The sequence below is a fragment of the Elaeis guineensis genome, chromosome 8 (genome assembly GCF_000442705.2).
Source record: "Elaeis guineensis isolate ETL-2024a chromosome 8, EG11, whole genome shotgun sequence".
Lineage (NCBI taxonomy): Eukaryota > Viridiplantae > Streptophyta > Magnoliopsida > Arecales > Arecaceae > Elaeis > Elaeis guineensis.
Window position 1 is genome coordinate 29277154 of NC_026000.2, and position 72089 is coordinate 29349242.

Below are 72089 nucleotides of genomic sequence, written 5' to 3' on the forward strand. Positions count from 1 at the left end.
AATTCGATTAATAATTAGCCTTATGTAAAGTTGCAATAGATTAATTCACTAAGGATTAGTGAATTATAAAAAAAATAATTAAAAATTAAATTACTGATTAGCTTAGTTTGATTGAGTAATGTAAATTGGTTTAGAACTAATTGAATTAGATTCAATTTAGTTTGATCCGATTAGGTTATAAGATGACCTAATTGTCTAGGATGAATGATCCTTAATTTGATTAGAAATTGAGCTTAATTAAATTCTAATTTGATCAAGATTTGATTATGTTTCGGATCTGATTGGATTGGGTTCAGATTGATCTAATTAGTTTAACCTAATTTGATTGGGTTGGAAATTTATTGGATGAAATTCTAGAGTCCAAATCAGCTTGGACTCTTCCTCACCTTAGCCGACCATCTAAGGATGCCGTCCCTTTTTCCCAATGCCAAAATCAGATTGGCATGATGATCTCCATGCCCACAAAGCCTTGTCATCCACTCTTGATAGGGATCAAGAGTTTGGATCAATTGGTTGATCCAATCGAATTCAAATCTGATTTGAATTTGAGTGAAGATGAGAAATCTGTTCTCATCCAAACACCTCCATGCCTCATCTATATAAACTCCTGATTTTTATGGGACAAACAATCAATCAGATCATTGAGAGTTCCTTTGAGGCGTGAGCTAGGGTTTGGGGCGTCAGGTCTTGGGGTTGGGTGGCCATCCTTGGCATGTGAGAATAGAGGAGTCTCATCTCCTCTTGGGTGAGCATCCTAGAAATATGTTCTAAGATTTTAAGAGAGGAAAAAATATTAGAGAAAGAGTTTTTCTATCCTTTTTCCAGCACCACAAGTCCTCCTTGATTCTTCTTCAGATCTGGAGGAGTCTAGGACATCTGAAGATAGAAGATAGATCAGCCTTCTTGAAGTTTCTACATGAGCTAGCACTCCTGTAGAAATTGATCAGCATGATGCTTTGAGTGGATCATTTATAGAGGCCGGATATCCTGTGCAGCTGTGAGCAACCAGCATGGCCACGGCTTTCAAATGCGGAGATCTTTTATCTATACAAAGGTATTGAGTTTTGAACTCATATTTGATATACATAGGATGTATATTATAGATTAGATCTATAGTTGCATGTACGATGTGATCATGCATGCTGATTTTATTTTTTAGATCATATACACGCATCGTAATATATTATAAATCCTAGGATAGGTGTTAAGATTAGATCTTAAGCATATAATATAGATTAAAATTATTTAATATGATTTTTCACTGTATCAAAATTTTTAAAATATATGCTATGCATTTGTCAATTTTTAACAGATGATCCTGATGAACTCGATGAAAATGGTAAAGATTCGATCACCTACATGGATGCCATGCAAAGATACGAATCTGAGAAATGACTTGAGGTCATGAAATTCGAGATGAAGTCTATGAAGATCAACAGTGTATGGACACTTGTTGATCCACCCAAAGGGACTAAATCCATAGGGTGTAAATAGATGTTTAAAAGAAAAAAAGGCACAGATGGGAAGGTGGAGACCTATAAAGTCCGTTTGGTTGTCAAAAAATATCATCAATATTATGATATTGATTATCATGAGATATTTTTTCCTGTGGCAATGCTCAAGTCTATCCAGATTATGCTTGCGATAGCAGCACACTTTGATTATGAGATCTAATAAATAGATGTCAAAATCGCTTTCCTTAATGGAGAGCTAGAAGAAGAGGTGTATATGATACAACCTGAAGGGTTCACATCCACAGATGAGTCAAAGGTGTAAAAATTTCAAAGATCCATTTATAGATTGAAGCAGGCATCTCGGAGATGAAACATATATTTTGATAAAGTGATCAAAACGTATAGCTTCGTTAGAAACGAAGAAGAACCATATATTTATAAATGGGCTAATAGTTCTGTAGTCATCTTTCTTTTACTGTATATAAATGACATACTGTTAATAGAGAATGACGTTCCTGCTTTACAAAGTGTAAAGCTTTGGTTGTTTTCACAGTTCTTCATGAAGGATTTGGAAGAAGCATCCGACATCCTAGAGATGAAGATCTATAGGTATTGATCTAAGAGGCTGCTTGGATTATCCATTCTACGTACATAGATATCATGCTAAATGGTTCAACATGAAAAATTTTAAGAAAGACTATCTTTTGATAGGCCATGAAATTACTCTCTCTAAGAAAGATTATCCGATAACTCCACAAGACAGAGAGCGTATGAATAGAATTCATATGCTTCGACAGTGGGATCTATCATGTACATCATGATATATACGAGATCAGATGTGGCACACTCACTGGGGTGGTGAGCAGGTACCAGTCTGATTCGTATGAGAATCATTAGAAGGCTATAAAGATAATCCTTAAGTATTTGAGAAATACTAAGGACCAATAGCTTATCTATGGAGGTACTGACGTGCAACTTATGAGATATACTGATTCTAGCTTTCAGTTAGATCATAATGACAATAAGAGCATGTCGGGTTATGTGTTTACCCTTAATGGAGGAGCAATCTGCTAGAAAAATTTCAAGTAGCACACCGCAGCTGACTCAACTTGTTCGATGCTATGAAAGAAGCTATCTGATTGTGAAAGTTTATCAGCAAGCTTGGAGTTGCACCCTCCTTCGATGGTCCTATTCTTCTGTACTGTGACTGTTGGAATTTTATATCGGAGCATGCATATATGTTTTAAATTTTTTTTCTAAAAATGTAGTAAATAGAAGATTAAAATATCTTTTAATCTGAATCATGCATACATAAAATATAGAATACAAGGATCTACTTCATATGCTGAAATTGAACACATGCTGAATTTTATGCTGAAATTAAATATGTGATTGAATCACATACCTATTTTGTAATTTTTTTCTTCAAAATTGGTTCTGAAAGAGAGTAGGTTCTCTCTTAGCCACATAAGTGCCCAGTCTCTATAAGTATCACTCAGATTCAGCTTAGAGCAGTTCTCTTTGGTATTGATCTTTCTTCTCTGAGAACGATCACCCTACGAATCTGAACGAAGTTTGGATCGCGATCAACTCTTTGATCTTTTTCTTGATCTTTTTTTTTCTTTTCTTCTCTTGCTCATCTTTTTTTGATTATGAAGCAATCAAGTCTGAAAATCCACAAGCAAAGAGGATGCCCAAACTCTTTTTGGGCATCGAAGATGAAGATGCCCAAGCTCCTGGGGTGTTGGAGTTAGAAGAGAGAAGAGAGGGAGAAGAGAAAGGGGGCATGGGGAGGTCTTATGGGAGGTGTGGGCAGTTGAAAATAAGAAATAAAAAGCCTTAGAGAAGATCTCTTTAAATAGGCAAAATATTTGAATCCTATTCAAAATCAAATAGCCCCTTAATACAAGTTCTACTTGCATTAGAAATTCTTATTGTCTTAGGTATTTGACCCCCTTTAGGAGATCCATTAGGCGCAATTATTGGAGCCTTTACACCCACTTTTTCACACGCCACATAGGGCTAAGGGGATATCCCATGCTGGTCCCACACGTCCTCTTTGATGTAGGCATACTCAGCTTGATCAAATCAAGTGGTGTCCCATGCAAACAATCAAAAAAATTGATTAAAGGTTTGATCCCTTAATCTATATAATCCAAAACTCTAGGCACCCAACAATTGGAATCCAATAAATCTAATTCATTTAGCTTATTAGCAGATAATTAACTTGAATTAATCTTATTAAATAAGTAATTCAAATGCAAAGAAAAATTGGATCCAACCATGTGCTAGCAAGATTACCTGAACTCAATAGGATTTTTTAAATCAATTGAGACTTCATAAGTCCAATTGCTTATTCCAGATCTAATTCATTTATTGTGTGATTTATAAGTTCAATTCTATCTGGTAGTGAGATATACAATGATCTCTATCATAGTATCATTGAAACTCTTTTCGATGGTCAGAATAATTTCACTCTAACTCATCAAGATTATCGATCCTGAGCAACCCTAGTGAGCTCTCACAATCCATCAGTAACACCTAGCAGTATATAGTGGCAATCCAGTAGAATCGAAAAAGAATCTTAAGATATAGTTAATATATATTCAGTCCCTCCATCGTGAGTCTCGACTAGATGGCAGGTCATGGATAAATCATCAAACTCATCGTCAATCATATGATACATTCGATCATCTCAAGTTCAATTATGATTCTCATAGAAACTCTTTTATATCAATCATACTGATGTGATCATAAAATCTTGGACTTAGCATCTCAAATTCTATAGAACTACTCTCTATCAAGATCGATAGATTCCATCTAGATGCACATCCTACTCCTACAGTGGATCAACTGTTACCAATATTACTACAAAGTCTCAATGAGGTTGTGTTTATATGTCATTCAAACTCTAGTAGCCTCACTACGAGCAGTCATACCATCGTAGGTCAAAGGACTATTCACAAACTATAGTATCAAACAATCATTGATGATTGATTAAAAATTCAAGTAATCTTCATATGGTCATGCTAGTACTAGTTGTTCTTTAATAACTATCCACACTCGTCGTTCAGTGTCTCTACACTGTAGATAGAGACTCATCTATCTTGAAAAAGTATTTGTGGTTGGTCTATCTGGATCGATCACCGTCTTCGTGATGATACTATGATCGAGAGTATTTAAAAATTAATTATACATGCCTCTAATTCTCAACATCTTTGAGAATATGTATCGAAGTATTAATTTCATAGATGATTCAAAGACACTTACTCTTGAATGAAAAATAAAATTTATCTTTTATTAATCAAATCAATTATTAAGTATAAAATTATATCCTAGACTTATTATAGTGTGTCAGCCGTATTGACTTCTAGGACATACATCTAACAATGATAGCATTAGAGCAAAGCTCAAGCGAAAGAATCGAAGTTCCATCAGTGCATCAAGCATATTCTGCACTATTACCATCTGATCTAGGAAGATGTAGATCGATGTGACGTCAAGCTTCAAAAAATTGATGAAAAAGAGAACTTGACCGACCCATTTACTAAAGTCTTCAAAATCAAAGAGTTTGATGAATACAAATAGATGGGTATTAGATACTGTATCGATTGGTTTTAGTCCAAGTGAGAGTTGTTAGAAAATATGTCCTAAAGTCAATCATTTGGATGATTGTGCTCTTTGTAATTATATATAAATTATGAATGAATAAAAATTATTTGATATTTTTTTATCACAAGGTGTACATCTTCTTGTTAGAACTCTTGTATTATGATGAAATCCATAAAACTATATGATGATCGATAAAAGAAGATTTATCAAATAGTTTTTAAACATATTCATGATCAAATGATACGTCATTAAAAGATGATGATGTTCATCGAATGTAGGTCGTTGTGTGCCATATAAGTTGATTTCCTCTTAATCAAAGAGTATAGAGACACTGATATGGCATACAGATAAGATATAGAAGTACATCATCATTGAACAAGTGACTTATCTGTGGAGTGCTCTGCTGTCAAGAGCAGCTCACGAAGCATATGGGCATAAGTGTCCCTTAAATCCGAGATCACCATAGTGACTTGCAAGCAACTTATTGTGTTTTGGTGCCAGACTATCTACATTTCTAATGTAGTGACGGAATGCTATTGGGTACAATCAAGTACTTACAAAGTCTGTGTGAAACAAGATGGGATTGACCCTCCGAATTATAGAGTTAATGTATCACTATATTTTAATTTAGTAAATCCTGGGCTTAGATAATCCATGTGATAAATGTGAAAGGTTGAAATACTATATGGATGACTTATTAGGATTGACAGTTAAATCCTAGATATCCTTGAGCATTTGAAATCAAAGGGATGAATTATGTGTAGCCATATGCATAGATTCTTGAATATTGTCTTGTATATATTCGACCTATCTAGACGTCGAGAATCATTATTAGATGATAACTTCGATTAGTACAAAAAATAATTTCTATGCTACCGACTTAGTATTCGAACCTATAAAGTCACACACAAAGTCAAGCAATGTAGGAAAGAATTGATTTAAGTCTATATGTTCAATATTAGAAGTATATGACTTGATTGAATAAATAGATTAGCTTAATTGAGAATTAAGTTGAGGGTCATATGGGATTAAACAGTTGACTATGTCTAACTAGCACTAGACATGAGGTTCAGATTTAATTTCGGAGATGAATAAGATTTAATCTATGATCTTAATAGTCTATGAGAGATTGAATTTTATGCTAATTAATTTAGATTAGATCTGATTTAATTAAACTTAATTGGATTAAAATCTAAGTTAGACTTGATCCTAAATCTTAAATAATTTGGGATTAACAGTCTATTCAAATTGATTCGAATCAGATTGAATTGGATTCGATTTAACCAAAATTGATTGAATCTTAGAGTTTAAAATTACTAAGACTCTCTCTCCTCATGGCCATCAAAAGAGGGCAGGGCACTGGTTATGCTGCCCTTCTTTTTGGGTGTAGGCATGGGTGCATGGGGGTGTCAAGTTAGGCACCAATCCTATCTCCATTAGGATTCCTTATATGATAAGGATGGAGAAATTCAAATCAGATTTGAATGAAACTCCTAATCAATTGGATCATAGAGAATCATCTATAAATAAGAAGGACCTCTAACCATCAAAGCATGACAATTTAATTGAGTGCTAAGGTGAGAAAGAGAGAGAGATGGCATCCAAGAGAAGGAAGGCTATCCTTCTCCTTGGTGTGCTGATTTTGGGGGCTGATCTCCTCCTCGCATGAAGAGGTCCAGGCATCCCAAATTTAGATATGAGGTATCACATCAAGGGTCTTCATCCTCCCTCCCTTACTACCTTCAGAAGGTGTTACGATTCGAGGCTTCATCCCCTTTCCTATGAAATTTGGCATGCGCATGAAGTAGAGAGTCTGTACGTTCAGATCTCGGGAGGTATCAGATTCGAGTATTCTTAAAATTTTGATCCATATTCTATTGCAAATTAAGATAAACATAATTGTTATGTAATCTTTAGAATAAAAATTTTCAAATCACACTCTGGCGATCGATCAGATCAAAAAATTTTTCTTCAAGAATAGTCCAAGCACTGCCTTCACGGGCATGCAAGCTTCACTATGAGAAAAAAATAAATACAAGAGGAGAACATCCACTCTCAACTCTCTGTATATCATTCTTCTCAACCAGAAGCTACCCTCACAAAAGCTCTCTTAAAAGTCTCCCCAAGGGATCCTCTCATAGGCCTGCCAGTACAAGATCTTCGACGACCCTGGATGCTTTCTGTGGAGCGAACCGTTACATCGTGCCTCTCCACAGCTACTCTGCTTGATACTTTACTAGGCTCTCCCTATGTCTGCTCTACCTACTGCGCACACTCGACGCTCTATTGGACTCCTCCCAATGGCTGCATGAGCCTCCCATGCACTGATGCCTCCACTGATAGTCGACTCCTCACGGCTACACACAGCATCCTCTCACTTCACGATTCTATGCCCATAGGGCTCTTAATGCCCTAAAATCCAAATCTGATTGGAGAAAAACTCTTGATCGGACTCCTGATGCATCTGGATCGTTCGATAAGCATCGCTAGCTCTCCCAGCCGCATAATCGTGCTAGATTTGCATGCAATCAAGCTTTCCATCCTTCGAATTAGCCCCAGATCACACCCGCCACCATCCGATCACCACCAACTGAGCTCTCAGCTATCTGATCATGCTCTGATCCACAGAACCCCATGTGGACTGTGAGAAATCTCCTTTGTCATCATGGACCGTGATCCCAAATTGCATGGATCGTGATTTTGCACTGCAGTGGGCCATGGCTGGTGTGCGCACGTGGGCCTGGGCCGCATGCTCACGGCCAGCCCATGCATACCTCTGCACTGGGCCGTGCTGGCTGCTGGGTCACCCTTGCGACCCCCAGACTGCCTCCTGGCCTATGTGTTGCGGGCCCTGCTGCTCTGTGTGCTGTAGGTCTCGTTGCTCCATGCCTTTGGATTTCTCGCAACATGCTCTTCGATTTGAGCTTCTCTGTATCTGAATTTTTGCTCCTGTGGATCAAATTGAGATATTTTTCTCAATAAAAGTATGGTTGGAGATCGATCAAGCATCGAGGAGGTGGTGCTCTCACTTAGGGATAGCTAGACCTACAGAAATACCTGCTTGTTAGAGATATCCAATGGGCACCCTCCTGCCTAAGTTATCTAAAGGATAAAGCACAGTTGAAAGAAGAAACCAATGGAGAAATGAGAGAGAGGATGCATTTGCCTTCTGTAAGAAAAACTTATCCCCTGGTCCCCCTTTCACCTCTTCTTATATAGAGGATTGTTTCTTATCGTTACTCATAGATTTAGACTCCTTTGCCTTGAGACATGGGAGTTACCGAATTGATTGAGATGTTAGTAGGTGGTCAATATACCTATGATCATATTGTTATGGACTATTAATTTTGAATAATTAATATGCCTTTAGTGCGCCATAACCATATCCATGACCTCTAGTCTGTGGTGTAGCCAGAATTTTCATCATGGGGTTCAATGTATAAATTAAAAATAAATAAATATAAACAAACTTAATAATATTATATTAAGTGAAAGCGAATTCAAATACATTAATATAGTTGTCCTCGATGAGTTTTCATTTTTTGAAACCTATCCATGATGACATCATTAGAAATACCCTAAATATATCTCTTTCTATATAAGTCACCATACAATCATTCATGAATTAATCTTCCATCCAATTCCTCAAGTCATTCTTGATAAATTTTATTGTAGAGAATGCTCTTTCCACAGTTGCATGGTGACTGGTAGAATCAATGCAAATTTACAAGCAAATACACATAATGATAAGTCAAATACTTTTCGTCTCATCTAATTTCTTAGAAAACTCATCAGGTTCTTTCAGCTTGAAAAATCTATCATCATGGTAGCTCACATCAATAATAAAATTCTGAAGTTGAATTCGAATTTCCACCATACATTCTCCAAAATTATTCGGATACAATTCAGCCAATCTTAATATCTTTTCAAGTTAAAGTTGGAGAACTTGTCAATTGGATTCAAGCTAAGCCACACCAAAAAGCAAATCAGTGTTCATCTCATTAAAGTGGCTGTTAAGCTCTTGAAGTTGCCAATCAATAACTTTGTAAAATATTTCAACATGAAAACGATGCGACTTTTATGTTCAGAAATTCTATGTTTTGATCTCCCTATAAAAAATATGCAACTCATCCATGCTAGAGATCAAAATATCATATTTCATGCAAAATGAAGAAATCGCATCTAAGAGATCTTCCCATCCATCTTCTCTTATCTCTTGCAACTGAATTTTTGCCATCTCAACAAGTGTGATGGCATTCACAATGTCCTATTCTTTCTTCTACAAGGCTATGTTTAACTCATTTATAATATCCAAAATTTCTATCATCAAGTGCAATAAGAAAGCAAAATCAAATGTCTGACAAGAATCAAAAAGTTCTGTGCTTTAAATCTATCATCAAGGTCATAGGCATCATTAATAATGTCATCAAGCACATCAATCAATGATCCAAATATAGCACTAAATTGGCAAAAGATTTGTAATGAGATCCCCAACGAGTGTCATCAGCTCTTTTAAGACCAAGCTGTTGATTTAATCTCCGTCCAGTTTCAAGCTCACCCGTACGTAATGCCTCTTGAAGTTTTTTTGCTTGATCTTCTTGAATATCTTCTCTATGCTTAAAAGAAGCTTCTAACACATTCAAAATATTAGCAACCAAGCAAAAAGGCCAATTAACATCCTTATATTTTTTTGTAACGATAATAAGTGTGAATTGGAGCTGATGGGTAAAGCAATGAATCGAATGAGCTGATGGAGTCTCTCTTTGAATTAAAGTTTTAAAACCATTAAGCACATCGTGCATGTTAATCGCTTCATCATAACATTGTCCATATATATATACGATGGACTCAGTGAATAATTAAAAAGCAAAGAATCAACTATTTTTTCAAAGACAAAGCAGAAGTATCATGAACATGAATAATTTTAATGAACCTCTCCATCACGGGCCCCTTCTATCAACATACTGCAAAGCAAGAGCCATTTGCTCTTTATGTGATGCATCACGAGATTCATCCATAAGTATACCAAAGTAATCTTCACCAAGGTCCTCCACAATGGCTTTAATTATTTCTGTTGCACATGTATTTACAATATTTTTTTGGATTTCAGGCGACCTCATTTGTTGATTTTTTGGAATATTTTTCAATACCATACTTGCCGCACTTTCAACACGATTTGTATATCATGCCAAAATTTCATGAAATTTTTTTTTATTTAAGGATTTTTCACTTTCATCATGACTACGAAATGTCAATCTTTGACATAAAAGTAATCTTGCAACATCAATTGATGCAGTTAAGAGAATTCGATACTCTAACTTAGCCTTATCGGATTGCTTATCAAGAATAGTTTGAATAGATTGTTTCTGTTGTACCAAATCTTCATAATTCTTAACTGCTTGGTTATGAGTACTATTAGGCTTACCAACATACTTAGCAAACTTATTCTTTTTATACCAATTTCTAAACCTGATACTAGTAAATGAGTCTCTTTCATCTTCATTTTTGAATAAATAACAATATAAGCAAAACGCCACAACCTTCTTTATGCTATACTCCAACCAATTAGCATGTTCATCAAACCATTCTTTCTGAAAATAATGATTATATCTAGAAATATTTTTTTGAAGGAAATCATGACTTCTGGGTTGACAAAAGCTATTTTGTATATGTGCTCTCCTCACTTCATCACGATCATTTGGATGATAACTTAAAATTAGATCTCTTTCATCCGGATCAAACTTTAAAGCATTTAATCAACTCCTTGACTTTATTTTTGAAAAGATTGTGATTGTGGTTGTGAAGTATTGTCGCTAGATGAATTTTTCAATTGATTGCCACTTTCTTGAATAAGAGATAAATTTTAAAATGATGAACTAGATGGGTGAATGCAGATGATATTTTTTTATAGTATGTCTCTATTTAAATATTAAAAAAAAAGATTTTGTTAATTTTTAACACAATGTAAATAATACAAATAAATAAAAAGTATACAAAAATATAAAGTACATCTCAAAATTCAACTTCGCAATCATAAATCACTATTGGCATTAATTAATCCAGTATTTATCATCACAACAATAACAACTAATAACCAGACTAGCAACATTTCAAATATAATTGAATATTCAATTAATCACCAATTTATCATTCAATTAAATCAGAAGAAAGAGAGTGAGAAATTTGTAATTACCTCAAAACATAAAATTAGAATAACTAGTTGAAGTTGAACTTCAATTGAAATGAACAAAGATCTGCAAATTAAAATATAGCTATTTTGAAAATTTAAATTACAAAAAAAAAAAGAAAGAAAGAATAAACTTTGGCGATATGGAGATGAACAATCGTTGTTCCGCGGATGTGCAGCTATGAAAGGAAAAAAAAGAGATCACGGACATGCGGCTGGGAAAGGGAAACATCTAGAAAGAGGGGGCTGCTGGCACAGGTTTAAAGGCTACAAGAGGGGGCTGCCGCTTGGTCCCATAGAAACTTTGGGTTAAGTTACGTATTAAACTATAGAGGCTTGGGTAAGTGCTGTAATTTGTATCAAAATTAGAGGTTCAATTGAACCCCCAACTCTAAACGTCACTCCCCCCACTTATGTTTAATACCTACAGGGCCTTGGGAGTTGGGTGGGTGCTGTAATTTGCATCAAAGGTTGGAGATTCAATTGAACTCCTAACTCTAAATGTGGCTCCGCCTGCCTCTAGTATCTCGAGTTATCGATTATAGTTATTATGGCTAGTAGGTCGATAGGATTCTAAGCTCCTAGTCAGTAGGTTATCGATGTTTTTGTCGATTCAAGTTCCTCTCAATCGATTCAATAAAGTAGCTTCAAACCACTTGTGTATGCTCAAGTCATCTGTGTAATGCCGCATGACCTTTGTAGTCGGGGGTTGATTATTGGATTATTGTCGAGAACTCTTTCCACTAACCATCCAAGGTCAAAAAGTCTAGTAGACATCTTAATAATTGGAGTAATGAGATGATTGATTCATTTGGAATAGGTAGCATAAACCATATATTTATAGAGATTGCAGTATTGATTCTTGTATAAGTGGTGCTAGTGTTGGTACTTCGTGAATTATTTGGTAGTGCCGAACGTCGATGGTACCATGATTGAGATTTTAATGGCTTATGAGTTGTTTTTTTGGTAAAAGTGACTCATGAGATTTTTGAAATATGAAGTATATATTTCATAAATCTACTGCATTATGGCTAATCCAAATAACATATAAATTTTTTGCTGTATTGTGGCGAACCCAAATAATAAAAACCTAGTTTCACTGACACATTTATAGATCAGCATTGTTTTCCGATTTTTGAATACTAATTTGATTTGGAGTGTAACACCTGTCGATATGTCCGAGTGGTTAAGGAGACAGACTAGAAATCTGTTGGGCTTTGCCTGCGCAGGTTCGAATCCTGCTGTCGACGAGATGATATGATATTCTTTTATCTTTTTCAATAAAAAAAAATTGAGGCGACTTGATTTTATTATTTCCTTAAAATTCTTTTTTTAACATAAATTTTGAGGCGACACTGATCGAAGGGTTTGGTTTCCGTGGATGGGCATCAAATGTCGTACGAGCTTCACGATGATTTTATTATTTCCATAAAATTCTTTTTTTAAGATAAATTTTGAGGCGGCACTGATCGAAGGGTTTGGTTTCCATGGATGGGCATCAAAATCGTACGGGCTGACGACACAAAACTTACCGTGTGCTAAAACTCACACCACTTTTCTTCGTGAGCCCTATTTCCGCCTCCCCGCAGGCGAGGAGGCCAGGCAAAGCAGGGAACTAGGAGAGGAAAGCGGCCGAAAGGAAGAATAAAAGGCCGAACGCGGAAGCTCGAACGAAGGTCTCATAGTAATCCGTCCGTCATGGCGGAAGAAAAGAAGCACAACGTGATTCCTCCTCGCTATGACCTCGATGCCAAGTGGGACGCCTGCCTCGATCTCACTATCCGCCGCTTCTTCTACTCCTCCCTCGCCGGCGCCTTCACCGGACTCCTCCTCTTCCGTGAGTCCTCCCTGTTTTTGTTTCTTCACCCTTGCGATCTATTTTGATGCTTATTGATGGATTCCTGGGGGGAAATTTCGGATTTTTTTTTTGTTTTGTTTTTTCTTCTTTTCGTCAGCTGTTTGTTGCTTTGCTCCTTTTATTTTCCCGATCCGTTTCCTACTCTTTTTTGTTTACATGGACATGGTGAGATTTTCTTTGGATTTATGTGTGTAGTTTTCCTGTTTGACTATTTGGTAGTGAAGGTTTGTGTACTTTTGTGGTTCTGTATCGTTTTTATCTTCTTCTTGTGGGGGAATAGACACCGGGGGAGTTGGGTGATGGGGTACGACATAATCGAAATTGGTATATTGTTATTTGAAGTGCGAGTTTTGAAAGAATGTGATTATTGTAAGCGGGGATTGCAGCTCTCCTGAGAAGTATATTGTCTTCTGTGTCAGTATTTTCTTGGCGAGATAAAGGCTCTTATCGAACTGTTCCATCCCCTAGTTATGTCTTTTGTACAGATTCACAAGTTGGATTGTGATTGTAAGAAGGCTGGACAACTCTCTAATCATATTTGCTGTCGTCCTCGTGCATTAAGCCAATAAATCATAGATCACTGTGACATTTCAGATGATGGAAACCCTTCATCATGTACTTTCTAAGATATATTGTGTTTATGGTTTGTTACCGGTGATTGATATAGGACATCTGAGCGACTTAGAAGAACTTTCCTTAGAGACAGGTACTGGCATTAAACAATTGGAAGTTTCAAGAATGATGAAATGCCCATTTCTTTTTCATGTCTCCTTTGTTTGTTTAGGGGTTAATTGGTGGAAACCAAGTTGTCTCTAATCTTCACATGTTTTATGGAAAACAGGATGTATTACCCAAAATATACAAACTTGTTACATTATGTACTACTAGTGTAACTATTTTCTATCTGGATTTATGATTTATGTTGTATTTCCAACAATGCCTGACTTATTTCTCCACCATGAAGTTCCTTTTTTTGTTGCGCAATTTCGGTCATAATTAATTTCATGCAGCAGTAAGAATATTTTGGAAGCGGAACTGTTTTTAAGTGTATCTATCCTTGCCCTCATAAGTATAGTTTTAAATCAGATTTTCGTGCATAAATATACATATAAACATGTATGTATGTATTCTTGTATATAAATTTATGCTATTCACATGCTAAGAAGTTTATCACTCCCATGTGTTTGTCATATATCTAAAATATAAAGAGATCAAGTTTGCTTTACACATGATTGCTCGATTTTAATTGCATGTAAATTTGGGCCTTGTCTTTTCGCTCTTCTTCATCCTTTTCTCTTTCCTATCCTTCCATCTTTCATCCTGCCTAACTCTTGGTGGCCGTGAAACATGAACAAGAATATGAGATATAAGGTACAGCATTGCATGGATACACTGACACAGCAAGTCTTCGCAAAAGTTAGATGGAGTCTAGAACTCTATATGTGGCAAGGATATGTCCATAAATAAAGATCAACATATGGCTACATTATAGATGACACTTTTTTTATTTTTGGTTTTTAAATAAAAAAGTTCATCTCTCTCTCTCTCTCTCGTGCATGCATGTGTTAAAGGCATATATCAATAAAGTGCATATGGGTTTATTTTTCTTAATGGATGGTGAATCTAGATATAACCTATCCAACTCCATTTGATCTATAGGCCCCTAAAAGTAGTCGGGGACATCTGGGAAGTATGTGAGCCACATCCTCATTGTATAAAATACCTACTATTTTTTAAAAATAAGTGGTTATTGGCATTAAAAATTCAGCATGAATGGGTATGTAATACACGTTAGATGTGGATTTGGCTACTCTGGGAAGGCTTTCTTGGGTCACATCATGATGACCACCAGTACTACACAATTCATTACCAATCAACCATTCTCGTAAGCTCCTCATTCCCTCATGTTTGCTACCATCCATTCTAGCAAAGGAGGGGTCGATGAAAGGAGTGGAACAGATTGGTTGTGGTCGCTGTGGACATAATGAGATAAGCAACTGGAGAGGGCAGCAGGTAGGGTCACATGGTGGTTTGGTAGGTTTTTGTAGCAACAAATGAATGGAAGGGATATTGGTATGGTAACTGAATAATAAGGTAGCTTTGTTGTGACAATTGTAAGGATTAGCAATGGTCATCACATGATAAGGAGGATGCAGAAGCCTTTAATTTCGAGTTTTTATCCCTTAGATCATAATTGGCATTGCAATTGATGATTTAGATGATACATATCATAATGCTTCTTTTATATAGTTGCTGGCACTTGTTTTTTCATTGAAAGAAATGTATTTTCGAACATTTCACATTTTATTGGGTTTAAGGTAATTCATAATTTTGTATATCAAATAAGAACTAGTATTGAATGTGAGGACACTCCTTGATGGCTTATTTACAAGCAGCATAACAAAAATTTTGAGCGTGATTTTTTAGTGGGCAAGCAAGACCATATTCAACCGTCTTCTTCTAGAGGATTCTGCTTGCAGGATAATATTCCATGGGAACTAAGTTCTTTTCATGTGTTTCTCATGCGTGGAATGACCCTTTTTTTAATCTTGTCATGGCTTTGAATTATCTATCTGCTTTTTAAGTGGATATTATTCTGTATCTACTCTTTCTTTACTTTCCTCATTAAAAAAAGCTTTTTTTCATCAATTGCAAGAAAAATTAGTATGCATGATTACCACAGAATTAAAATGAAATCCACTCTCGTGTTTGTCATCGATGGATTCATTGCACAGACTCATAACTTGCTATGTAGTTGGAGGTCAAAAAACCACCACTTTGCTTTCCATTTGTACTCCAAGGGTATCCTTTAAAAGAAAAAATCTTTTCTGTTTTCATTTTTCCTACATTGACTGCTGATAGCTAAAGGAAAGGCAATTCACAAACACATGGCTTGCTATATAGTTGGAGGTCCAAAAACCACCACTTTGCTTACAATTTGTCCTCCAAAGGCAATTTTTTAAAAAATCTTTTCTGTTTTCATTTTTCCTACATTGACTGCTGATAGCTAAAGGAAAGGCAACTCATGTTTCCGTCCTTCCTTTAGTCAGTTATATTCTTCACAAGGATAAGCCATAAGGGTTATCTTGTCTTACCCTTTGTTTGTTGAAATGAGAAAAGTCAGATTCAGAATTCATGTGTTGTATGTACTGTTTAGGATAACATATAAATTGGTTTTATCCACTTCTTTACACTTTGCACAATTATCACTGAGTCCACTCCTTTCAAAGCAGGTTATCATCATGTATAAATGATTATTTTCTCTAAGACAAAAATCTGAGAGAAGTATGACATTCTAAGGGATTATCAATTTTCAATAAAACGACTTGTATGTTGAGTAACTAAGGTCACTTTAAGCATGGATGACATGACTTTACCATCAAGAACCCATTGGCCCCTGCTTGCTTTGTATAATCTCCGACAACCAGAAGTTTGATCAAAGTTGGATAGGTCAAGTAGGATCTGTAAATATATTATAATTATTTCAAAACGAATGTAGAGACAAATATATTTGACTTGGGCTAGTTTTTGTCAATATACCAACTAATATTATTACACAAATATAGATGGTTAAAGTTCATGTTCAATTGTTCCTTTTGGTGGGAGAAGTGTAGGGGCTTTGTAGCTCAAATCCTTGTTTTCCTTCTTTTTTTTTTTATTTTCTTAAATGTACAATGCATGTGAGTTGACTGCACCAAGGGTTTGGGGGGGGGGGGCTAGAGTTGCAAGGAGTGGTACTCCCTCATCAAAAAAGAGGGTATGTGTAGGGGCATTTTTGGAAATGAAAAAGAAAGTAGAATAATGCTTGGGGTGGATTCGAAACCCAAGCTTTCACATTATATTATGGATGTTTGTTGTTGCCTTGATCCATCCTTGTTCATATTCTTAAAACTTACCATTGATGGACTCACCCAAGAATTGCAAAATCGACCTGAACTGCTTGGTTCGAGATGTACTGTGCCAAAATGGTGTGGAATTGAGTTGGCTTGCTGGTTCGGTACAAGAACCAGTTAGTATCAGTCCAAACTAGTTCGAACCAAGCAAAACCACCTGATTTTGCTTGACACCAACCCATATAGCTCAATTTTGAGCAACATTGTGATAAGGAGTGAGAAAAAGTGATTGGGAGTTATTTTAGTATGGGGTGTAGGGGTGTAAACGAGTCGAACTGTTTGCAAGCTATTCGAGCTCAATGCAAACGAGTTGAGCTGCTTGCAAGCTAATCGAGCTCAAGTTGAGCTCGAGTAGCAGAATACTCGGCTTGAAAGCTCACGAGCTTACTCGAGTTTATATATATATATATATATTTAATAATAATATTTTTATTTATAATATATATCAATACATATATTATTAGTAGGGTTAAAATTTGATTTCAAGCTCGAATTTGAACTCGAGTATGGCTCGGTTGATATTCGAGTCAATTTCGAGTTTTGTCTATTTTTCATCGAGCTGAGCTCGAGCTTGGGATATTAAAGCTTGATCGATTTCGAATCGAGTTTCGAGCCCTAGTATTTTGAGTCGAGTTGAGATTGAGCTTCCAACTACTCGACTTAGCTCGGCTTGATTGCACCCATGGTAGGGTGCATACCATACCGAATCGATAATATTACCTGATGCTGAGACTGAGGATCTTGGAGTCATCTATATATTTTTTTGCCTCTTCTTATTGTGATATTAATTAGTGATTGGTAATGCTTAGGGGAAAAAAAAAAAGAAAAAGATCAGAGCCACCGGAGTACAAATATTTACCAGTTTGCCATTTTTATAATGTGTGTATTTGCTCTCTGCTATGATGAGTGTATGGGAGGTCAATTCTGTAAAAATTGGTTTGGAACAAATTGTTAACATTTTCAGGTAACTAGCCAGGTCATAGATGCAAGGATATCAATATAACATGCAGTGGATTTAATACAAACCAAAAATGGATGATGAATTAAGATATGTTGATGTGATCTGAAAACATAAATATGGAAGGAAAAAATCACCTTATTCACTTCAGATTTGATTTTGTGTATATTGGTTTGGAAACCTACCCTTATTGCCCCCCACCCCTCCTCTGGTTGGGATTTCTCGGAATAGATTTAAAAGGATAAATACAACAAGTTGCCATGTTTCTATTTGTTGAAGGCTTATCGTGAGATACATCAATTTTTCTTGGTTACTTTTCTTGTGATATATTTTGTAAAATTAAATATGTTAACGGAAAGAGAGAAACATTACAAATATTACAACAATAACCTATATGCTGAGGGGAACATAAATGGAGATCGACAAAGGAAAAAGCTATTAAGTCTGAACCTAAAAATCCATGTAATGAAAGATGGAAATGAAATGACGCGGATCTGGTTTGGAACAAGTTAAAACAAATTTGCTTGCAAGCTAAACTCAACCCAATCCATCAATGAGTCAAGACTACTTGACCTGGCTCAACCATTGGTCATCTTCTAGGAGCCAACTGGACAACCTATAGTTTGCTGACCTGACTGAACTAATCCTGACTTGACCTGACCCCATCAATGTCAAAATTCCCAAACAGAAGGGAAGGAAAAAAATGACATGGATTGATTCAATTTTATTAGGACTAAAGATACAAGTGCACCTCAATTATGGAGGCTCAAAACCTTGGATGAATTCTTAAGAGTAACATGCGTGGTAATGTTAAAGACAATACAAACTCTTTTCTTGAATTAAACAATCAATCACGAACTTTCCATAAAAGATGAGAACTGAACTGACCCATAATATCTTTGACTTCTGACTTGGAGAAGTCCTTCTTTTGGAGAATCTCAATTGTGTTCGATTATCTTGGAAATGGAATGGTTATTTTGCTTGAAGAGATAACCTAGAAGGCTTCTATCCCAGAATTGAAGCCACAAGTTAATGTATTTGATCACCTAACATTAACATTTTATGGCTTATTGACCTTCAGGCCGCTTTTGTAAAATTTAAGTAGGCACTCCTTGTATTTTTTGAATAATTAGTTGTCTTCCATATATTATTCTCTTTGTGGGCATTTTGATTTAATTAAATCATGTAGGTCTTACTTTTATTGTTCACTTAGGGAGTCCAACAACTCGATGGGCATCTGTAGCTTTTGGTGCTGGAGTGGGAATTGGAGCAGCATATACTGAATCTTCTTACATATTTGATGGTTCACCTCCAAAGTTGTCTCCAAATGTTTCAGCTGGGCCTTCTGGTTCTGCACAAGTTAGTTATTTTTTCGTTCTCGTTCTCAGTAAATGCTTAATTTAATGCCATATCTACTTCACTATTTCTATACCTTTTTTAAGCTTTCTTTGTAGAAAGAAGAGAATAATCTGTTCATAGTTGTCGCTATTACACAGTAACATTATTATCAGAGTTATTAAGTTCTTGAATTTTTTCAGGTCAAATGTTTTTCCTGATTATTCTCAGGCATGGTAGTTGATTAATAATTTTACAATTATAAGTCAGTTTAACAACTTAATCACAAATTATTTACGATACTACTGTTTTTGGGACATTTACTAGATAATAGTTATGGTGCATGTGTTTTCAATTAACATATTTATTATTAAATTAGAAATTCTGAAGTTTACCATAAAGAGTGATGTAGACAACCATGGTACTTTTTTCTTTTGTTATTTGTGATTACAACAGCAGCTACAACTGCCAATATTTTGAAATCTAGGTAATCTTAGTCTGATAGAGTAAGGATTGCATTAAGAGTGGAGATCTCAAGGCCCCTAGATTTGAGACTCATAAGGGAAAAAGGGAATGGCCCTTGGGCAGATAGATCCTGCATCCTTTCAGAATGCAGACAGAAAAGGAAGTCGTAGACACTTTCTTTCAATTAATATCTATTGCTGTTCTAGGAAGTGGGGAATAAAATGGTTATAAGGCATCTGATCTGTTGAAAGTAAAAATATTATGAGAGTATTTTGAGAAGAAAGGTATATGTTTGTCATCATAGGAGTAACCATAGGAGGGGTGTATGTATTCTTTAATTGTTATATATATTTATATTTTGGAATTTTGGCAGATTTTTTTTTTTGGTTAGTATTCAAAATCAGGATTTTTGTCTCTAGATGTTTTTTTCCTGAACACCATTGGTTTGAATGCTGTATATTTGATTACATAGTTGTTGATATGATTGATTATAGATTAAGGCTGCCCCTGGTTCTGTGTTCTAAGAACATGAATTTCACTTTTTACAATCTCTTGTTCTATCATGTGCAACTTCTCTTCATTCAGCTACATGTTCTAAGAAATGCTTTCAGACCAAGGTTAGAGTTTTCTACGACAGAGTATTAGTTCTTTTGAATACTTAAGAGATTTAGCGGTTGTGTGGTTGTTGTTTTTCTGTCAAACTCTCTAAGTTGTGTGGTATGCTAAAGATATTGGACACCATGGTAGGTTTTATTAATTTAGGAAAATATACTAGAGATGTATCGATTATTATTTTTAGTGGAAAGTGAACAAATTTTCTTTTTTTTTTTTTAAAAAAAAAGCTCACTGAAGCTGTAAACCATGATTCATGTTTTGGTATATCCATATTTGTATTCGTATTGTACCATGAATTCTTTATATATGTAGTAGTTCATTAAAAATAGTGCTCCAGAATTCATGGAGAAATTTGTAAAGTGAAAATAGGTGTCTAAATGGTGTATGGTCTATGTAATAACCCAAGACCTAAACCAAAAAGGCTAGCTGGAAGGTATACTTGGGTTTTTTGGCCCTTTATAAGTATCCAAGATCTATCTATTGCATAGCTGATGTGGGACTAAATGCATGCCTGTGAGGATCTTCACGTACTTCCCTTTGTTTAAGCCTTGGTATCTTTATCATGCTAAGGGTCTAAATCTATTCAAATCCAATCACAAGTACACCATTGTTTGCTCGTGGTCAAGCCAAATAGGCTCATGTTGTAATGTCCCCTAGTCCACATAGGTGATGGGCTGGGGCCATTTTGATACTATTTGTCACAACTCAAGATTTCAGCTAAAAGGGCTAGCTGGAAGGTATTATTAGGTCTTTTGGCTCTGTACAAGTATTGAAGATCCATCTAGTGCATTGCTGGTGTGGGGACTAAATACATGCCACAAAGGTCCTCATAGTCTAGTTGCATGATTCTTCTTAAATACTGGTGCTATCAAAAGGAAGAAAGTTACCAACTTGGTCAATTCTTCTATAGGTATATTATCACCTGATATAGAATCTGAATGATTAGCCAATCTTGTTATATTGTCCCCAACCACTAAGTACTTTTCTAGGTTAAAGCTGCTCAATCTAAATATGAATAATTTAATGCATACTGCATTCATCTTGCATGCATTTGTTTGATCATTTACAGAGGCCTTGCCATATACCTTGTTCCTTTGTGACTGTTGTGTTTGATAAAGTTGAGTTCCAAGTAGCAGTCACGGTTGAAATTCACCAGAATGATTAAATACATTTAATTTTTTTGAAAAAATAACAGACAGAAGAGGAAGCTATGTTTTCGTATGAAATATATTATGTCATTTTTTTCTTCAAGGTGCAATCATTAGATTGCTGTTCAACATTTTCTCTTAAAGACCACAGTTGTTTTACTCTTTTTGTGTCGATTATTCTTGTATGATCGTTTCATTTGGGTACATGTTAACAAACAATTGACCAGCCCAACATTTTGGGCTTCTTATCTTCCACAGCATTTACTTCTTACTAGGATTGACGGATTTTTTGTAACTTTTGATACTGGAATTGTCCTAGTGAACCGTAATGTTAGCTTCTGCATTTAAAGGCTTAATTTAAATGTTTTTCTTTAGAAATGGTCGTAATTCTTCCTTTTTTCCCCATCAAGATAAACAATCTTTGGTTGGAAATCAATTATTTTATAGTTTTATAGTGAATGCCCCTTCATTATTACTAATTCATACCTGAGATTTAGATCACTTGGTATATATGAAAGGTTCAATAGATAAATGAAAGCTAGTATAAATGGATGTATCTGTAGTGTTTAGAGCTTTGCTATTTGAGTGGTTTTTGGTCCTCAAACTATATAGAGTTATGAACTTACAAGATTTCTGTTGGCCTCATCTCCGGAATGCTTGTGTAGCCATATGTCCAAGTCTCTCCTCGCAAAATAAGAAGCTAATTATTTGCAGAATGGGCTATCAAGAACATAGATGTATCTGGCTGTCAAAATATGAAACAAATTTATGGTCCTTGAGAAGTCTCAAATACTGAAGATAAAGTAACCATACGAGCAAATTATTGTTGACTAAGATGGTGGTGTTGCTGGAGTTTTCCATGGTCAACTTCCATGAATAATAAGATTCTGGCAGATGCAAACATCTTAGATAATTTGAAGTTTGCAAATAATACATTGATGAAGAAACCACAGCCACACCAACTGTAGGTATGGCTTGTGTTATGGGATGTCAAGGAGCTAAAAAGGAAAACGATGTAGTGCATCCTCAGGTTGGCACTATAAATTATGGATCACAGAAGAGGTCATTAATCCATTTTCAATGACGCAGCAATAAGCCAAACTTCATAAAAATCTTGACATATATGTGGATACTGACTTGCCAGGTTGGGCTAAGTCAAACATCATGAACCCAATGCCCATCTGGCATCAAAAAAAGCCAGGTGAGCGTGAGGTGGCAGGCTGTTCAGACAGGCCTCGACTGGGCAAGTTGGGTTTAGGTTGGGCGACTTGGCACTCTCACAGGTGCCTAGGCTGGTGCCTATAACAGCTATTGCTTGGTATAGTTGGATTTCAATGAATTGGAACATCAAAACAAGGTAACCTAGAATAAGGGATGAGATTTGTTTATGTTGGTTTAACCAAATTGTTTCGCAGATGACAATGCATGAGAGCTATCCTGTCTTTCCGACTGCTCACTTGGTGAGATGGAATCTTTGGAGGCAGGTGAAAAAAAAAAAAAAAAACGAGCTCATTGTTATTTGGTTCAGCTGGTTAGTTAACAAATATTTAATTCCTGTACACCTTGAGGAAGGTAGCTCTGTTATTATGGGCTGACACATAAATGATTTGGATGGGAGTGAGCTAGGCTTTTGGAGGTTAGATAAGCGGACCAAAATATCATGGAGTACTCCAATACATGATTGCTTGCTTTTATTGTTCTTTATTATCAAATAAACATTGAGTTAGTTTCTTCTTAAATGCAGTATGCATTATTTATTTTTTGCCTGCCCATGAGTGTAGCAGCTTCCCTTGGTATGGTATGACTCTTGCACACTATGATCACTGATAACCTTGACAAACTTAGAAAATGCAGATGTCAACTTTTCTTCAGTCTGCCATTTTTCATTTCTGTTCATTTGTTCACAAATTAAACCATGTATTTCTGTGAATTTATAAGTTTATAAACCCTGTGAATTGGATAAATTTCAGCATGTGATTTATCTGATTGCCCTTTGTCCTAGGAGGAACAGAAGTGAAGGATGCCAATGGAATGCTGGAACAATTAGGTTGGGGATATTTATTGGGATTACTTGAATTGAAGGGCTTGATGTTGCTTTCTTTCTCCCATGTATCTGCGGCATTTTTCTATGGTTCCAATACATGTAATACTGATTTTGCCAATTCGACAAGAATACTGTAACAATTGTGGCGTTGGTTGATTCTGGAGAGCAGATAATAAATGTCTCCCATGTAATCTGGTATGTGTCACTGCGGCAATAGTTCGAACATTTATGCTAAATCGTCAGACCTCTACAACCTTTTTCTTTAAGGAAAGGAAAAACATTTCTTCAATCAATTTTCTGATGAGAATATCTACGGCTGTTAAAATGGGCCGGCCCGACCTGGTCTGGCTCTAGCCCATGTGAGCTGTGATTTTATGTGCCGGGCTTGGTCCACTTGTAAAATGAGCCATAAAAATCTAATCCGGTTCTAGTCTATGTGGGCTGTCGGTTAGGGCCAAGTCAGTTCACTTTTTTTTTTCTTTTTTTTCTCTCTTTATTCTGGTGTCTTTACGGTAAAAATTAAAATTTAGCATTCAATGAGTAATAAGAAGTTAAACAGCAATAGGTTTTCAAGATCAAACAAAAATTAAATTTTTAATCAAGTGATTGTTTATTCGCGTGATCGGGTATGGGTTGGTCCATGGACTGACTCGGTCTTAATTCGGTTTAGTCCATGAACTATAGGGTTCGGGTCAAAAATTTTATTTTCACAAATAGGTTAAAATTTTTTAATCCAATTCGATCCATTTTTAGGATCAAATGTGTTGGCTCATAGGTCTTGGTCCATTTTGACAGTTCTGAATATCTCATGAAAATTCTTTTGCTAGCGTACAGGTTATCATCCATTGAAGGTAGCCAAATTCTGGAGCGCATAGGTTATTGTTCATTGGAGGTAGCCAAATTCTTGAACTTGGTGATTAACTTTGTGGATCAACCCCAGTGGAGGATCTCGTACCATGAATTGCTGAGGGTTATCCTTTGTCCATTGTTACAGATGATTACGCAAATAAAAAATAAAAATAAAGAAAGAAAAAAAAAAGGTGAGATAAGTAATCCCAGTGATTCAACAGTTAAAAGACCAACTGGATTTTTGGTGCAGGTGAGCTTAGTTGTGGTGATACAGGCACTCAAGTTTGCACTGCCTTGGACTTTTAATGTGCGCCTTTGCACAAACGGGGTCCCTACCTTGCTTTTGCACAAGCATGTGTTAAACGTGGCACTTGGGAAGCCACGTCTCAAGAAGCAGCTTTAGTTGCTGCTGGGTCAGCTTGTGCATCCGATTTTCCTATAGCTCAGCCTTTGGACTCTGTTATGTGCGATTTGAGCTGCGTTGGGTCTTGGTTTAGTTATGTGAGGCCTGGCCCAAGCAACGAATCCAAAGCCCAAAAAAAAAAAAAAAAAAAAAAAAAGAAGGAAAATAGGGGAGAAGACTCCCGAACGGAGTCTTCTTCCTCCTCTCACCGGCTCCCAATCGGAGTCGGAAACGATCTCCCTCCGGTCCTATTTAAGGAGGAGATCCCTGCTCTCTCCTTTCCACCGAAAATCCTAAGCTCAAACGGCGGCAATCGCCGGAGATTCCTCACGGAGACCCGTCGCTGTGCCGTCCAATTTCTCGCCGGAAAAACCTCGCCGGAGTCGGAGGTAAGCTTCCTCCCCTTCCTCTCTCCTCCTCCTTCCTTCCCGTGCCGATGTGCACGCTCGCCGGCGACCGAAGTCGCCGGATTTTATTGCGGAAAAATCTTCTTTTTTTGCCGTTTTTCTGTCGCCGGTGGTCACTGTCGACCACCGGTTTGGCCTCCTCTTACCGCGGATCACCTCTCCTCCTGCCGACGGCAGTCTCACGCCGACCACGCCGCCGGCGGCCGCCCAACGAGGGGACCTTAAGGTCCCCTGTTTCAGCCCAAAAGAAGCCCACGGGAGAAGAAGAAAAGAAGAAGAAGAAGAAGAAGAAGAAGGAAAAGAAAAAGAAAAAGAAAAGAAGAAGGAAAAGAAAAGAAAAAAAAAAAGAAAAAGAAGAAAAAAAAAGAAAGAAAAAAAATAATATAAAATAATATAATAATAATAAATAGGATTTTCTCTCTCTCTCTTCCATGAAGAAAAAGAAAAAAAAAAGAGAGAAAGAAAGAAAAGAAGAAAGAGAAAAATAAAATTAATTAATAAATAATGAGATAAATAATAAAATATGAGAAAGAGAGTTTCTCTCTTTACCTCTCTCTCTTCAGCTTGAATTAGTATTTTTCTCTCTCTAAAATTGAATTTTCTCTCTATTTTCTCTCTCTAGAATCCTCTCTCTAGATTATTTCTCTCTCCTAAGATTTTTAGAATTTTGAGAAGAATGATGATGAATTTAAATGATTCTCGTAATGGATTTTTGATCTGTGATTGTCGGACGATACACCGACATCCACTTTGATCAGATCAGGTATTTTTAGATTTTATTTCTCATGATCTTATTTAATTATCCACATGATAATTTTAGCATGATTTGATCTGATCGATCAGAATTTGTTAAATCATATTGTCTGAAGAATTCAAGATGAGTTTTCTCTCTCTAGAATTTTCTCTCTCTAGAATTTTCTCTCTCTAAAATATTCTCTCTCTTGATTGATTCTCTCTCTAAAAAAGGTTAGTGAATGAAGAAATTTCTTTTAATAAGTCTGATCTGATTCTAATGAAGAATCCTGATCCATGATTGTCAGACAGCGTACTGGCACCCACCTTAATCAGACCATGAATCTTTAGATTTTATTATCCATAATTTCGATCTAGCCATGATTTGATTTGATCATGTTGGTTTCACCAATTGAGATATTGGACCAATCGTAATGTTGGATTGTGTCACCTGATCAATTTGAATTGTACCTCATGAATTTTCTCTCCTCTGATTTTCTCTCTCCACTTGATTTTATAAAATCGATGAAGAAACCTTGATCCTATCACTTCGAATCTGATTTGATCTGATAGTCAAACTTTGGATCATTTAGGTCCTAATTAGATTTTGATTAGATAAAATTGGATGATCGGACCCAATCTAAACCGTTGAAATATGGTATTCGTATTCTTTCTAATTATTGAAATTGACTCTGTATAGGATTGTGGATGTTTGATCATGGGATATCGCGATATGATCTACGAACAGAATTTTTGGAAGAAAATTTATAGAATTATGTGGATTTATTGGAATACGTTTGAGGTAAGTAATGTTTACTTTTACTGAATTTATCTGGTATATTACGAATTAAATAAATTTATGCATGCTTGCGATTGAAATTATTTATTGAAATAATTACTGAAAATTATTTATGATGAAAGTTAATTGTAGAAAAATTATTTAACTGTTTGTGAAGATATCATGATGAGATGCCTTACATGCTTATGGGAAAAGTATTCTATAAGTATGCGGTGGTTGCCATGACCCTCGATTCAAATCTCGGGTCGGGGGCGTGACAATTAATATGGTATCAGAGCATAAGTGGATGAATTATGAAACATAGAATCAGATATAGAATGGATGTAAGTGGATAGACACCAGGGACATTATAGTGTAGATCTTTGATGATTATAGTGAGAGAAATATTTATAAATTTTGATTAAACATTGAGATTATGTACGAAAGGATCACAATAGATTATAACATATAGAATTTGAAATATGATGGATGATCTATTGATCATGATATGATTAGTTAGATTTTGATCGAAAGTAATCACAAAAGGATTGATATAAAATTGTATTGTGCATTATGGTTATTAATTTGATCATTGGTTATTCAAGTGAATCGTAAGTTCAAATTCGATGTGAGAATAATACTATGATATTACTTTTAGTTGAGAAGTTGACTATTATTGGCAAGATAAAGATTTGATAATAAAATGTTGTTCCAGAATGGGCTAAGAAAGTTTTTTTTTTTATGATGCTTGATTGGAATATTTATTGAAATTGAACTTGGTATGTGGATCATATATATAAAGTGGCATATTATGATGAATGTATATTTGGAGATATTGCAAAGAAGCCTATTTCTTATTGATGAAATCGATTATGAGATTGTAGAGTATTCATCGTATCGGAATCTTTAATCATCATCCTTAGATCTAGATAATAGATCTTATTATGTCTCTTAGAGACTACATAATGTGTATGAAATTTTAATTTAAAGATTTCGTATCTAAGTTGATCAAGAGATTTTCTGATATTATTGTTGAGGTTGTTAATGAAAAATTGATATCTTTAGATTAAGATAAAAGATATGATTTATATTTATCTCAGATTAAGAGATCCATGTGAATTTAAATTTAAGAAAATTGAGATTTAGGAATTGATATGGAGTTCCTTTGTTTTTGTTAATGAGGTCCCTAATTGAATCTACTATTAAATAGAGATTTGATTTTTTTGAAGCTTGTATGATTGTTATGAAAGGATATTTAATAGATATTGAAGATCCTGATAATAGAAATTTTAGAAAAAAAAAAAATAATGATTTGAAATCCATATATATTCTGATTATGTCCAAATTTGGTGGAGCATCGAAGGATTTTCTCGTTGATTTGACTTATAAAGATTTTTGGTTTGAAAATTATCGAATTGAAGTGATATGAGAATTAAGATTTGATTCATATTGATTATAGTAAATCTATATGATGGTTTAAATATGATATTGGACTCAAGGGTTAATCAAGATTATTGTACACCAGTAAAAGTATGAATGAGAATCGAAAGTTAATCTTTGACTTCAATTGAAATTTAAAATTTTAGATCTTTTCTATTGATAAGATAAAGAAATAATTTGATCAAAATTTTTTTTTTGGTGAAGCTAAGAAATTTTGATTGTTAGATCAGAGTGCGCAGCGGAAGCATGGTAATCTGGACTACTTTGAGTAAGTCAGGAATGTTGACCCTTTGAGTTAAAGAATTATGATAGATGATATGGTTTGATACAAGAAATTTATTGATATTAGAAAGAATAATATTTTAAAATTTTTAATTATTTTAGATATCCTAATGTGACTTTTTAAAAGTAGTGCTTCCATCTACTATGCTACAAAAATAATTAGCATCCTAATTCTAGGATGAGTGGACCTTTGATTTTAGATTTAGAATATTTAGAGATAAATTTTTTCTATCCTAGAATTAAATTTTATAATTCTCTAATTACTAGGAAGAACTTGAGATTGTTTATCGAATGATGATTTTGATCTTAGATTATTATACTCAAATATTTATCTCCAGGGTATAATAAAATTTGAAGTTAGAATTCTTTTGATCATTATTATTTCTCTGACTGAATGGAAAAGATTGAGGTTATCTATTGATATTGACGATTATTCTACAAAAGATGGATTGGAGTTATTTATAATTTAATTTGATAATGAATCGATTAATTAAGAGTTGTTAATGTTTAGATAAAGAAAATTGATATACTTACTTAGAATAGAGATATTGAAAAATATAGTTTTGATTTAGATCAAATTTTGAGTTATTGATTTTTATTATGGAATGACTTAATGATAAAATTTACTTCAAGAATTAGAATATTTAAGAGTTTGAGGGTTTGAGTAAGAAAATTTTGATGACTAGAAAATAGTGATAATGATTCAATCAACAATGGTGATACTGATCTTTATGAAATGACTTAATGATGAAGCTGCATCGAGAATTAAATATCAAAAGTTCGGAAATGAGATTGAAATGATAAATTTTCAATCTTTGAAAGTATGAATAAGAAGAAATATTTTTGAATTTTGATTAATTGGGATGTCATCATATGATTCATAGAAGTATGTTTTTCCTATCTTATGATGGGTTGGAATTAAGAGTGGTTAATATTTTGAAATAAATAAATAAATAAATGAATGATGATGAATGAAGTTCTTATGCAAGAATAGAGACATTGACCTTCTTTTATTCACAAGAGATAGATTTGATTTGAGTCATGAGATATTGAATATTATTTTACAGAAAATGAGATCATAATTTTGAAATCTTGAAATATTGAAAATCTTTGAGATGTTGATCTTGATAAATAAGAAAATGGATGGTTCCGTTCAGATCGATATTTGATGTACCAATTTTTTTCTTATGAAATGATTTAAGAATGAATTTATATCAAGAATTAAAATATTTGTGGATGAGATTCAAATAAGAAATTATGAAGACTCAAGCAAGGAAAAATTTCGAGGACGAAATTTCTTTTAGAGGGAAAGAATGTGAGGCCTGGCCCAAGCAACGAATCCAAAGCCTAAAACAAAAAAAAAAAAAAAAGGAAGGAAAACAAGGGAGAAGACTCCCGAACGGAGTCTTCTTCCTCCTCTCGTCGGCTCCCAATCGGAGTCGGAAACGATCTCCCTCCGGTCCTATTTAAGGAGGAGATCCCTCCTCTCTCCTTTCCACCGAAAATCCTAAGCTCAAACGGCGGCAATCGCCGGAGATTCCTCACGGAGACCCGTCGCTGTGCCGTCCAATTTCTCGTCGGAAAAACCTCGCCGGCGTCGGAGGTAAGCTTCCTCCCCTTCTTCTCTCCTCCCCTTCCTTCCCGTGCCGAGTGCACGCTCGCCGGCGACCGAAGTCGCCGGATTTTATTGCGGAAAAATCTTCTTTTTTTGCCGTTTTTCCGTCGCCGGTGGTCACCGTCGACCACCGGTTTGGCCTCCTCTTACCGCGGATCACCTCTCCTCCTGCCGACGGCAGTCTCACGCCGACCACGCCGCCGGCCGGCCACCCAACGAGGGGACCTTAAGGTCCCCTGTTTCAGCCCAAAAGAAGCCCACGGGAGAAGAAGAAAAGAAGAAGAAGAAGAAGAAGGAAAAGAAAAAGAAAAAGAAAAGAAGAAGGAAAAGAAAAAAAAAAAAGAAAAGAAAAAGAAGAAAAAAAAAGAAAGAAAAAAAATAATATAATAATAATATAATAATAATAAATAGGATTTTCTCTCCTCTCTCTTCCATGAAGAAAAAGAAAAAAAAAAGAGAGAAAGAAAGAAAAGAAGAAAGAGAAAAATAAAATTAATTAATAAATAATGAGATAAATAATAAAATATGAGAAAGAGAGTTTCTCTCTCTTACCTCTCTCTCTTCAGCTTGAATTAGTATTTTTCTCTCTCTAAAATTAGATTTTCTCTCTCTACTTTCTCTCTCTAGAATCCTCTCTAGATTATTTCTCTCTCCTAAGATTTTTAGAATTTTGAGAAGAATGATGATGAATTTAAATGATTCTCGTAATGGATTTTTGATCTGTGATTGTCGGACGATACACCGACATCCACTTTGATCAGATCAGGTATTTTTAGATTTTATTTCTCATGATCTTATTTAATTATCCACATGATAATTTTAGCATGATTTGATCTGATCGATCAGAATTTGTTAAATCATATTGTCTGAAGAATTCAAGATGAGATTTCTCTCTCTAGAATTTTCTCTCTCTAGAATTTTCTCTCTCTAAAATATTCTCTCTCTTGATTGATTCTCTCTCTAAAAAATGTTAGTGAATGAAAATTTTTTTTTAATAAGTCTGATCTGATTCTAATGAAGAATCCTGATCCATGATTGTCAGACAGCGTACTGGCACCCACCTTAATCAGACCATGAATCTTTAGATTTTATTATCCATGATTTCGATCTAGCCATGATTTGATTTGATTATGTTGGTTTCACCAATTGAGATATTGGACCAATCGTAATGTTGGATTGTGTCACCCGATCAATTTGAATTGTACCTCATGAATTTTTTCTCCTCTGATTTTCTCTCTCCACTTGATTTTATGAAATCGATGAAGAAACCTCGATCCTATCACTTCGAATCTGATTTGATCTGATAGTCAAACTTTGGATTATTTAGGTCCTAATTAGATTTTGATTAGATAAAATTAGATGATCGGACCCAATCTAAACCGTTGAAATATGGTATTCGTATTCTTTCTAATTATTGAAATTGACTCTGTATAGGATTGTGGATGTTTGATCATGGGATATCGCGATATGATCTACGAACAGAATTTTTGGAAGAAAATTTATAGAATTATGTGGATTTATTGGAATACGTTTGAGGTAAGTAATGTTTACTTTTACTGAATTTATCTGGTATATTATGAATTAAATAAATTTATGCATGCTTGCGATTGAAATTATTTATTGAAATAATTGCTGAAAATTATTTATAATGAAAGTTAATTGTAGAAAAATTATTTATGATTGAAGTTATTTGTTGAGCAATTATTATGATGATATATGCTCTCAAAGAATGTTATAATTGATTTGACTCGAATATCAATTAATTTTATTATTCTTGAAAATAATATATAAATTGGAAGATAATATGAAATTGACAACCTGACTGTGTTGAGGACCCCGCCAATGGGGGCATATACGTTGGCAATTGACTGTCCTGAGGATTTATGTCGCCAGTGAGATCAGCGACATGTCGCCAGATAGACCAGCGACAAAACTGCCAGTTAGACCAGCGGTTCCAAAGGACTTGGCTGCCGATGATTCGCAGCCCACCGCAAGCAGATACGCGGTATTATGACCCTGCCACAGGGATAATGTGGTCATAGTCATGGTTGGTAAGAAGAATTTAAGAAATTGATGAATTTAAGAAGAAAAGTATAATTGGAAATTATGATGAATTGACTTTTATATATGATTGACAGTATGATTATGATTTCATGAAATTACATATTGATTTGTGATGCATAGTATTATTTGCCTGATTATTCAGTTAAAGGTATACACTGCTTACTGGGCTATTTAGCTCATGATAAATTTTATGTTTTTCTTACAGATCCGGAAAATTAGCATGATGCGGGTTTTCGATTGGGAGAGCGATTAGAGATGGAGTTAACTCATTGATTTAGGATTTTTTCTCAGAATTGATTCAAGACTTTTAGTTTTGTTTTAGTGTTGACTTTGTCAGACAGTTACTTTCTTTTGAACACTAAGTTTTGATTTGTTATTTGAATTAAGGTTTGATTATTGAATAAAAAAAAAATTATTTAACTATTTGTGAAGATATCATGATGAGATGCCTTGCATGCTTATGGGAAAAATATTCTATAAGTATGTGGCGGTTGCCATGACTCTCGATTCAAATCTCGGGTCGGGGGCATGACAAGTTAGGTCCGGAAATTTTCAACTTTCTTTTAAGTTGGCTGGGATTTAGGTTTCGGGCTCGCGCAATCAAAATAACATAGTCCAAATCGAAGCTGAACTTTATTAGCGGATTTACTTCCAGAGCTTTCAACCCAACTGGAGTTGGAAACTGACCAAGAGAATACTAAACCAAAACCTACCAGACCTGGCAATCAACTCGACTATAGGGGAGGTTGGATAGAAACCAACCTGTCTATTTCCATAAAATTCTCAGTGATTTAAGCCTTTGGCTTGACTCACCAATAAGAAAACCAGGTTTTGTGCATTCTGCTCGGCGTCCGAGGCACCAGTCGGACCCAAATTTTTTGTAGTATTTTTTTTGTTTGATCAATTTGTGAGATCCATAGCCCATATAAACGAGAAACTAACATCACATGCAAATAAGAGGGCACTACGACCATCTATATACAGTTTCTTTAGTTAGATAATCAAGTTGTTCAGTCCGCCATGAGTTAACAGTCATTTTTAAATTTTAATCTCAATGCCATCATCTGGTGTCCAGGTAAAACTAGAATGCTAATCTTGGTCAATTAACAAGAGAAACGGCTGGTCCAGTTTTTACAAGGCGATTTGTTCTGGCTGTGTGGAAGGCAAGAGAACCTACAACAGTTCATGAATGCAGGAACCATTACTATCCATGAGTTTAAACAGTTCAATTACTCATGTAATATAAGACTTTGAAAAGCTCAGTAGATTAAAAATCATGACAAAAATAAGGTTAAAGAGAAAACTGATTCTGATTCTTTACCTATTAGCAGAGGCCCTTCAACTGATAGCTACCAACAAATCTTTCGCGGCAAAAGCAATCACATCAAGAATGATACAAGACTGGATAGCTCAGTTTGCACATTCTTGGTGATAGCTTTGACATGAATTTATGCATATCATATCAAACTTGGTTACTAAAAGAATGTTAGCTCATCAATTATGAAATTCAGCATCTCCATAAATAGGCCTTTACAACATCACAGCAACATCACCGGCAACACCTCCTCTTGGAAGAGGCAACAGAAACATAGAGAGGCCTTTTATGGCATTAAAGAGCTTCATTCTATCACTGTTCTCTAAATATGAAAACCAATCAAGAAGCAACAGGAAGAATGATGCAATATGCCCGAACATGCTATACTACAATAGAACAGAATATTAACGATGCAAAAAATTTATCGCTAATAAAAAATTTTCATCGATAATAATTATTAACGATAAAATTATCATTACTAATATTTAATCATAAATAATGAAGTCGATAATTTTTTACGACGGAAAAATTTTTTTATCGTCAATAATGGATATTACTGATGAAAATTTTTCATCGTTAAATATTTTTTTTGAAAATTATTTATGATGAAAAATTTTAGTCATAAAAAAGAATAATTTGTGAAGAAATATTACGTCGCTAATAATAAATAATTATTTACGATGAAATACTTTCATCATAATTAATTTAATTAAAAATTTTATGAAATTCAAATTTAAAAAAATATTAGCGACATAAATTCTTTGTCGCAAATATGATAATTTTCGACGTAAATTTTCGTTGCTAATAAATTATTGATTATTTGCAACGAAAGTATTTTCATCGCTATTAATTTAATATAAAATTTTAATATTTTTAAACTTATTAAAAAAATTATTTACGATCAATTTTTTCATCGCTAATATTTTTTTTAGACGACCAATCTTTCGTCGGAAATAATTCTATCGCTAAAAATTTACACATATTTTTTTAAAAAATAATTTATGAATATATATTTTTAATTTATATTTATAATAATTTTTATAAATTTAAAATAAAAAATTAAAATAAAAAATTTACACAATAAATTTATAAATAAAATTTATTATTTTATTATATTAAATTAAAATTATAAGAGATCTGAAATAAAAATAAAAAGCTACATAAAGAGGCCGTCAAGTATCAGCATCTGCAGAAGGAGAACGGACTGGAGAAGGAGAGTGCTCGGAAGAGCTCGGACCGGCTTGCTACTACCTTATCAGCTGCATTATCCACTTCATCTGTGCTATCCGCTGTATCATCTGGATCTGGAGCATCTGGTACTCATTGATGTGTGCAACCAACTCATCAGCTCGCTGCTCAGTCTGTTGTCGATCCTAAGTAGCCTGCCTCTGCATCTCTGTCAGTCGAGCATCGCAGGCAGCATGGATGTCAGTCCTGGACAAGTATGAGGATGAGGGAGCACTGATCCCATGCCCTACATCCCTAACGTAACAGGGTCTCATACCAAACATTTGATTACAGATCTCGTCATCTGTGGGTGCAGTTGAGCCCTCAGGGATAAGCTGGGATCTGATGCCTATCATACGATCCTGAAAATTAAAGTTATAACTATTTTAATTTTGTACTGAAAATCAAATTGTGAATGAAAAAAATAATGAAAAAAACTTATAAAAAGCTCTTGGCTCCTTGTCGTTCACTCCCCTGACCGTCACTGGTGGGTCCGCTGGTAGATATCAATCCTACCAAGAAGTTCGCCACTCTCTGCATCTCTTTGCAATTTGAGAATAATTAATTAAATTTTTTTTAAATAGTTAGAGTTAAAATATATTAATTAAAAATTACTTACCATTTGCTCCATATGACGAGTGAATGACCTCGAACCCCCACAATGTGATACGATCTGTCTCGTCTGATTCATGGCGTTCTAGGCACATCATCTCTGTACAGTTAGCAGTCAAATTAGTAGGTAATAAATTAAATTTAAAAATAAATGATTCAATCATTAAACTCTAAAAAAAAGTTTGGATGTGTAACCTAATATGCCGGATTCTCGTAATGCCGGTATATGAGAGCCCAATCATCCATAGTGATGCTGTCATAGGACCACTACCGCGTTGCCTCCATCTCATGATCCTGCATCACATGGTACCAATGCTGATGGATGCGGTGGTGATACTCCTTGAAATGCAAACATAAATGAGCGTCCATAGCTCGCCACATGCTATCCTCCTCAAAATCAATAATATCAAATACACCCTATCAATAATAAATATTAAAAAAATATTATGCTAATTAAATATTTATAGTATAATTTATTTTACCTGTAACTGAATGTAAAAAATCTCTCTCTGAGCCTGTGCAACGTGATGCCAATCGAAAAGTGTCACAGGGGCATAGCTGTGGCATATGATGCCTAGCTCGGTCTGCCACGGCTCGCACCATCTCTTAATGGGCCTAGTGTAGCCGGATGGTATCTCAATATGAAGACACTGTCTCGGGTGCTTACGTCTCCAATGTTCTGGAGTAAGGTTCTTCGATGTACCTCATCCTTGCCTCACCACCGGTGGAGATTGGCTTGAAACAACAATAAATAAATCATTAGTATGATAGCTATCTAAATAAAAAAAAATAAATTTTATTATATAAAAAGTATAATAATACCACTCGGACCCACCTCACTCGGACGTACCTCACTCGGACCTGCCTCACTGGCATCTGCCAGTGCAGGATCCTCTGGTGACGGAGCTGGTGTAGCAGTGAAATGGGTGAAGGTGCCTCAGTCTCAGGGGTAGACTGCGAATGCGAACGTCGTCGTCTGTCTTCTGGTGTCATACCTATAATTTTTGACATATAAATAAATATAATATTGAATAATAATAGCGAAAAATAAATTACATTCTAATGAATAGAATTATATCGCATACCATTATTGCAAGAGAAGATTGAACAAAGAATATAGATCTACTCATCAATATTCGTATCTTTCTCGATGTATAGGTCCTTCTCCAAATCACAATAATCGATTAATATATCATCTTCTATCTCATCGTCATCTATGAACTGATCGTCGCCTTCTGACTCATCAAGATTAAATACAAAATTAGCTTCAATTTCGTTGGACGGCAGATCAACCCTATTCAAAAGAGCTATTACAAGTTCTTCATCAACAAGAAGCTCGACTAATGTTTGTTTTTTCTCTTGAAAAGCTTCCTCTTCATGTAAATCTAAATTTTTATCCATCTCTAGTCGGGTTGGCATGTTATATATGTCTTTAGATATTATTTTTTGTACGATATACCAATTACCTTGATACATTAGATCTTTCAAATATATTACTTATTTCGATTGAGTTGCTAATATATACGGCTCATTCTGATACCATGTTCGTGTAAAGTTTACACTGATAAAGTGTAGATCGATATGAATATCGATCTTTTTATTACTAATATCCCACCATTCACACTGAAATAAGAATACAGAATTACTGGACCCATACTTCAGTTCTATAATATCTATCAGTACACCATAATATTTAATCTCTTCTTCTCCTTCATATCCTATCATAGCAATCTCACTATTATGGATCCGTCGTTGTATCTCAAGTTCTCTTATGTGAAATCTCATTCCTCCAATGATACAGGATATATAGTAGTTAACCTTTCGATCAGGATCACATGCTAAATCGTACAACTCATCGATCGTACTCTCTTTTTTATTAAAATACTTATATTTCATCTATACCATAACATAAAAAAATATGTTGGTTCAAATAATTATTTTTATAATTATTAAAAATAACGTATTACTAGTACAACTTACAAGGTCACCAAACTATTTTATAAATTTTTTTCTATATCGATAATCACCATCCGTATTATTCTCTCTGTATAGTATACTCTTGTGCTTACTGCAACAAGTCATGATTTTTAATTTTATATTGATAAAAAAAATTACTTAGAATATTAAACAGTATGCTAAGATAGTACCTACTCTATAAAATCTTCAATTTTTTCATAATTATTTAGAACGTAGAAGTGTGCCTTAAATAGCTCATTCACGTCCATATATTCATATCTCCTTCCACCAATAGATCGAACCATTTGTTTAAATATAAACAGTATCGGTTTATTATCATCTCATTCATGATCTGCATTACAATCTGTATGATTGAGTTTTATTTCGATATCATCAAGATACATCGAGCAGAACGTGACACACTCCATAGCTACGTATGCTTCCACTATAGACCCTTCAGGCCGTGCTTTATTGCGCACATCTTTTTTAGGATACACAAAAATCTATAAATAAAAATAAATTTAAATTTTAGAAATATATTTACATCTTATAATTAATATGATAAAGTACATATAATTTCTTTACCTTTCAATAGGATATATCCATCGATAGTGTACCGGTTTAGCCAAAAGAGCTTTGAAAGATGAATAGCTAGGTGCACCATAACATTAAAAAATGATGGTAAAATTTTTTTTTCTAACTTACAAAAAATGAACACGATATCCTTCTCCAACTTCTCAAGTAAGTTAATCTTCAATTTTCGATAATACAGTTCTAGGAAGAACACTCCCAACTCAATCAATGCAGTTTGAACATCACCACCCAAATAGCCACGCATGACAACAGGAAGCAAGCATTGCATCATCATATGGGAGTCATAACTTTTTATGCTAGAGTTATTGCCATCGTTGTTGCTAACACATAGCGATACGTTTGAAGCGTATGCGTCACTAAACTTTACGATTTTGAACCATCTACATAAACTCTTCTTTTTCTCACCAAACATTGAATAACATGCAAGTGGCATAAAAAATCTATCATCTCGATGAACTAAATGCTACTTCGGCCAGATTTTTATTTTCTGCAAATTAAGATGAGCTTTTGTACTATCTTTTATTTTTTCTGAAATATTCAATATTGTACCGATGATATTATCATAAATATTCTTCTCAATATGCATTATATCTAGATTATGATGAAGTAGTAGCTGCTTCCAATATGGTAGTTCAAAAAAAATACTTTGCTTCATCCAATTCAGCTCGGCTTCAGTACACTTTCGTTTACGAGTATCTGATATTTTTTCAAATTGGACATTTTCAATGACTTCAAATTGTTCTAAAACTTCTGCTTCACTTAACTCCTTAGGTGGCAGATGCTAGTCGGACTTACCATCAAAATATTAGTTGCAACGAATCCTTTAAAAATAATTATCAGGTAGAAACCGCCGATGACCCATGAAGCATATTTTTTATTTATGCTTTAAATGTAAAGAGGATGTATCCTTGTTGCATATTAGACATGCTAGATATCTTTTGGTGCTCCACCCAGATAAATTTTCATATGCAGAAGAATCATTTATGTTCCATAAAATTGAAACATGCAACTTAAATTTTTTTTGACTCACAGAATCATATGTCTATACTCTGTTTTTCCATAGCTCCTTCAGATCATCGATTAACGGTCGTAGATATATATCAATTTCATTATCTGGTGCTTTCGGATCTGGAATCAACAGTGACATAAAAATAAACGGTTCTTTCATGTACTTCCAAGGTGACACATTATATACAACTAGCATCACAGGTTACATGTTGTAGGAAGTACTCAAATTGTCAAAGAGATTAAATCTATCTGTCGCTATACCAAGCTGGATATTGCGCGGGTCACTCACAAAGTGTGGATGCTTTGCATCAAAGTCTTCCATACTATGGAGTCGGTCGGATGGCTAAGTATGTTCTCCTTTGGAACCCGCTGCTCATGATGCCATCTTATTTCTTCAACTATTTTTATGGACATATACAATCTTTGAAGTCTTAAAATCAATAAAAAATATCTCAAAATCTTTTGAGGTATCTTCTTTTCTTTTCTGTTATCAGTTTTGTACCTAGGCTCACTACATTTTGGATATTCAGTTGTCCGTTCGTTATCCTTATAAAATAATATATAGTCATTTTTATAGGCATGTGTAGGAATATAGTTAAGTCCCAATTTTTGCATATATATTTTTGCTTCAAAATATGATTTCAAAAGTCTCTCTCCATTGGGAAAAGCTGCTTTAATAAATATCAAATTTTGATCAAATGACTTCTGACTCCATCGATTCATGATTTTAATATGAAGCAATTTTATCAAAAACTCTAACTTGAAGAACTTTGCACAATTTGGATGGAGTGGTTCTCGTACATCTCTTATAAGCTTAGCAAACTATTCAGAAGTCCCTTCTACCTCAAGTTGGATATTGTGTTATGATCAGAATTACCTTCAGATGTACTAGTACTCATGCATATATTTGAACAAATACCCTGATATAAATCATTTAATAGTCCTCCTATACCACCATGTTCGACAGGTTCAATAGTATCACTATCATCTTCAGTATCATCATCGTCGCATACAACTTCATTCGGATCACCCTCCCCATGTCATATCCAATAAGTATACTTCTTATCCATATCATAATGTAGCAGATGCTCCTCAACAAGTGTTATGTGATGATATACCATATTGATACATATCTTGCACGGATACTTTATCCGACTAGCACTGTCAGCCTTATGCCGTGCAAACTCAGTAAAATCTCGAACACCTTTTCAATATTTAGGTAAAAAAATATCTCTAGCATTTATTCAACTTTTGTTGATATCTATCTAATCACAAATATAAAAATCATTAACAACAAAGAAATTTTCAATGGTATTCATCCGAACCGGATCCTGATCCAGATTTTGGATCGAATTTCGATCTGAATTTCGGATCAAATCTCAATCCAGATCCAGACACGAATCATTTTATACAAAACATCACGCATTAAAGAATATAGACTGAACAATAACACAGAAAATCTCCTTCCACCAATTTAATGAAGCAAAAATACATAATCCTATCCATTTTAAATCATTACCAACAGGTGTGGCCCTATCCCTTTTAAAAAAATAATAATCTTATTATTGTTATTAATCGATATTTTATTTCATTATTGTGAAAATTTCGACAACATCTTTCCATGATTCTTCAAGTATACGATGTGAATATGATGCTTACGCATCCTATCCACCATATACTCGAAGAACAGTGGATAGATAACTGTTAAGTATCACATAATGAAATAAAATATCAACTATTAACAATAATAAGATTATTATTTTTTTAAAAAATTAGAATACGGAACATCCAAGAGTCAATCTCGATCAAGACTGACTCTTGAATAAAAATTTACGGCTCAATACAATTTAACTATCATCTCAGAACATACATTCAAAGATGGATTTCTAATTTATTAAAAAAAAGTAACTCTGCATTGAAATTTTTTTATCAAAAATTTTCAAAAAAATTTTTTCTATTTTTTTTTTATATTTAATTATAATAAGCAAAAGCATACAAAATAGCATACAAAATAATTAAATTGTAATAAGCAAAAACAATATGCATTGTGCTAGTGGAACAATAAAAAATTTATAAATTTCAGCAGTAACACTAAAAAATTTATGCAATAAATATAAAATAAACTATAAGTAGTTGAGCATGCAAAATAATATTAACACAAAATAATAACATGAAACCCAATCCCGAGGATCCGATAGTTTTTTATTTTTTTCTAAAATATTTTTTATCTAAAAATAATAAATAATTTTTTATTTTTTCTTAAAATATTTTTTATCTAAAAATATTTTTTTTAAAATATTTTTTTCCTAAATAAGCTCCGGACTTGGCTGCCCACGATCTCCGCTCCCGCGGTGCCAGCGCCATCACCCACCCCGCATTGCTTGAACTCGACCCCCATGACCCCACTCCTGTGGCGCCACCACCGTCACCCACCCCTTACGACCCACCCCCCGCGGCGCCGCCACCCTCTCCAACCTTCTGCGACTCAAATCCTGATCAGATCCTGATCTGGATCCCAACCTGAATCGAGATCTCGACTTGGATCCCGATCTCGATCCAATTTGGATCGTGATCCAAATTTTATTTTTATTAATTAAATAATAAAATATTTAATTAATATTTTATTTTTTTATTATTTTTTTTTTATCCCCCTCGTTTCTCTCTTCCCTCCCTCCCCGACCGACCTTCCTCCCTCCCCAGCCGACCCCCTCCCCGGCTCCATGTCGGCCCCGACCACCCACGGCCCCCTCCCCACCCCCATGTCGCCCCCGGCCAGCCCCCGACCCATCCCCGCCCCCGTGTCGCCCCCAGAATCCCACCCCCACCCCTGCAACCCCCTCCATCGGCCGACACCCTCCTCGACCCCGTGTCACCCTCGGTCACACACTGCCCCTCCCCGCCCTCGTATCGCCTCCAGCCCCCCCGACCCCATCCCCGCTCCTGTGTCGCCTCTGGCCGCTCACCCCCACCCCAGCAACCCCCGAAACCCTGGCCCCCGTGTCGCCCCCGGTCGTCCACCCCCACCCCCGCAACCCCCTCTGCCCCCGGTGGCCCAATCAACCAAAAAAAAGGGTGGAAAGAATCCTTACCTCTGGCAGACGGCAATAGCAGCATCGGAGAAGCCCACAGCAACGGTGCGGACGGCAATGGCGGTGGCGACGGTGGAGACGCACTCGTCGGCGGGAAGAGAGGAGGAGAGAGCTCGGAGTGGGAGAGGAAGAGGGGAGAGGGAGAGCTCGGTCGGAGAGGGGAGAGGGGAAAGGGAGGGAGAAAAAGGGTTATGCGTAAAGGGACGTCGAGTTGACATCTAATTAATGCAAAATTATTAGCGATAAAAATTTTCATCGCTAATACCATTATTAGCGATGAAAAATTATTTTCATCACCAATAATTTTTGTCAAAAAAATTTCTTACTAAAAAATTTTTTTCTTTAAAAAATTTTGCTTAAAAATAAATTATTGGTAATAGAAAAAAAAAATTTCATCATTAATAAGTCTATTAGTGATGAAAATCTAGTTTCTGTCACTAACAAATACGATCCAAAAATTTTTTTTTTTCTCTAACAATTTTTTTTCAAAAAATTAAAAAAATTTATTTTTAAGATAATTTTTTCAACGGAAATACCTTTTTGTCATTAATAATTTTTTTTCCATTAGCAAATTTTTTATTCATAAAAATTAATTAAAATAATATTTTAAAATATGATTGCCAATGAAAAATAAATTTACGTCACAAATATATTTTCATAAAAAATTATAAAAAAATTTAAAGACTATTTGTGATGAAAATTTATTTTGCATTACTAATAATTAAATATCTTTCTAAAAATAATTTCATAAAAAAATAATTTTGAATTTTTTCACCTAAAAAATTTTTCATCCAAAAAATTTAACAAAAAAAAGTGACATTAAAAAATATTCATGATGAAAAATAAAATTAATTTTCTTTAATCTAAATAATTTTTGGCCTAAAATTTTTTTTCAAAATAATTTCATCAAAAAAATTAATTTTTTATTAATAAAAAAATTTATATAAATAGTTAATTTATGATTTTTTTTTTAAAAAAATTTTCTTCAAAAAAATTATGTACATTAAAAATATAATTAGGATGAAAAGTTCAATTTACGTCGCTAATAATTATTATAAGAATAGCTCTTCAGCTTTTACAATGGAATAGACATTATGAGAGGTCGATAGCTTTAAGGTCTTCGATCTTCAAGGAGCTTGCGTTCTTCTTGAAGTCTTGTTTCGAAAATCGGAGTATGAGAATATCGCGGTGAATCTGAGATCGTGAGAGAAATCTATCAAGATTGAGATTTGATAGATAGGGCAGGGATCGGAAGTTAGAGGTCCAAAAGCTCGTATATTGCATGCATGTGAGGATCGAGCTTGAGATATTTAAGAAGAATTATGTAAGCATCAAACATCTAGTAATTAATCAGAATCAATGTAGACCTGTAGGTAGTATAAGTTGTGTTATAAAGCACAAGCTCATATTTATACTTTGTATTGCTAGAAAGATAAGTACTCGTATTGTTTGTCTTCTCATGATTGGAACTCCTACAGAGATACATTTAAGCATTGATCGATACAGAAAGCATAATATCTTTTGAGATCATGGAAGTCATGCTAGAATGCACTACTTAACTATATGATTTCTGCATGAAAGGAGGCTCCTTTCATGCAGTTTAAGACAGACAATACTCCATCAGGAAGATTTATTGATATTATTAGTAATAGTGACAGCGATAAATAGATAAATTTTACGTCGCAAATAAATGTATAGCTCATTTTATTCAAAAGGATCAATTCATTCTAATCCATGAATATCATCTACTTTCATATGATTTTTTCATATAAAAAGTTTGGTTTGGATCATAATTCATATTTGCTTCTTTATCATGTAAAAGAACAAAAAATATATAAAGTTGCTATAAAAAATAGATACAGTTATCTTACACAAAATCAAAAATTTAAATTTTATGATTTTTTTAAATTTTTTATTTTTTTATATGTTAACGATGAAAATATTTTTATTATAAATAAAAATATTTACGATGAAAAAATATTCATCATAAATACTCGATTATTTATGATAAAAAATTTTCATTGTAAATAATAAGCAGCTTTTGATTTTTTAAAATTACTAATTTTTTTAAATATTGATGATGAAAATATTTTTATCATAAATAATTGAGTATTTATTATGAATATTTTTTTCATCATAAAAACTATTTATTTATGATAAAAAATTTTCATCATAAATAATGAGTAATTTTTATTTTTTTTTTTAAATTTTTATTTTTTTAACTATTGATGATGAAAATATTTTCATCATAAATAATCAAGTATTTATGATGAATATTTTTTATCATAAAAACTATTTATTTACGATGAAAAATTTTTATCATAAATAATGAGTAACTTTTGATTTTTTTTTAAATTTTTAATTTTTTAACTATTGGCGATGAAAATATTTTCATCATAAATAATCAAATATTTATGATGAATATTTTTTTCATCATAAAATTTTTTTATTTATAATAAAATATTTTTATCATAAATAATGAGTAATTTTTATTTTTTTTAAATTTTATTTTTTTAAACTATTTACGATGAAAATATTTTCATCATAAATAATTAAATATTTATCATAATTTTTTTTATCTCAAATACTCAATTATTTATGATGAAATATTTTTATCATAAATAATCTATAATTTTTAAATTTTTATAATTTTTATTTTTTTTAAATATTGATGATGATAATTTTTGTGTTGGAAATAATCTTATTTTTGATAAAAAATATTTTTCATCATAAATATTTAAATTATTTATGATAAAAATATTTTTATTTTGAATATTTAGAAATTTAAAATTAAAATGAATGATGTATTATTTATGATGAAAATATTCATCGTAATAATATATATTTATGATGGAATAATTTTTTCATCATTGATAGGCAACTATTTACAATGAAAAATTATTTTTATCATAAATATTTTATTATTTACTTTTAATTTTTTTCATCGTAAATACAATTAGTGATGATGAAAATATTTGTGTTGTAAATAATTCCATCACAAAAATATTCTTTTCTTGTAGTGATATATGATGTAATATGCCAGCTGCTGCTATCTGTATAATTGGCAAATGCAATATATTGTGAGAATTTGTCTTGTTCTAATGGAGAGTTTGGTAGCATGTAATCTTGATAGGATTATATGTAATTTTGCAATAGGTAATCACATTATATTGTTCGTTTCGCTACTTTCACAGATAATGCTGCATTATTTCACAGATAATGCTGCATTACATGTAATGCAGCATTATCTCAAAAAGAGATAATCTGATTGCTTAGAAGGAGGTGGCTAAGTGATTACATGTAATTTTGTAATCCTGCAATCTTGCAACAAGATAACTTCAGAACTAAAATACTCCCATCAAAATATATTAAAATCTATATTAAATAAATTATGGATAGTCCCAGTTGGTGAAAATAAAAAAGAAAACATAACCGGTGGTTCCAGCTGGTGATGTCACCAAAAATGATTGGTTCCGAAATTAAATTGTCTCTCTAAAAAATAGACAATAATCAACAAGCAAGGATGGAGATACTTTGAAAAAATTAGCTTATATTTTATGTAATCTAAATTGTATACCAAATATTGTAATGTAGGATTTTCTATTATTTTACAATAATATTACTGCACATACCAAATACTGCAAGGTAGGATTCCCTGTTATTTTATCAGATAATCACATTCTCTCTGCAATCACATTACCATAGCAGCATTACCTTTGTAATGCACCAAACGCCTCTTCTAAATTTACAGGCTATATCTACTTTGATCAATTGGGCAGTTAAGTCCTACACCTTTGCAATACATACCGCAAATGTTTAAAACAAATACGTGATCTCAATCTTAGAAGTTTTCAGCCCTCATTCTGCATATCTAGCATTGAGTTTAGCATCATTGGAAACATTTAATTCTTCTCTGCATCAGAACCCATGCGCCCTCTTTTTACATCAACTTGGAGTTTTTTAAAGCCATATTTCTATGAAAATCACTTCTGCTGAAGACATATGCCTCTGAATTGCAGTTACCCTCCGATGAAGAGAATGAAATCTGTCCACTCACAACATAAGACATCAGATACAAATGGGATCATAGGTTAAGGAAATGAAGAACAAGTTTATGACAAATTAGAAAATTTTATCAGTTAAGTAGGAAGGAAAGAGTATCCGCAACAGCTGACAAGGCATTTTTCGGAATGAAATTGCAATATGAGCATAGAGAATGAAACATTAAAGATATCTAATTTGCATATCAGCAATGTAATCAAGATGCTAGGGCAGTTCAGCCAAACCATCAAACATGAAAAAACTGTAACACAGCAATTTTTGCGAGCGTGAGTATGGTAATTTCCTCAGTAAGTAACGCCCCATAACATGCATATGTTCACACCGGAGCAGCTAAAATGACTCTCGGATTGAAAAATTCAATATAGCAAGTTATCAAGGCTACACACACAACCAAGCATCTCTCAAGGTCTTTGAATGACAAATGATGTGATGTTAGCAGATGGTGTTAGTTATATTTGGTGATTTGGTTGTATTTGGCTAAGGCCTGATTGGTTAGTTATGGGGTATTGTTGTAACTCTTCTCCTGCTGTATCTCAAGTGGACCCTAAATATAATAATGAAGTTGACATCTATCTCTAAAAGGTTTTCACAGCCACCTTGGAGTTGGTACTTCTTGGAGTAGGCTCCAAGTCCCAGGAGACCGAACCACGTATATTTGTGTCCTTTTTCTGTTGATCGTTGTGTGGATGTATTTTATTTCATAGTATCAGAATCATAGATCGAATTTGTTCTAATCATTGGTTCTCATTCTTTTTTGGCAGTGTGTTCCTACTTCAAGCGTTTTGGTGTTCTTCATCCAGATCTAATTTTATTTTGGTGTTCTTCGTCCAGATCTGGTTTTATTCGTTGATCGCATTTCGGTGTTTTTTTGGTGGTGATCAGTTTTTGTTCTTATTGATACAGTTTTGATCTCTTGTGAGATTTAGGGCATCCTCTTCATCCTCTGCAGCATCTAGTGTAGCACAGTTGTGTTATCCTAGCATGCTTAATCAAATAGTATCGATTAAGCTTATTTTATCTGACCATCTTGTGTAGGAAAGTCTTATGAAGCCATTCATTCATGGACAATGCCTGTGGGAGCACATAGAAGGTGTGAATGTTCCTGCAAAGTTCATAGAAGTCCAAAAAGAAAAGACCAATGATGATGGAAGTAAAGCAAAGGACAGAGATGTTGCTCTCAATCCTGATTATCGCACTTGGTTGGCCTTAGACCAGCAACTTATAGCATGAATTAAATCTACATTGAATGAAGACATACTTTGTCAAGTTGTTCAATGTTCAAACAGCCCAGGAACTCTGGACCTGCTTATGAGATTCATTTTCTAAGGTTGCCAATGCCAAGATTTGGGAGCTCAGGAGCGAATTGCAGAATCTTCGTCAAGGACAAATGAGTTCAGTGGAATTCTGTAACAAGATCCAATTCATCTGCAGTGATCTCTCTTTGGTTGGATATAAAGTAGAAGATGAAGACAAAGTTTTACAAGTGATGAATGGATAGCGAGATGAATACAGGATGTTTGTTATATCCATGATATCCAAGCCACTGTTTCCCACATTTGATGAACTACAATTTTCTCTTATGCAACGTGAAGATATTGTTTTGAGGAAAATGTTGGGAGGAGTAAACTATAGTTCTTCATCCACTTCTGGCAACACTGTGAATGCTCAAGATGCATTAGTTACTGCTGCTATTAGTAATAATAGAGGACAAAGGGGCAAAGGCAGGTGGCATGGTGGTCGTGGTAGAGGTAGAACTTCCTTTTTACAAGGAGAATAATTCTGGAGTCGTTTTTCCGTTCATGCATGTAGAGGTCAGAACACTACTCCATCTGTCACGCCTCGAATCCGGGATATAACACAGTCATGCCACCGAGAGATGGGCCCATGATAACACGAAGCCAAAATTCATCTTCTTAATATAATAACAGGTGCATCATATCTAAATGTAATGATAAAGTTCAATTCAAATATTTAATTAAACCAAAACTGGTTCAGAGCATCTAAATCTAAAGATGAAATAATCCAAACCTCAAAATTCATAATAGCTACAATCCATAAACTGAATTCCTAGTACAAAATTTTTCAAGCTTGCTTTGCTGATTCCCAAGCCTGGATTTCCTTTTCACCAGTCCTAGCCTTATTTCTTTGTACAAGGAAAAGAAAACAAAAAGAATATGAGCTACACTAACTCAGTAAGTAGACTTCCGCTTCCTTATTGGATCAAGTATAAGTTTTCTATGATAATGCATCATTTAGCAAATAAGAATTATTGTAAAAATAAACATTTCATAGAGTGTATAATAAAACAAATTATAAGCTCATCATGCATGTATAAATCATATATATTTCACAATCATGAATAATAAATCATTTCTGTCATATATTTATGTCATGTCTCAAAAATATTGCTCACAGATGTTCGTGCTAAGATTACTATTATATCCGTAACAGGGCCATATTTCTTAATCGACAGAGTTCTTAATTTATGTGCCAACTTTATACCCGCTGGCAGAGCCATGTTTCGTGTGGATGCTAGCTCTGGATGTCGACCTTCCCGAAGGAATTTATTCATAGCTATATGAGAGCTTTTGAGATCTTTATATCTTTTTCTTAAACCATACATAAACATAGAATAAAATCTCATGTTTCATAATCATGCAACTTTTATAAAATACATTCATGCAATCAATGCTTATAATAAAACATGCTTTTTCATATCACATATGCAGATCCTGATTTTACGAAAAATATGACTTCATCAATAAGAGATCATATGCATGAAAATCATGAAGATTTAAAAATAAATAAGGAGCATAAGATCTACATACCTCGATCGTCCTGGACCTTTTAATCTTTCTTAAAAAATCGGACAGTCCTATTTAAAATATTAAATCATCAATAAATTTTATTTCATATATTTAATAAAATTACATAATATAAGGAGATGACCGATTTGATGATCAGTCCAATAAATCTCTCCCTTCGGCTCTAAATCGATTTAAGGTCATAGGTCCCTAGGAGTGGACAAGATGGCCTAATAGGGGATTCATAGGACTTCTTAGAGAGAAAAAAAATTTTAGAGAGAGAAAATAGAGAGAGAAAGTCCAATTCTAGAGAGAGAAAGACTTTAGAGAGGGATGAGAGAAACTTTCTCTCATGTGTATTATTTTATTATTATTATATATATATATTTCTTTTCTTTTCTTTTTCTTTTTCTTTTTTTTTCTTTTCTTTTCTTTTTCCTTTTCTTTTTCTCGTGGCCTTCTTTGGCCGAAACAGGGGACCTAGAGGTCCCCTTGTCTTTGACCGGCCGTTCACAGCCGTACCTTGCCCGACGGTGGCAGGGCGGTAAGGTACGACCCTCCCGAGTTCGGAGAGGCCAGAGCCGGCGGTTGGTGATAACCGTCGACGTCTTAAAAACCAGGAAAAGGGAGAGGCCGAATAGGGCTTCCTTTTTCGACGAAATTCGATGACTCTTGCACCGGCAATCGTGCCCATCGGCATGAAAAAAAAAGAAGAGAAGAGAGGAAGAGGAGGAAGGACTTACCATAGCCTCTGATGACTCCCACCGACGTGAAATCATGGTGAGCATGAGTCGAGGGGCCGCAGCTTCAATCGAGAAAATCGGAGAGGAACTCCGGTGATCATCGGTGATTGTTATGTCCTCCTTAGAGGAGAGGAGGGGGTTCTTATAGGGCTCGTCCTAGGGTCCTTTAATGGCCCTAGGACTCTGATTCCTGATCAAAATCGGGGAAGGAGAAGACTCCGATCGGGAGTCTTCTTCCTCCCCTCTTTTTTTTTTTTTTTCTGGGTGGGCTTAGTGGGCTTTAGGTCCAATGGGCCGGGTTAACACATTCTATCCCCCTAAAAAAAATTTCATCCTCAAAATTTAATATACCTTCATTTTCAAATAAGTGTGGATATCTCATCTTCATATCATCTTCGAGCTCCCATGTAGCCTCTCTCTCTTCATGATTACTCCAATGAATCTTCACATACGGAATGATGCGCCATCTTAGAACTTACTCTTTTCGATCAATAATTTGGAGGAAAAATTTTTCATAGGTTAAGTCTTCATGAACTTGCAATGGCTCATACTTTATCACATTATTTGAATCAGGTACAAACTTTCTCAGTAGTGAAACATAAAAGACATTGTGCACTTTGGATAAATCTGGTGGCAAAGCTAGTTTGTAAGCAACATCTCCTACTTGATTTAAAATTTCAAAAGGTCCAATATATCGCGGACTTAGCTTGCCATATTTTTCAAACCTCATGACACCCTTAGTAGGTGATACTTTTAGAAAAATATGATCACTGACCTGAAATTTTAATTCTCTTCTTTTTCTATCTGTCCAACTCTTCTGTCTATCCTGTGCTACCTTGAGTCTTCTCTTGATTAGGTAAATTTTATCTCTAGCATCTTGAACTAACTCGGGACCTATTAATTTTTTTTCACCCACTTCATCCCAATACAAAGGAGATCTACACTTTCTTCCATATAGGGCTTCATAGGGTGCCATCCGGATACTAGAATGAAAACTGTTGTTATATGCAAATTCAATTAATGTCACATGATTATCCCAATGTCCTCCAAAATCAAAAGCATAAGCTCTTAACATATCCTCAAGAGTTTGAATTATCCTTTTAGATTGGCCATCGGTCTGGGGATGGAATGCAGTACTAAGCCTCAATTCTGTCTCCAAAGCATCTTGAAAACTTTTTCAAAATCTAGATACGAATTGTGGATCTCGATCAGACACAATACTTATTGGAACACCATGCAGGCATACAATTCTATCAATATACATCCGGGCTAACTTATCAAGTGGAGTGCCAACTTGAAAAGGTAGAAAGTGAGCTGATTTAGTAAGCCGATCAACAATCACCCACACTGCATCATTTTTTCTTGCTATCCTTGGAAGTCCAGTAACAAAATCCATCGTGATATGCTCCCATTTCCATTCTGATATCTCTAATGGTTTTAGCAAACCAGCAGGTCTTTGATGTTCGGCTTTCACTTGCTAGCATACCAAGCAATGAGATACAAACCGAGCTATCTCCTGCTTCATTCCATTCCACCAGAAGAGTTATTTTAAATCTCTATATATCTTTGTACTACCAGGATGAAAGAAAAAATGGGATTTATGGGCTTCTTCCAAAATTTTCTTTTTTAGTTCAGGATCTCCTAGCATACATAATCTGTTCCCAAAATAAAGAGTTCCATCTGTATGTAACCTAAACTCAGTTCGTAGCCCTTTCTCCATGTCCTTCTTAAACTGACACAAATGAATATCACTTTGTTGGGCCACTTTTATCTATTCGATCAATGCTGGTTGTACCATTAAATTTGCTAACACATTCTTAACATCAGTACAAGTCACTTCAATTTGCAAATCTTCAAGATCCCTCAGAATTTGTTGCTGAAAGGATAGCAGAGTCATCACATTTACTGAAGACTTCCTACTAAGTGCATCTGCCATCACATTAGCTTTTTCAGGATGATATTTAATATTTAGATCATAATCTTTTAATAGTTCAAGCCACCTTCTTTGCCTCATGTTCAGCTTTTTTTGAGTAAATAAGTATTTCAAGCTTTTATGATCAGTAAAGATTTCACATGATTCTCCATATAAATAGTGTCATCAAATTTTTAAAGCAAAAATAATAGCTGCTAACTCCAAATCATGTGTCGGATAATTCTGCTCATAGGCTTTTAGTTGTCGAGAAGCATAAGCTATGACCTTATCGTTCTGCATCAACACACTCTTGGAAAAATTCAGTGCAGGGGTAAAATGATAATTTTAAAATTTTTTTAAAATCACTATTTTACAGTAAAAATTATTAATTAATCTAATTAATTAATAAAAATTTATCCTACACTAGGATCTAAATATGATATACAGCATGCATGCATTTAAATTTGAAATTCGAATTTGAACAGTAAACACTTTACTGTAATGTGTTCAGAACATAATACCTTTGTGCGGATAGTAGATTGCCGCAATCTGATCACCATCGAGAGAGTCTGATCATCGCGATGTAGCCACACAGTGTGTCTGACCTCTGTGGATCGTCCACATGAAGCTCCTGATCTGATCGACTCATGAGTGCTAGCTCGTTGTAGAGCCCTTTCGACGGTCGATGCTGATCAAACTCATTCGATCGATGTTTGTCGATTCTTTGGATACTTTGAATCATCAGCAGACGTGCTTGAGAGGATGTTGAAGATCTCTCTAAAATTTGGTGGGCTCACGACACTCGTAGCTCACCTTCTCACTTCCCGAACTCCAGGCTGAAACCCTGAAGAACTCACTGAAAGCCTGCGCACACTTTTTCTTTCTTATCTTTCTTTTTCTCTCGAAAAGATATAGACCTTCACCTTGCACACAAGGATTCCTCACGCCCAGATTTTCTCTCCAAAAATTTTTCTTTCACATGCCCCACTCTTCTCCTCCTTTTAAAACAATGTCAAACATCTTATCCACGTGAGAGGATAAAGATGAGTAATTGCACATTTAAATTCAAATCAAATTTTGAATTCAAATGGAAACCAATTTATCCCTATCCACTAAGGGTGTGAGAAGAGGAGGGCGTGGCTTAATTTGTGCATGAGTGATTTCATGAGAAATATTTTCTCGTGTAATAAATGGGATGCTAAAAGAGGATAAGGTCAAGGCGCTAAGATTGGTTGCTCATTCAAATTCAAACTTTATTTTGAATTTGAATGGCCAACTAATTATCCTTATCCACTCATTTGGCACATTAAAGTAGGGCGTGAGGAGGGCTTTGCATGAGGAAAAATTTATGAGAACTTCCTTCTCGGAAATTCAAATGGACGCAGTGGAAGTGAGGTGGCACAGGGAGAATGGGTCAAGATGGTTTCATTATTTAAACCAACCTAATTGAACCAAATAAGTTAGGCCCAATTAGACTAATTTAAACTCAACTAAATTAGGCTTAATTAGACTCAATAAAATCCTAATCAAATTAGAAATTGATTAAGCCCAACCCCTGATCAAATCAGGGACCAAACCATCTCGATGATTAGGTCAACTCTTAACCTAATCGGGTCAAACCCAACTGAATCCAATTCAATTGGACTTGATCCAAAAATAATTATACAATCAAATTGAGTTAATTAGCAATCAAATTACTAATTAAATCTCTCATAAATATCGAGTCCAAATCCGATGGGTAATCGGGCATCAGAATTCATCGATATGTAACCCTGATCGAAGAGTCCCAAACCAGTGGGACTCTTGACCCCGGTACCCAAAATGTGTGGGACTCATGATCAGAGAATCCTGATTCTCGATCACAGAGTTTTAGACACATAGGACTCATAGTCTACAAGCATTAGGACTCTTCATCCGCCATCAGATCAGATAGGAACCTCTAATGTGTGTGACCCCGCAGGTTCAAACCTAAGCCGGTAGCACAGGAACTAATTTCTGTACTAATCGAAGTGACCATCTAGCAATGGTACCCGATGATCGGATAGGTGGAATGGTCACAATCGCAATACTCAGAACCTATGTGAATATGGTTACTGTATAATTCATTCTTTTGACCTCTGTGTTTAGGACGACTCAGGGTTAAACTGTCAATCCTGATTAGATCATCCGAATCATGCTCAACTCAAACAGTCCTGTGACTCCTCACAAGGACTACCATGGCCAAGATTTTGCTAAATTGAAACACGACTGTACATAGCTCCTAAACTGGAGTGGTCAATCCCATCTTGACACACGCACCGACAAGTCAAGTACTTGACTACACCCAGCAGCCTTCCGTCACTGAATTAGAAATTCAGGTAGTCCAGTGCCTAAGTGCAGTGAGTTGCTTGCAAGTCACCATGGCGGTCTCAAGTTGGAGGGATATTTATACCCATATTCCATCGGAGCAAATCTTGACAGCAGAAATAGCTCTGGAGTCGGTCACATTCAGTGCAGATGTACCCTTACATCTCACCTGTATGCCATACCAGTGTCTCCACACTCATTGGTTAAGAGGACAACCAACCTATATGACACACAACGACCTATGGTTGATAAACATTGTCATCCTTGGTAACAACGTATCATTTGATCGCGAACAGATTTAAGGACTAAACGACAAATCCTCCTTTGTCGAGTCTAAATAGTCCTAAGGACTTCACCACAACATAGGAGTTCATTAGAAGATGAAATATTTTGTGATGAAAAATATCAAAATAATTTTTATTAATTCATAATTCATGTACATATACAAAAATGAGCACAACCGTCAACAGACTGATGATTGACTTTGGGACACTATTCTCAATAATCTCCCACTTGGCCTAAAGCCAATCGGTGCAGTATCTAATACCCATCTTCGACTTGTAGTCATCGAACTCCTTCACCATAATGGCTTTAGTGAATAGGTCGGCCAGATTCTTCTTTCCGTCGATCTTCTGAAGGTCGACGTCACCTCGATCCATAATTTTTTGGATGAGATGGTAGCGGCGCAGAATATGCTTCGTCCGCTGGATCAGATTGGTATCTACTCATTACCCCTAATGAGTATGCCACATCTGGTCGTGTACATATCATGGCGTACATGATAGATCCCACTGTCGAAGCATATGAAATCCTACCCATACGCTCTCTCTCTTGAGGTGTTGTCGGACAATCTCTTTTCGAGAGAGAAATTTCATGGCCTATCGGTAGATAGCCTTTCTTGAAATTCTCCATACTGAACCTCTTCAGCATAGTATCTATGTACGTAGACTGAGATAAATCAAGCAACCTTTTAGATCTATTCCTATAGATCCTCATCCCTAGGATGTAGGAAGCTTCTCCCAGATCCTTCATGGAGAACTGTGACGACAGCCAAATCTTTATTCCCTGTAATGCAAGGATATCATTCCCCATTAAGAGAATGTCATCCACATACAATACAAAAAGTACTACTACTGGACCATTAGCCCACTTATAAATGCAGGGCTCTTCTCCGTTCTTAACGAAGCCATACGTCTTGATCGTCCTATCAAAACGTATGTTCCAACTCCTGGATGCATGCTTAAGTCCATAAATGGATCTCTGTAGTCTGCACACCTTAGACTCATCAGTGGATGTGAATCCTTCAGGTTATATCATATACACCTCTTCATCCAGCTCTCTGTTTAGAAAAGCTGTCTTCACATCCATCTGCCAGATTTTATAGTCCAGATGGGCAGCTATTGCAAGCATAATCCGAATGGATTTGAGCATTGCCACAGGAGAAAATATCTCGTCATAGTCTATACCATAATGTTGACGATATTCCTTGACAACCAGATGGGCTTTATAGGTTTCCACCTTTTCGTCTGCGCACCTCTTCCTCTTGAAGACCCACTTATACCCTATGGGTTTTACTCCTTCGGATGGGTCAACTAATGTCCACACATCGTTGACTTTCATGGACTCCATTTCGGATTTCATGGCCTCTAGCCATTTCTCAGAGTCGGGTCTCTGCATTACATCCATGTAGGTGATCGAATCCTCATCGTTTTCATCAAGTTCGATAGGATCGTCATCCCGGATCAAGAAACTATAGTATCTGTCCGGTTGATGTGGTACTCTACCAGATCGCCTTATGGATGCTTGAACAATGGGCTCCGGATCTGATCTAATCAAATCTGATTCAAGTTCAGCAACTTGTGTCGATTTTTCCACCTGTCGAACTTCGTCAAGTTCGACCTTAGAGGCAACAGTCCCTTCACCAAGGAACTCTTTTTCCAAAAAGATTGCCTTAAGGCTGACAAACACCTTTTGCTCATCAGCCAGATAGAAATAATACCCTTTGGTCTCTTTTGGGTATCCTATAAAATTACACTTGTCAGACCTAGGTCCTAGCTTGTCCGTAATTAAATGTTTAACATAAGCTGGACACCCCCAAACCTTAAGGTGCGAGAGTATTGGCTTACGTCCTATCCATATCTCATAGGGTGTTTTGGTTACAGACTTACTCGAAACTCTATTTAGAAGGTAACAAGCTGATTCGAGCGCATATCCCCAGAAGGAGATCGGCAGACCAGCAAACCCCATCATGGATCGAACCATGTCCAACAAGGTCTGATTCCTCCTTTCAGATACACCATTATGCTGTGGTATTCCAGGAGGAGTCCATTGAGAGAGAATCCCATTCTCCCCAAGATATGTCAGAAACTCATTGGAAAGGTATTCACCTCCTCAATCAGATCGAAGAGTTTTAATACACTTCTCAGTTTATTTTTCTACCTCATTTTAGAATAGTTTGAACATTTCAAACGACTCCGACTTATGTTTCATTAAATAGACATACCCATACCTCGATAGGTCGTCTGTGAAGGTTATGAAGTAGAAATATCCACCTTTTGCACTTGAGCTCATGGGTCCACATACATCAAAATGTACTAGAGCCAAGAGTTCACTGGCTCACTCACCTTTTCCAGTAAAAGGTGACTTGGTCATTTTACCAAGAAGATAGGACTCATAGATTGGAAGTGATTCACAATCACGTACTTCAAGAATTTCTTCTTGAGCCAACCTGTTTATCCTGTTCTTATTGATATGACCTAGCCTACAGTGCCAAAGGTAGACTTCTGACATATTATCTATTCTAGGGCATTTACCGGAGGTTTGAACCATATTGTAACACCATTCAAAATGATATTGTAACATTTCTTTTTATTAAAAATTGATAACCGTTCATGGCCAAAAGGCCTACAAAAATAATATTTAATAAAAAATTTGGACAATAGTGACATTCACTCAGAATTATATTTCGAGAATTGATTACAAGGTTCATGATTCCTAATGCTCGAACTGGAACTTTGCTTCCATCTCCAACGTTCAGGAACCTCTCGCCTTCATCAAATCTCCTACTGACCTGCAAACCCTGCATCGAATTGCAAATATGATAAAGGCTTCCGGTATCCAATACCCAGGCAGTAGTATCACAAATGGAAAAGTTGCAAGGTATTATCATATAAGTACCTTGCTTCTTTTTTGGCCTATTCGGGTCCAGTGAAGCAATGTATAGAGGACAGTTTCTCTTCCAATGCCCCTGCTTCTTGCAAAAGAAGCACTCCGTCTGGCTCTGGTCGGGCTTGCGCTTCTTGGTCTGACCCTGTGCAGACATCCCAACATGCAGCTGCACCTTCTTATTCTTCTTCTTCTTGTTCTTCTTCCCTTTCTTAAAGGATCGACGACCAGAAGAAGATCCTCCCACAACATTCACCGACTCCTTATGGAGCTGGTGATCCTTCTCAAAGTTCTGCAGCAACCCCAACAAGCCGTGGTAGTTCACTGCAGGCTTTGTCATTCGAAAATGAGTAATGAAGGGAAGGAAGGACTTGGGCAGAGAATTAAGGATCGCATCCTTACTGAGCTGCTCGTGCAGAAAAAACCCAGTTTACTTAGGTGCTCAATCATTTTGATCATGTACAGTACATGATCAGTGACTGAGGCTCCATCCCTCATTTGAGCATTGAAAATGGCACAACTAGTTTTGTGCCTTTCAACATCGTCAGGCGTGCCAAAAGAGTCATTCAATATTTGAAGCATCTCTTGTGGCTGGGCATTCTCGAACCTGCGGCTGAACTCTTCATTCATTGCCACCAGCATTATGCACTGAACGGTGGTGCGATCGTTGAGCCACTTCTGGTAAGTGTCTCGGACCGTCCCTCTAGCGTTCAGGGCTGGCTCAGGTGCCGGATCCGTTACTACATAAAGGATCTGCTCATGCTCAAAGATAATTTTTAATTTTCGATACCAGCTATCAAAATTAGGTCCCATGAGCTTGTCATTATCTAATAATGATCGGAGCGACAGGGTAGTGACCATAGCTGCATAAAGAAAAACCAGACCTATATTAGTACATAAATTATTAATACTAAAGACTTGGACTTTAGTCTAAAGTTTCTCCTGGTGTTTTTACGAATTGGTAGCCTCAACCTTCAATTCGAGGAATTACTTTAATTCCTTAGTGGGTACTAGAATCCACACAGACTACACACGAGCCCAACTTTGGTTGGTCAACCCATGTGCATCTATGGGTAGGTTCATAACCAGTTATTTCTCTAAACAACTTTTAGTAATTAATTTTGCCCCAGAACCTAATCAGTAGGCTTTGGCCTCCACTGAAAAGATCTAGTTAGGTCCAACCATTAACATGATTTGATTTGATGAATCGGACCAATAAATGATCAGGTCCGACTTTGGTGGACCAACCTGACCACCATCAGAAAGACTCAAACCAAATTATCATACTATGAATGATAATTCCATTAGTCAATAAGCACCAGGCCTTTGGGCCTCCAATGATTATTAAACTAATGGACTCATTATCACTCACTTAATGGGAGGCTATGACTTAGTTATCAATATAACTTAATCATTTTTAGGACCTAATAATTTTTGAGGATTTTATTAAAGAATAGAAGAGAAGAAATTAATCAGCCAATTTCAATCCTCTCACTGACTTCACCAAGTCAGATTAAAAAAGATTTACTTAAAGCTGGCATTAGGAGCACCTAAATCAGTCAAACTAATTTACCTAATGACATGGGTGAGCCCTAATCACCAAGTGATCTAATCAAAACCTAATTCACGAGGTTGGCCAGGTAAGTGAGATCAGTGGTGGGGATAAGCCATTAACTCGTCAGAGATCGAATCACTGCGAGTAGCTCCTACTTAAAAATTACTGGTCAAACTGCCAAACTTACCTTAGACACCAACCAGTTCATTAGTTTCAATTTGATCAATTTAGTAAATAGGGTTTCACCGCGTAGCCATGAATTAAGTCCATCTTGGTCTAGTTAAAGACATGGACCCATTCAACTACAACTATTGGAGTTGAGTCTAGAGTATCCTTGACCTAATCTAATTCAATTTTTGATTAGATTTGACTAATTACTCTAATTTAGTCCATTTCTTTAAGCTAACCTTAGGTCTAACCCAATTATAGACCTAATCCATCTAACCCATTGACCCACAAGTTTATGCAATTGTCTTAGGTCTTAATTCATAATTCTAGACCTACTAGACAATACTTAATTCTTTTAATTAAGTATTTGGGCTGATAGGTCAGGGTTTGGCATTTCGAAAATAATTTTTAAATTTGAAAGATTTTATTTTTTGTTCACCAAATATGTTGACTCATTTCACAAATAGATCAGTACATTTCATAAATAGCAATCCTATTGCTAATTACATAACAGAAAATAACTCAATCAAAATAAATCATGAATATTCCTTTCACTACTTCATCTGCATGGGATATAATCGCATCGGCACCCTTGCCGCCATAGGAGATCCCATCGAATGGGAAGAGAGGGCCTTTAAACCCTACTTTTCTCCTATGACCGGACGGCCATGGCAACCAACCCAATTTGATTACTTGCTACATGGATCAAGTATATCTAAATATACCAATTTCAAAATTTAAATTTTAAATTTTAAATTTCAAATTTCAAATAAATTTTAAATTTCAAATTTCAAATTTTTGAATTTCAAATTTTGAATTTTAAATTTAAAATTTCAACCAAATTTTAAATTTTAAATTTTAAAATTTTGAATTTTAAATTTTTGAATTTTAAATTTCGAACAACTTTCAAAATTCAAATTTCAAATTTTGAATTTCAAATTTTTAAATTTTGAATTTCGAACAACTTTCAAAATTCAAATTTTAAATTTTAAATTTTAAATTTAAACTTTTAGATTACAACTTAATCTACGCATGCAAATATATATATCATATCTAAGAACTTGCTCTGATACCATTTCTTGGGAAAATTCAGTGCAGGGGTAAAATGGTAATTTTAAAATTTTTTCAAAATCACTATTTTACAGTAAAAATTATTAATTAATCTAATTAATTAATAAAAATTTATCCTACACTAGAATCTAAATATGATATATAGCATGCATGCATTTAAATTTAAAATTTGAATTTAAACAGTAAATATTTTACTGTAATATGTTCAGAACATAATACCTTTGTGCGGGTAGTAGATCACCACAATCTGATCACCGTCGGAAGAGTCTGATCATCGTGATGTAGCTACACAGTATTTCTGGCCTCTGTAGATCATCCACACGAAGCTCCCGATCTGATCGACTCCTCACAAGTGCTAGCTCGTTGTAGAGCCCTTTCGACGGTCGATGCTGATCGAACTCCTTCGATCGATGTCTGTCAATTCTTTGGATACTCCAAATCGTCAGCAGACGTGCTTGAGAGGATGTTGAAGATCTTTCTAAAATTTGGTGGGCTCACGACACTCGTAACTCGCCTTCTCACTTCTCGAACTCCAGGCTGAAACCCTGAAGAACTCACTGAAATCCTGCGTACACTTTTTCTTTCTTATCTTTCTTTTTCTCTCGGAAAGATATAGACCTTCACCTTGCACACAAGGATTCCTCACGCCCAAATTTTCTCTTCAAAAATTTTTCTTTCACATGCCCCACTCTTCTCCTCCTCTAAAAATAATGTCAAACATCTTATCCACGTGAGAGGATAAAGATGAGTAATTGCACATTTGAATTCAAATCAAATTTTGAAATCAAATGAAAATCAATTTATCCCTATCCACTAAGGACGTGAGAAGAGGAGGGCGTGGCTTAATTTGTGCATAAGTGATTTCATGAGAAATATTTTCTCGTGTAATAAATGGGGTGCTAAAAGAGGATAAGGTCAAGGCGCTAAGATCGGTTGCTCATTCAAATTCAAACTTTGTTTTGAATTTGAATGGCCAACTAATCATCCTTATCCACTCATTTGATGCATTAAAGTAGGATGTGAGGAGGACTTTGCGTGAGAAAAAAATTCATGAGAACTTCCTTCTCATGAATTCAAATGGATGTAGTGGAAGTGAGGTGGCGCAGGGAGAATGGGTCAAGGTGGTTTCATTATTTAAACCAACCTAATTGAACCAAATAAGTTAGGCCCAATTAGACTAATTTAAATCCAACTAAATTAGGTTTAATTAGACTCAATAAAATCTTAATCAAATCAAAAATTGACTAAGCCCAACCCCGGATCAAATCAGGGACCAAACCATCTCGACGATTAGGTCAACTCTTAACCTAATCGGGTCAAACCCAACTGAATCCAATTCAATTGGACTTGATCCAAAAATAATTACACAATCAAATTGAGTTAATTAGCGATCAAATCACTAATTAAACCTCTCATAAATATTGAGTCTAAATTCGATGGGTAATCAGGCATCAGAATTCATCGATATGTAACCCTGATCAAAGAGTCCCAAACCAGTGGGACTCTTGACCCCGATACCCAAAATGTGTGGAACTCGTGATCAGAGAATCCTGATTCTCGATCACAGAGTCCCAGACATGTAGGACTCATAGTCTACGAGCATTAGGACTCTTCATCAGCCATCAGATCAGATGGAACCTCTAATGTGTGTGACCCCACAGGTTTGAACCTAAGCCGGTAGCACAGGAACCAATTCCTGTACTAATCGAAGTGACCATCTAGCAATGGTACCCGATGATCAGATAGATTAAATAGTCACAATCGCAACGCTCAGAACCTACGTGAATATGGTTACTGTATAATTCATCCTTTTGACCTCTGTGTTTAGGATGACTCAGGGTTAAACTGTCAACCCTGATTAGATCATCCGAATCGTGCTCAACTCAAACAGTCCTGTGACTCCTCACAAGGACTACCCTGACCAAGATTTTGCTAAATTGAAATACGACTGTACACAGCTCCTAAACTGGAGTGGCCAATCCTATCTTGACACACGTACCGACAAGTCAAGTACTTGACTACACCCAGCAGCCTTCCGTCACTAAATTAGAAATTTAGGTAGTCCAGTGTCTAAGTGCAGTGAGTTGCTTGCAAGTTACCATGGTGGTCTCAGATCGAAAGGATATTTATACCCATATTTCATCGAAGCAAATCTTGACAGCAGAAATAGCTCCGGAGTCGGTCACGTTCAGTGCAGATGTATCCTTACATCTCACCTGTATGCCATACCAGTGTCTCCACACTCATTGGTTAAGAGGACAACCAATCTATATGGCACACAATGACCTATGCTTGATAAATGTTGTCGTCCTTGGTAACAACGTATCATTTAATCGCGAACAGATTTAAGGACTAAACGACAAATCCTCCTTTGTCGAGTCTAAATAGTCCTAAGGACTTCACCACAACATAGGAGTTCATTAGAAGATGAAATATTTTATGATGAAAAATATCAAAATAATTTTTATTAATTCATAATTCATGTACATATACAAAAATGAGCACAACCGTCAACAGGCTGACGATTGGCTTTGGGACACTATTCCCAACACACAACCCAATCCCTTCTTGTAAGCATCACTATAAATGACAAATCCTCCCTTATTAGATGGTAAAGTAAAAACTGGGGCAGATATCAATCGTTGCTTCAGATCTTGAAAACTCTGCTCACATTCATTGCTCCATTCAAATTTTATTCATTTCTGAGTTAAGCAGATTAGAGAAATTGCAATTTGAGAAAATCTCTCGACGAATCTTCTGTAATAACCAGCCAAGCCTAAGAAGCTTCTAACTTCCGTCACATTAGTCGGACGAGGCCAATTCACCACGGTTTCTATCTTCTTTGGATCGACTGAGATTCCTTCCTTAGATATTACATGGCTGAGGAAGACAACACTATCCAACAAGAACTCACACTTGTTAAGCTTGGCGAAGAGCTTCTCTTCTCTCAAGGTCTGAAACACGATCCTCAAATGTCTCTCATGTTCCTCTATATTTTTAGAATAAACTAGGATATCATCAATAAAAATAACAATAAATTGATCCAGATACGACTTGAAAATTCTGTTCATCATATCCATAAAAGCAGTCGATGCATTGGTTAGTCTAAAAGGCATTACTAAAAATTTATAATGGCCATACCTGATTCTAAATGCAGTCTTAGGTATATCTTCATCTCTAATTCTTAGTTGATGATAGCTTGATCGTAAGTCAATTTTGGAGAAAATTTGTGCACCCTAAAGTTGATCAAATAAGTCATCTATTCGAGGAAGAGGATATTTATTCTTTATAGTTACCTTGTTCAACTCCCGATAGTCAATGTATAAACGCATGCTCCCATCTTTCTTTTTCACAAATAACACAGGAGCTCCCTAGGGTGATGTACTTGGTCGGACAAATTTTTTATTCAAAAGTTCTTGCAGTTGATCCTTTAATTCTTGTAATTCTATGGGAGCCATCCGATAAGGAGGTTTTGATATAGGTCCAGTTCCTGGTGTGATATCAATTTTAAATTCAACCTCACGATCTGGGGGCAGTCCGGGTAGTTCATCTGAAAAAATATCAAAAAATTTTTTGACAATTGGGATATCGTCCAACTTTATCTTTTCCTTCTCGACATCTACTACATGAGCCAAAAATACTTTGCATCCTTTCCTCAAAGCTTTTCTTGCATTCATGATTGAGATAATACCCAAAGATTGTTTGGGTTCCGTATTATGAACTTTGCCTTGAAAGAAGAATTGCGGTTCATCTGGAATTTGAAATACCATTCTTTTTCTAAAACAATCAATATGTGCATGGTACGAAGATAACCAGTTCATCCCAAGAATAATGTCAAAATCATGCATGTTTAACTGAATCAAATCTGCTGCTAATTCTTTTTCTTCTGTTTGGATTATGCAATTCTTAAAAATAATGTTAGCAACAATAATATTTTTAAAAGGTGTGCTAACATATAATGATTCATTTAGTTTTTCAGACACACAATTCAAAGAAGTAGCAAACTTGAGAGATATAAAAGAGTGAGAAGAGCCAGAATCGAATAGCACACGAGCATGAATAGAATTGACTGGGATAGTACCTGTCACCATTTGATCACTTGCATTGGCCTTCTGCTGGTTTAAAGCAAACACTCGTGCATTTCCTTTCTATTTTTGATCAACTGGTTTGTTAGGTCTAGAGTCATCTTTTTTCTTATTTGAGCAATCACGAGCCATATGTCCTTTCTCGCCACATAAGAAGCATGCTCCTATTCTCTTGAGACAAGGTCCATTATGATTTTTTCCACAGTATGAGTAGGATATAGATTCTTTCTTCTTATCAGAGTTATTATTTTTAAAATTTTTCTACTGATCCCTTAGATTTTCTGCTGATCTCGATCTCTTTCTATCTCCTCTTTCTAGGTCTGCTCTTTTCAATTCAGACTCCACTTTCAAAGCTCACTCCAGTACGTCCTTGTAGTTATTAAAAATATGAGAAGATAGACGGGACCGAATTTCATATCTTAAACCTTGTTCGAATCTATTGGCTTTACTCCTTTCGAACTCCATAAGCTGGGGGCAGAAGCGGTCTAGCTCATTAAATTTGTTAGCATATTCTAATACAGTCATATCATCCTTTTGCTTTAAGGCTAGAAACTCATTTTCTTTTATCAATCTCATTGTCCCAGAGAAGTACTGATCATAAAATATCTCTTTGAATTCTTCTCAAGTGAGCTGATCATCATTATTTCCATAAGCAGCTTTTATTGCAGTCCATCAAAACTCAGCATTTTCTTTTAACATAGGAACAGCTAATCTGACCTTCGCATTCTCAGGGTATTGCAGGGCATCAAACATCTTCTCCATCTCTCGAATCCATATCTCTGCAGTCATATAATCAGATCCACCCTCAAATAGAGGTGGGTTGAGCCTTCTGAATCTCTCGTAGTATGACTCCGTAGATAATATAGGTCGAGGAGCAGTTTGTGCCTGCTGCTGGATAAGCTGAGCTACTACTTGACATATACCAGCAATGTCCGCCTGAGTGGCCGATGCATCAGGAGCCCGCTCAACTGGTTGATTGACAGCTCCCCGTGATGTCAATCTTGCTCCTCTTGCTCCTTTTGTCCTAGCAGCCATATTTGCCAAGGTCTCGCCCTCCCTGTCGCTCATCGCTTCCTAGTTAAATGTCAACATTATTATATTATTTTATAATAGAGTTGTAGTACAGTTAATAATTTAAATTAGAGTCTAACTATGCGTAACCTAACTACCCACTGTTAGGTTTTAAGTTCTATCCTTGATTAAACCTATCGCTCTGATATCATAAAAATGTCACGTCCCGAATCCGGGACATAACACAGCCATGCCATCGAGGGATGGACCCACGATAACACGAAGCCAAAATTTATCTTCTTAATATAATAACAGGTGCATCATATCTAAATGTAATGATAAAGTTCAATTCAAATATTTAATTAAACCAAAACTGGTTCAGAGCATCTAAATCCAAAGATGAAATAATCCAAGCCTCAAAATTCATAATAGCTACAATCCATAAACTGAATTTCTAGTACAAAATTTTTCAAGCTTGCTTTGCTGATTCCCAAGCCTGGATTCCCTTTTCACCAGTCCTAGCCTTATTTCTCTGTACAAAGAAAAGAAAACAAAAAGAATATGAGCTACACTAGTTCAGTAAGTAGACTTCCACTTTCTTACAGGATCAAGCATAAGTTTTCTATGATAATGCATCATTTAGCAAATAAGAATTATTATAAAAATAAATATTTCATAGAATGTATAATAAAATAAGTTATAAGCTCATCATGCATGCATAAATCATGTATATTTCACAATCATGAATCATAAATCATTTCTGTCATGTATTTGTGTCATGTCTCAAAAATATTGCTCATAGATGTTCGTGCTAAGGTCACTATTATACCCGTGACAGGGCCATGTTTCTTAATCGACAGAGTTCTTAATTCATGTGCTAACTTTATACCCGCTGGCAGGGCCATGTTTCGTGTGGATGCTAGCTTCGGATGTCGACCTTTCTGAAGGAATTCATTCATAGCTATCTGAGAGCTTTTAAAATCTTTATATCTTTTTCTTAAATCATACATAAATATAGAATAAAATCTCATGTTTCATAATCATGCAACTTTTATAAAATACATTCATGCAGTCAATGCTCATAATAAACATGCTTTTTCATATCACATATGCAGATCTTGATTTTACGAAAAATATGACTTCATCAATAAGAGATCATATGCATGAAAATCATGAAGATTTAAAAATAAATAAGGAGCTAAGATCTACATACTTCGATCGTCCTGGACCTTTTAATCTTCCTTAAAAGAATCGGACAGTCCTATTTAAAATATTAAATCATCAATAAATTTTATTTCATATATTTAATAAAATTACATAATATAAGGAGATGTCGATTTGATGATCAGTCCAATAAATCTCCCCCTTCGGCTCTAAACCGATTTAAGGTCATAGGTTCTTAAGAGTAGAGAAGATGGCCTAATAGGAGATCCATAGGGTTTCTTAGAGAGAAAAAATTTTTAGAGAGAGAAAGTAGAGAGAGAAAGTTCAATTCTAGAGAGAGAAAGACTTTAGAGAGGGATGAGAGAAACTTTCTCTCACGTGTATTATTTATTATTATTATTATTATTATTATTATTATTATTATTATTATTATTATTATATATATATTTTTTCTTTTCTTTGCTTTTTCTTTTTTTTTCTTTTTTTTTCTTTTCTTTTTTCTTTTCTTTTTCCCGTGGCCTTCTTTGGCCGAAATAGGGGACCTAGAGGTCCCCTTATCTTTGATCGGCCGTTCATGGCTGTACCTTGTCCGACGGTGGTCGACGGTAAGGGGCGACCCTCCTGAGTTCGGAGAGGCCAGAGCCGGCGGTCGACGGTGACCGTCGGCACCTTAAAAACCAGAAAAAGGGAGAGGCTGAACATGGCTTCCTTTTTCGACGAAATCCGACGACTTCTGTCACCGACAGTCATGTCCACCGGCACGAAAAAAAGGGAAAGATGAGAGGAAGAGGAGGAAGGACTTACCACAGCCTATGATGACTCCCACCGGCGTGAAATCGCGGCGAGCACGAGTCGAGGGGCCGTGGCTTCAATCGAAAAAATTGGAGAGGAACTCCGGCGATCGACGGTGATTGTTATGTCCTCTTTTAGAGGAGAGGAGGGAGATTCTTATAGGGCTCATCCTAGGGTCCTTTAATGGCCCTAGGACTCTGATTCCTGATTGGAATCGGGGAAGGAGAAGACTCCGATCGGGAGTCTTCTTCTCCCCCCTCTTTTTTTTTTTTTTCTAGGTGGGCTTAGTGGGCTTTAGGCCCAACGGGCCGGGTTATCACACCATCCGTTTGGGAAAATAATTTCAACCAAAATCAAAACTTTCAAGGAAGTCAAAAGAGTTCTTATTGGTAAAGGCAGAGGAAACCAAATTTCTGATCAGGCAAATGTAGTTTGTCAATTTTGTGGGCATATGAATCATAACTCTTGCAACTGTTGGCATCTACAACATATTGTTGCCAACTATGCTCACTATGAGAATGAGAAGCAGTCTTTCAATAATGAACCTTCTGCGGATCAGAATGCTGTAGCCTTGACTTCCAATTTATAGCCAATGAATTTTTCAGGTCAGGAGGACAATACATGGATCTTGGATATTGGTGCAGCCAATCATATTGCAAACATATCAGGTAAATTCAGCTCACTTATGCCCTACGTAGTAAATGGATATATCATAACAGGAGATGGAACTAGGCATAAGATAACACATGTTGGGGATGTGAGTATTGACACTACCGATGGTAAATTGGTTTTAAAGAATGTCTTTCTGGTTCCAACATTTCGATATTGCTTGTTATCTATTTCTCAATTTATTAATGATAACAACTCAGAATGCACCTTTACTCCTTCATCTGTCTTCTTGAAGGAACGAGTTTTCCAGGCAACCGACACTGAAGGATGCAGAAGAGGGAGGTTATACACCATAAAGGAGAATTCTAAAGGCCTCCTAATCCTCATTACGTCTGTTGATTCATCTGAGTTATCCATTTTATGGCATTTTCGGCTTGGACATTGCTTTTATGATGTCATAAAAAATTTGTCTAAATTAGATTTGATTTTCTTGAGCAGTTACGATCTATGTAATAAAGTTTGTGAAGCCTATCCATTAGACAAGCAAATAAAGCTGCCTTTTACTTTGTCAAACCCTAAATGCAATAAAGTTCTGGAACTTGTTCACATAGATGTATGGGGGCCAGCCCATATAGCTTCTTTATCTGGTTCTCGGTATTATGCTGTGTTTGTTGATGAATATATCAAGTACACTTGGATTTATTTTCTAAAGAAAAAGTCATAAGTTTTCAATACATTTGTTCACTTTAGATTGTTTGCAGAAAATCATTTTGGATGCAGAATCAAGTTCCTAAGAAGTGATGGTGGAGGAGAGTACATGTCAAAGGAATTTAAAGAATATCTCAATCACAATGGAATTGTCGATCAGGTTTCTTGTCCTTGTACCCCTCAACAAAATGAGGTAGCGGAATGAAAACATAGACACGTAACAGAAACAGATCTTAGTATGATGTTACATCTAAACTTTCCAAATATCTATGGGCTGAAGCTTTTCATTCTGCTGTGTACACTATTAATTGGTTGCCTACCAAAAATCTTAAGAAAAAATCTCCATTTGAGTTACTATACAACCAACAACCTGACTCTGAGTTCATGAGAGTATTTGGTTGTCTTGTTTATGTGCTAAAAGATCAATCACAGAGAAATAAACTTGAAGCTAAGGCTGAGAAATGCATATTTATTGGATATGAGGAACGATATAAGGGATACAGATGTTATAATCCTTGTAATAGGAAAGTGTATATTTCTAGGTATGTTGTCTTTGATGAAGCTTTTATTTATAAGAATTATATGACTAGAGATTTGATAGCACAAGAACAAGATATTGTGACCATATATTTTGTAAGTGATATATAGGTGCCAATTACACAATCTCAAGGGAATTATAATCAACAGAGCATTCATCCATTTGCAAATCACCTATGCAACAACATTTTGACATGCAAAATTCACAAGAAGTTCCCAGCAAACTTAGCACAAATGATTCAAAGGATAAGGCTACTAAATCTGCATCAAAGGTAATTACATATCAACGACAAAGACGGCAGCAAAAGAGACAAATATTCACTGATTCAAGATAACAGAATGAAGAGAATAAAAATCAAAATTCAAACATAAGAGGGACAACCAAATTCAACATCACACATGCAAAATTTAGGTGATAGCAGAACTAATTTGAGAACACAACTAGAAATTAAACATGATCAAAAGGTTATCGATCAGCAGCAACAACATTCTGAAACTCCATCACAATCAGATGATGCATATCAGCTCCTTCCAGATCAACAAAACAGAGAAAGTCAGCAGGTTGAGATAAATATTGGAAGACAAGTTAGAAACTGAAAGGCACCAGAGAGATGGGCAGATTATGAGAGCTTCTTCACGAATATTGATTGTGTTGGTAAAATTGAAGAGCCTTAGAATTATATAATTGCTTTCCAGGACAACAAATGAGTCGATGCAATATGTGAAGAGATAGAGGAGATGCATATAAACAAAATTGGAGACATTGTTAGAAGGCCAGCTGAAAAAAATGTAGTTGGTTGTAAATAGGTTTATAAAATTAAATACAAATCAGATGGTACTATTGAGAGGTTTAAAGTAAGATTAGTGGCCAAAGGGTATAATCCAGAATCTAGCCTAGACTACGAAAAAAAATGCTGTCATAGGGCCGCTGCCACGCTGCCTCCATCCCATGATCCTGTATCATATGGTACCAATACTGATGGATGCGGTGGCGATACTCTTTGAAATGCAAATATAAATGAGCATCCACAGCTCGCTGCACGTGATCCTCCTCAAAATCAATAATATCAAATACACCCTATCAATAACAAATATTAGAAGAATACCGTGCTAATTAAATATTCATAGTATAATTTATTTTATCAGTAACTGGGTGTAGAAAATCTCTCTCTGAGCCCGTACAAGGTGACGCCAATCGAAAAGTATCACGGGTCATAGCTGCAACATATAATGTCCAACTCGGTCTATCACGCTCGCACCATCTCCTAATAGGCCCGGTGTAACCGGGTGGGATCTCAATACGGAGACACTATCTCGGGTGCTCGCATCTCCAATGTTCTAGAGTGAGGTTCTTCGATGGAACTCACCCTCACCTCACCACTGGTGGAGACTGACCTAAAACAATAATAAATAAATCATTAGTATGATGGCTATCTAATAAAAAAATTATATTTTATTATATAAAAAATATAATAATACAACTCAGACTCGCCTCACTCGGACCTGCCTCACTAGGACCTGCTAGTGCAAGACCCTCTGGCGATGGAGCTAGTTGGCAGTGGAAATAGGTGAAGGTGCCTCAGCCTCAGGGGTAGACTGCGAATGTGAACGTTGTCGTCTGTCTCCTGATACCATATCTGCAATTCTTGACATATAAATGAATATAATATTGAACAATAATAGTAAAAAATAAATTACATTCTAATGAATAGAATTATATCACATATCATTATTACCAGAGAAGATTGGATAAAGAATATAGATCTACTCATCAATATTCATATTTTTCTCGATGTGTAGGTCCTCTTCCGAATCATAATAATCGACTAATGTATCGTCTTCTATCTCATCATCATTTATGAATGGATCGTCGTCCTCTGACTCATCCAGATTAAATACAAAATCAGCTTCAACTTTGTTGGGCAACAGATCAACCTGATTCAAAAGAGCTGTTACAAGTTCTTTATCAACAAAAAGCTCGACTAATGTTTGTTCTTCCTCTTGAAAAGCTTGCTCTTCATGTAAATCCAAATTTTTATCCATCTCTAGTCAGGTTAGTATGTCATATACACCTATAAATATTATTTTTTGTACGACATGTCAATTACCTCGATACTTTAGATCCTTCAAATATATTACTTGTTTCACTTGAGTTACTAATATATACGGCTCATTCTGGTACCATATTCATGCAAAGTTTACACTGATAAAGTATAGATTGATATGAATATTGATCATTTTATTGCTAATATCCCACCATTCATACTGAAACAAGAATACAGAATTACTGGACCTATACTTCAGTTCTATGATATCTATCAGTACACCATAATATTCAATCTCTTCTTCTCCTTCATATCCTATCGTAGCAATCTCACTATTCTGGATCAGTCGTTGCATCTCAAGCTTTCTTGTGTGACATCTCATTCCCCCAATGATACAAAATGCATAGTGGTTAACCCTTCGATCGGGACCACATGCTAAATTATACAACTCATCGGTCGCACCCTCTTCTTTATTGAAATACTTATATTTCATCTACACCATAACATAAAAATTATGCTGGTTCAAATAATTATTTCTATAATTATTAAAAATAACGTATTACTAGTATAACTTACAAAGTTATCAAATCATTCTGCAAATTCTCTCCTATGTCAATCATCAGTATCCGTATTATTCTCTCTGCATAGTATACTCTTGTGCTTACTACAACAAGTCATAATTTTTAATTTTACATCGACATGAAAAAATTACTTAGAACATTAAACAGTATGCTAAGATGATACTTACTCAATAAAATCTTTAATTTCTTCATAATTATTTAGAACGTAGAAGTGTGCCTTGGATAGCTCATTCATGTCCATAATCCATAAATTCATATCTCCTTCTACCAATAGGTTGAATCGTTTGTTTAAATATAGACAATGTCAGTTCATTATCACCCTATTCATGGTCTGCATTACGATCTGTACGATTGAATCTTGTTGTGATATCATCAAGATATATCGAGTAGAACGTGACACACTCTGTAGCTACGTATGCTTTCGCTATAGACCCTTCAAGCCGTGCTTTATTGCGCACATACTTTTTTAGGGTACACAAGAATCTGTAAATAAAAATAAATTTAAATTTAAAAATACATACCTTTAGTAGGACACATCCACCGATAATGTATCGATTCGACCAAAAGAGTTTCTTTGGAAGATGAATAGTCAGGTGCACCATAACATCAAAAAATAATGATGAAAATTTTTTTTCTAACTTACCAAGAATGAGCATGATATCTTTTTCAAACTTCTCAGATAAGTTAATCTTCAATTTTCGACAACACAGTTCTCGAAAGAATGCTTCTAACTCAATCAATGCAGTTTGAATATCACCACCCAAATAGCCATGCATGACCATAGGAAGCAA

At 35.3% G+C, this 72089-nt stretch overlaps 1 protein-coding gene, 1 non-coding gene and 1 pseudogene across 4 annotated transcripts; 2 read left to right on the plus strand and 1 right to left on the minus strand.

Moving 5' to 3' along the window:
• The first annotated feature begins 12421 nt into the window (after nt 1-12421).
• On the plus strand, nt 12422-12503 carry TRNAS-AGA (transfer RNA serine (anticodon AGA)). Its single transcript has one exon. It is a non-coding gene; the product is annotated as a tRNA-Ser (tRNA).
• Nucleotides 12504-12797: 294 nt separating this feature from the next.
• On the plus strand, nt 12798-23767 carry LOC105049780 (MICOS complex subunit MIC10). 3 transcript variants are annotated; one of them, XM_010929529.4, is made up of 3 exons: nt 12801-13090; nt 19176-19321; nt 23537-23767. In XM_010929529.4, the coding sequence occupies exons 1-3, from the start codon at nt 12952-12954 to the stop codon at nt 23540-23542; spliced, it is 291 nt and encodes a 96-aa protein (XP_010927831.2). In that variant the 5' UTR covers nt 12801-12951; the 3' UTR covers nt 23543-23767. The 3 variants fall into 3 exon arrangements, with proteins under 3 accessions (XP_073098450.1, XP_010927831.2, XP_010927830.2); XM_010929528.4 differs by having other exon boundaries at nt 12803-13090; nt 23528-23767; XM_073242349.1 differs by lacking the exon at nt 23537-23767 and having other exon boundaries at nt 12798-13090; nt 19176-22996.
• A 38684-nt stretch (nt 23768-62451) lies between these two features.
• Nucleotides 62452-64376, minus strand: LOC140851192 (uncharacterized; annotated as a pseudogene).
• Nucleotides 64377-72089: the final 7713 nt, after the last annotated feature.

Coding starts and splice junctions, on each gene's coding strand:
- LOC105049780 (XM_073242349.1), top strand. CDS start 12,952: ATGGCGGAAGAAAAGAAGCACAACGTGATTCCTCCTCGCTATGACCTC. Junction 13,091..19,175: donor CACCGGACTCCTCCTCTTCC/GTGAGTCCTCCC, acceptor TTGTTCACTTAG/GGAGTCCAACAACTCGATGG.